Source organism: Carassius carassius, chromosome 12 (genome assembly GCF_963082965.1).
Source record: "Carassius carassius chromosome 12, fCarCar2.1, whole genome shotgun sequence".
NCBI lineage: Eukaryota > Metazoa > Chordata > Actinopteri > Cypriniformes > Cyprinidae > Carassius > Carassius carassius.
The window spans coordinates 26,764,874-26,836,962 of record NC_081766.1 but is presented as its reverse complement, the minus strand read 5'-3'; the positions used below and the strand labels follow the sequence as shown (position 1 = coordinate 26,836,962).

The following is a 72,089-nucleotide window of genomic DNA, read 5'->3' as shown; positions in this document are numbered from 1 at the left end:
AGCTGAACAAGAATTATACAGATTACATAAATTGTTTGCGCTAATAACGTTGACAGAAATTAAGTGACTGGGAATTTGGTTCATATTTGGGCCCACTTTTTATTTTTGTTCAGTCACAGGGACATCTTCTGCTTTAGGGCCCTTGACAATCTTGTCAATCCCCATCTAAAATATTTCTTTATCACAAACACTTCTGTTGACCCATAAAACAAACAAAAAGCATGATTTTTTTTTTTTTTACAGGCTGGAGAGTATGTATCTATTCTTATTGACAATGGGACAGGCTCAGCCCTCACAATTCTCCAAGACAGTCTATTTTCTGGCATTCTTATTGGAGTATGAGGACACAAACAAAACACAAACCATAGACTTCAAAGAAACCCATTTTAACAATGACAACACAATACATATCTTTATCAGGTAAGGTATTCAGGACATATTATAATAATAATTGCAAAAGAAGGACAACACTTTTCAAGCACCTACAAGAGACTCTATGTATTACCATTGATGCAAAGGGCAGCAGGATTGCACTGCTATTTATTTCCTAAATAATAGCAACATTTAAACTCTGTTAATAGAGGTGTATGTATTTTTTCATGTGGTATGTTCATGCATTCCATCATTAACCGGGCTGAAGTTTTATTTATTTGCATTTCCTTTTTAAATGGATATTGATATTTGTATATATTTGCAATAAAATACTTGCATAAATGCTGAAACATGCTCTGGGAATAGCCGAATACAGAGATTTATATTAATAAAATACTTCTTGTTACTGCCTGAGGAAAGTGTTTCAACATGCATTTGAAACTTCCTGCTGTATGAAAGATTTTCATGTTTTGTGATTGCTAGCTGAAACTTTTGTAGAAAATAGAGAAGAGAAGTATTAATGGCAATAATAGAGTAACTACCACATTTGCAGGGTAAGTGGGTTGGACTTGCTTGAAAATCTTAGGAGAAAAACCTAAAAGAAGCAGGTTATTCGGGTCTTTTCTAGCAATATTCAGAATTCTAGCAATGGGGACAAATGAAAACGGTTGCATTTAGGGTGATTTAAAGCCTTTAAACCTTTAAAATGTTATTAATATTTGGTAATGCTGTTGAATTTTATTGTGCTAAACAAAGACACAAACACTACATTCAGTGATGATGAATGTACAATTTGTTCTAGTAGTGATGGGGACGAGGTCGTCATGCTAGAAGCATGGCGCCTTGTGTTTGGCACCGTGTAACCCCCCCAGTAGAAGCATGTCTCAAACTTCTCTCCCTCACTCAGCACCAACAAAACACTGCCAAACGCAATAAACACATCTTATGTAGAGACAGGCTGTGAGGAATAAACCTGCATGATAAAGGTGACGAATGACAACCTGAGACTTTTTTTTCACCTTCTGTCACATGGCCAATTCTATAATATCTAGAGATCAACAACAACGACAACAACATAATAATAAAGAAAATAAATCTCTCAGTGAGCAGGCCTGTGTCAGTTCATTAGGTTCATGCACATAGACATAAAATACAGAGACGACTCTTTGGCTGCTTTGGACCATTGCTGCGATAGGTCAACGAGTCCGCCATATTGGTCCAGGCTAGACTGCTCTGTAAACAAATACAAGTAAACTTGGAGCTGCGGCTTTTCTGGACAAAAAGTTGAGAAAAGTTTATATTTATCTACCGATTTCAACGGTTTATTATCTGCGTGGAGTACAAAAAAGTTTCTGCTTGTAATTACACAGAATCTCACTAATTAGATCTTGTAAAGTGTTTATTTTCATAAGGAATTGTGAAGAATCATGCTTGTCAAGCATAGATATGTTTTTTTTCAGGGGCAGATCTAGAAAATATTTTTTTAGGGTGGCAACACCAAAATCAAACCCCCATGCATATTTTGGGGGGATTTATGATCTGACAGTTGTGTTCACAAATATTTTAATATCATTAAGTAATCGTCTATACTGGTTAAAATGCAAAATAAATAATAAACATTTCAATATCCATCATGGCACCAAGCCAATATACAACATAATAAAACAGGTTATAAATGTTTCTGAGCTTGTATCCCTAAAGAAGACATGCGGTTCTATTAAAATAGGCTAGATGGTATGATCACGTTTAGTGCAAGTTTAAGAGCAACACAATTTTTGAATTTCCTAGCATAAGAAAGAAATACAACATCAAAGCACTGGAACTGGATCAGTTTTGAAAACAATGTTTGATTTTCTGTAATTAACAGAGATTGGAATGTCTGTAATCACCCAGAACAAACTCTATCAACCATATACTTTAGCAACACCCCAGCAACTTCAAAGCAAGAGCCTAGCAACCACCCAAAATATCCTAGCAACCAACTAGCAACACTTTAGCAGACATCTAACTGACCAAACCATTTACGTTTATAAAAAAAGACTTTAAGACAAGCCAGCATAAATTTGTCAACTGTTACACTCATTTTCAAATCTTTGCCTTTACACACAGAATTGCATACACAAAATGCCTCACATCTTTTGCCAAATGAAGCACTGCATTCAGAATATCACAAACACATCTCAAAAGCAAACATTTGCAAACACCTTTGCCATAATATTAATTCCTTTTAGATTTTTGTGTGTAACATAGAGTGTTGTGTTGTTGTTGTTTTTTTTGCGAAAAGTGTTTTATGAAACTGAAAACTGAATCAAAGGTTGAGCACACACACACACACACACACACACACACACACACACACACACACACACACACACACACACACAGACAGAGAGACACATATATACAACACACATCCATAAATACACACACACATACAAAGAAAACAAGTAGACAGAATTGAAAGGGAATACAGAAAGCTAGTGTTGGATATTTTTTTTTAGAAAAACAGTAGTTAGAAAACAAATGTAGAGTGCAAGTGACAGTGGGTAAGGTGTTTGTTTGTTTAAAAAAAAAATAGATAACATAATTATAAAAGAGATTGAGGGTCAAATAAAGATGGAAGAGATGTTTTTTTAGATGTTCCTTGATGATGTATGTGCATTAGTGCATGTAAAATATATTTTGCTTTGCTAGATAACAATTTTAAAGGTAACCATGTAATTGAAAAGGCAATGGTTGACATACTGTAATAATGTTTGTAATTGTATTTTACCTGACAATTACTGTATTAGTTTAATATATTACACACTTTCATTAGAGAATTTATAGAATAGAACACCTTTATTGCATGGCCGTACTTTGAAATTTAAGATCTAGTAGCAATACACACTTACAAACAGTTCTAATGCACATGTGAACAAATATGTACAGAACTACAAAGTTACATATTTACATTATTTTTTACAGTAACATTGCAGTCTGTACAAATAAAACAAATTAATTTATTCCTTATGTTACAGTATGTCTAATCCTTAGCATCAGCTAATCTACTGCTTTGTGCTGTTTTTCAGTTATCAATTACTAATGACAACATACTGTAGTATCAGGGTTGAAGTTAAAATACGCTTAATAGGACTACTGTAAATTAGAGATCGACCGATATGGGTTTTTCTATAGCCGATGCCGATGTTTAGAGGTCAGAGTCAGCCGATGGCCGATATGTGCTGCCGATTTTTAGGGCCGATATCTTGAAGTTTTCCCCTTCATTTGCATGCTAAAATGAAACACTAATAATAAGTGGATGCACAACATTTCTAAACTTATCATCATTTATTGAGCACTGACTTGAACCATCTCTCGAATCTTAATTTTGTGCACTGCACGGTATTAAAATAAAAAATTTATCCAAAGTTAACCAAACAAAATCAATAAACTGACCAAGTATTAAATATATAAAACAGGTAATATATATATATATATATATATATATATATATATATATATATATATATATATATATATATATATATATATATATATATATATATACATAAGTCAATCATTTGCATTAAAGTTTTAGAGCATTTATCAAGTAGAATTTTCAAGTTTGTTGGAACATAAATGTAAACTTAAATATACATTTAAATAAATACAATTTTAAAAATAAAAAATCAATTAAACTGAAAAATATACAAAAATAAATATATAAAAAAATAAATAACAGTAGTGCTGCAAACACACTAGCAACCAGCAACATTTGTGTTTGGTATAAATGACACACAATATCTAAAGTGCATTCTAATTTCAAACTTACATCGCAGTCTGTTCATTATTAAAATAAAGTACAGTCAACCAAACATTTAAAAGGTTACACTGGTCAGTTTAAATAGACCGTAGTATACCGGTCCACTCTGCTGTTATTCCAAGGACGTTTTTGCTCATGTGTAGAGGATGATCTTTCCGTCTAGTTTACATTAAAATAAATAAAAAATATTATAGTTTAACATTCAGATATATTGCGAATATGGAAACATTTGGATATGCGCAGAACGAGACGTGAGCAATAACCTCCAAATAAATCTAGTCAAACCCGCGCTCGCTCGTCCTCGTATGGATCGGATCATTTTTCGGATCAGCAAAAAAAAAAAAAAAAGGCCAAGACAAATAAACATACGTTTTGTCTTTTTTTTTATTAACATTAAATTATTAAATTAAAATATATGAAATCATGTGCTGTGATGAAGTGAGCAGTTATCATCACAGAGCTCTCCGTCCCCCTGGACGTCCACCCTTCTGTCGTGAGCGCAACAGAGGATGCTCGGGATAGTTCATCCACAACTGTTTTCTTCTCCTGTTCATAAAGATCTGGCACAATCTTTTCACTCTAACATCTTCCCTTCATCATTATATCTGACAGGGAATCCAAAATGCGCGGGGCGTTCAAGCTCCTCCGTTCCTACGCTCGCCATGACCACTGAGTGTGGACTGAACATGCGCAACTTTTTTTCTTTTCATAAATCAATCAGGGGGTCACGTGTGTGCCGAACCGAAGATATTGATCAATGATGATCCGTTGCACCACTACTATAGTGTGTTATTTGAAAACATTGCAGTTGCGTTTTAAAATACAACAACAAGCACCACGAAACCATTTAAAGAGGCGCATTCAGCGGTCTTCCTTGATGGGAAACAGTCAACAAAGTAAAATTATCTCCAACGTATGGCGCGCTCTCTTCATTTTATCAAATGATCATAATCACATCTATTCATTTTATAGTCCTGCTACTAGCATTTTATTCAGACTAAACCCCCTTTAATTCGGGTGAGAAAGCTTTTTTTCCAAGTGGCTTTTGCACATAATAATAATACCGCTGCAGACGCATTTTGCAGCATTAAGGTAATTAATTGATCATTAATTTAAACGACGATCGATCATGGAAATTATCGAATATTGACATCCCTAAATACAAATGAGTTGGATGTAAAACTGGTTATTGTCTGCATCGAACCATGCTTCTGAACAAATGTGATTCACCGTTCTGGGCAGCTCCAGGACAGCTGTCTCTCCGAGCTAGTGATGTGTCGTTCTTGAACGATTCGTTCATTTTGAACGAATCTTTAATGTGACTCGGAAAGAACGAGTCGTCTCGGGGAGTGATTCGTTCAGTCGCGCATGCGCATTATTCTATAGGTTCTGTTCTAGTAGTAGTGATTCACCTGTCAGTCAATGCAGTCTTGAGCCGGAAAGAGAATTGATTAGTTCATAGTTTGGGTCTATCGGGTTTTTGACTCGTTCCTTAATCAAGTGACAGACCCATACGCTTACCCAATGCAGTCTGAGCCGGAAAGAGAATTGATTAGTTCATAGTTCGGGTCTTTCGGGTTTTTGACTCGTTCCTTAATCACGTGACAGCCCCTAACGCTAAAACCAATGCAGTATGAGCCGGAAAGAGAATTGATTAGTTCATCTCATGCATAGACATGTATAGAAAGGCTAGATAGCTTACCGGCGCTGAGAGCCAATGGGACCCGACGACGTCACACGGCGGCCATCTTAGGACAGGACCGCTCGTCCAGTTATAACATTAAAGTCTATTGTGCATGTAGTGCTGAAATAACTATATTTTGCTCAATTTTCAACCGATTTTCAAACGGCTTGGTGTGTCATAAACTTCAGGGATGCGGCTATTTAACTGCATACTTGTGAAAAATTATAGCCACGGAGTTTATTAAGAAAATAGTATATTAAGTAGACTAGACAGGTAAAGTACTCGGTATACCCATACACACACACACAGTAATGATGTCAATATTTATAAGGTACATGAAACATGAAATAGTGCAATTTAGTTTATTACTAATATTTACATTATTAAATACATGTGTAAATTTATGTATAATATAAATCTGTCTCAAGTTGCCATTCTGTAAAATAAAGAGAAAAGAGATGGGTCTTTGTTTTTTGTTTTTTTACTTAGGTCCAAAGGCACACAATTAGAAAAAACTTACAAAAAAAATATACAAAATATACAAAAAAAAAAAAAAAACATTAAGACACAATTGGACACAAAACTCTTTCCATCAATACAATATAATCAATACAGCTCCCTCCCTCTCCTCCTCTCATTTTCCACAAGCGTAATCAGAAGTTCTGTAAACAAAAAACCAACAAAGTAATCCAAATGTAAAGATGTTTTTTAAGAAACCAAACCACTTGGAAATCATGTGTAACTCAAAGCTATGTTGAAACGAAAGACTAACCCTGCCTCTCCCACCAATTTACAATTGCTTGGTGACTCACTTACGACCTCTTCACTGCTAGCCAGCAAATAAATACAACCACATCCACAAAATGACATTTAGACAAAAGATTAGGTTGTCAAGAAACGTTGTTGGTCTCAGGAAACCTGTTAATAATTGAAAATGTCGACTGTGGTATCACTTTAGAGTAGAGGGCAGCCATGAAACACACAGCTACGCTGCAATGTTAAGCGTTTCTCAAAACGTGAAGCTACAATTTAAACATCGGCATCAGCACAAATCATAGCCACGTTAATAAGGTTTGTAATAAACCAAACCGTTTGTAAATCCGTCAAGAATTCAGCAAGTTACGAGCATTTTAGTTGGCGTATGTCACTCACCTTCCGTCCACAGCAGCAGGGAGCAGCAGCGCAGTCTCCTGACCTAAGATGGCCGCCAAGTGACGACACAGCTGACTCCGCCTTGAGCCATCTAGCCTTTCTATAGACCCTTTGCAAACACGTGACCACGACCACGTGACGACGCCATGCTGGACGGCAAAATCACTGGACGCGCAGGCTGAGCAGTAGTAGACGAGCGGGAAATTTGAATAGTTTTAAACAGATTAAAATAGATAACGTTAACATTACCACTAAACTTCATGGCTTCTTCTATTGAAGAAGTTGTAGTGCCGTTATCGGTCGAGGTAGGGCATCTGGTAGGTGCTCACAAAGAGCGATATTTGGAGAAGTTGGAGATAGCAGGTTTGGATACAGACCCTTACCTTCTTCATCCCTCGGTTTTCACGGACCTCGTTAAATCGCCGAGTCTGCCTGACTTCGGCCCACACGATTTGTACCACTATGTGGTAAACGGGGTATCCCCATACACTGGTGCTGATCTCAAAGCTTTTAAAAGTCTGGATGCTTACCAGTTCTTCGTAGCTGGCTGGGTTATAGCTACGCGATGCTACGCTAACGGCGGGGGGAGGTACCTCATAATGGCAAAGGTAAGACATCGATCTATGGTTTATTTTGTATTATTACATGGCTTAGTTGAATTCTAATGTAGAATGCAGTCTGTTATTTCTTGATAAATATTTATATAACACGTAGCCTATGATTTTAGAGTACATGGTCGGCCGTGGCTTTTTAATGGATGCCTGGACGCATCCCAGCTCTGGGAAGTGCAGTCATTAATTATCGATCACACGTTAATCCATGCAGACAGTAAATCACGGTGTGTCTGTGATCCGTAGTAACCACATATAATTGTAACATCTAGACATCTTCTTATCTGTGATTATATTCGCAGTAGCCTATGTTAAGATTCTACCAGTTAATCACAGCAAAGTATTCACAATGTGCATTTATTGTGTTACTGCAGCATTAAACAATAACATCACAATAACATTCATGTAAAAATAATGTATCTATGCCACTTTCTGTATTTGTAGGTGCATCATAGCCAGTAAACCACGGAGTGTCTGTGATCAGTAGCCACACATAATTTTTACATCTAGCCATCATCTCATCTGTGATTATATTCGCTGTAGCCTATGTTAAGATTTGACTATCACAGTGATTAAGATGTATTCACAAGGGGCATTTATGGTGTCACTGCAGCAGTAAATAATAACATCACAATAACATTCATGTAAGAATAATGTATTTATGCGACTTTCTGTAATTGTAGGTGCATCACAGTCAGTCACTGTCTGAAACCCAACTACAACCATGGGTATCTTTGAAGAAGGATGGGACAATCTTGTGCGGCCACTGTACATGTAAAGCGGGCCTGGGAGAGGTGTGCTCCCACGTGACAGCTCTGCTATACGCAATAGACTCTGCTGTTAAACATCTGGAAGACAAAAGCTGCACTGATGGGCCCAGACAGTGGGGACTTCCTCCTTTGAAAGCGGGCAAGGCTTTGTACGAAGAGGGATCAGGAATTGATTTCTCACATCCTGCCAAAAAGCGTTGTGGTGTAAACAACCAAAGCCATTCAGGTTGTCCATCTGTGAAAAAAGTGGGTGTGTCTGCAGCAGCTATAGAACAATTCTACAAGGCTCTGGATAATGCAACTCCAAACCCTTCAGAGAAGAGTGGTATCCTACGCATATTGCCACACTACTGTAAACAGTTTCAACCAAAAGTGGTGTCTCTGGGTCTACCACAGCCCCTGACTGAGTTATACAGTGCTCAGAACCAGAAGCTGTCTGCCTCGGACCTTGAGAAAAAATGTGATGCGGTATTCAATGATATGGAAGTCACACCAGAGCAGGTATAGTCATCCCTCTTAATCTCATATGACTAAAATGTGCTTTAAGGTGTCATGTCATTAATTTCATCTTCTATAATTTACAATGTTGTAGGCAGTAAAAGTTGAGGAAGAGACACGACAACAGGGAAAGTCAAGGCTATGGTTTGACATGAGGGCTGTTAGGGTGACAGCATCTAGGTTCAAGTCAGCTGCAAGGACAGACCCTACAAATCCTTCCAAATCCCTAATTAGGCAGATCTGTTACCCTGACCTATGCAGATTTTCAACAGTTGCAACCAGGCATGTGTGACATAATGACATAAACATACAGTTACTGTTTTTAATTTCACCATAGTGTAAGTGAGTAAAGAAATTAGATGTTCTTTGAACTTATGTTTCAACTATGGAAATGTATGCAATACATGTTGTGTTCTAATGTAGAGGGCCCCTGCTCACAAAAACATCAAAGAAACAAAAACAAGACAAAGAAATGCATTTATCATTGGAATATTTATTATAGTCAGTATTACAAATTATCAACATTAAATTACAAACATGATGACAGATTACATCCCTCAATCTCTTTGAGTGCCCTTATCTATTTTTAATCCCAGGTGTATGGTGTAGGTCCTTTGCCTATTTATTCCTAATGTTCCTTTTAAATGGTTCCTGTTATATTTAATTTACACCTTTTTAAACTACTCTGTGATATCTGTGATAGAATATGATACAAGAGAATATTATGTGCTATTAAGATTAGGCCAATTTTGGGTACTGACATCTATAGTACTTATAGTTCTTAGGGAAATGAGAGAACAAATCCAATGAAAAGGACACTCAAAGAGCTACGATGACTTAAAGGAATAGTTCACTTTAAAATGAAAATTCTGTCATCATATACTCACTCTCATGTTGTTTCAAACCTGCATGAATTTCTTTCTTCTGCTGAACAGAAAGGAAGATATTTAGAAGATTATCAGTAACCAGACAGTTTTTGGATCCCATTGACTTCCATAGTATATTTTTTTCTACTATGGAAGTCAATGGGACCCAGAAACTGTCTGGTTACTGACATTCTTCTAAATATCTTCCTTTCTGTTCAGCAGAAGAAAGAAATTCATACAGGTTTGAAACAATATGAGGGTGAGTATATGAAAATTATCATTTTAAAGTGAACTATTCCTTTAATAACATTATTTTTCTCATTTTCAGATGGGGATGTGAACATGAACAAAAAGCCAGAGAGACATATGAGGCTTACGCTGCACAACATCATCAGGACCTAAGTGTTCGTGATGCCGGTCTCCATATTGATACCTCCCGTCCCTACCTTGGAGCATCTCCAGATGCCTTGCTGTCCTGCTCCTGCTGTGGCGATGGTATTTTGGAAATCAAATGCCCACACTGTGCCAAAGACACCGGAGTCCTCAGTGCCACTGAAAAGAAACATTTCTGCATTGAGAACACAGATGGTACACATGCACTTAACAGAGATCATCAATACCACTACCAGGTGCAAGCCCAGTTGTTTGTGACGAAGCGGAAGTTTTGTGACTTCATGGTGTGGTCTACATCCGATTTTTTTATACAGAGAATTTTGCCTGATGCTGACTTTTTTACAGAAGCAGTGCAGAATGTTGAGGCCTTCTATAGGTCAGCCATTTTATCTGAGTTATTGGCCAAGACATATACATGCCCAGATAGACTGCTGTCAGACAAAACACAGTCCACAGACTCATGAAGTGAATTACTAGAATTGTTGGGTCTTTGTAAATTATAGTGTGGTCTAGACCTACTCCATTTGTAATGTTTTTCTTTTAATTTCTTATGATGTGATACTATAAATAAAATGTAATTGAATTATTAGTAAGATTTGCCAGTGTGTAATTCTACATACATTTAATATCCTTTTATAAAGTACAACAGCATAGTCAAAAGTTTGAGGGCTGGTTTATTTTACAAAAACATCTTTCAACACGTTTATAAAAGCCAACCTAAATTACATAATGTACACTCATATACAACTTTTATAACGTTTGTCCTGCATGTTTCAATTTAATACAAAGTGTGAATGTGTTAAGGGAACTGACACATGACAATTTTAAGAGGTTTATAAAACAGTAGAGTGATACAGTAGCCACTGTAGTGTACACACCATCTTACATTACGCAGCCACTAGCCTGGCATAACTTCAATAATAGTATACAATAGATGGTCTTAAAAGAGCTCTCATCCACAAATATGGGTTCTATGCAACTACTAACTAATAACTCTGTTACATTTCAGCTGATTTTAATGGATAAGTAAACAATTGATTGTTAAAGGGATACTCCACTTTATAATGAAAATTCTGTCACCATATAAGTTGCCCTAACGTTGTTTCAATCCTTTATGAATTTGTTCAACTATTTACACTTGAAATTGTAATTCAAATAAATGTGTTTAACTTTGAAACTTCTCTGTTAAAGAATAACAGTTTTTTTAGCTAATCAATTGGCACCACTGAGGGGCACAGATTCGTCAGGGCACAAGCCACTCTGACTATTTTGTCAAGAGAGGTGAACTCTTCTTCTTCTGACGACTTAATCAGAAGACTAATGGGCACAGGTCCATGCAACATCCTGTACTTGGATCGTGCTTGACCAATTACCCTCTCAACATGTATGCGGACTGCTGCAAGTTTTCTGGAATCTTCCAGTTCAACAGCGCCCAGCTGTTTTTTTCCCCCGTGTAAAGGCAGGAGTTTCAACCCTTACACAGTACAAGCCAACTTGTTCCTGAATCCTAAAGCCACGGTCTGCTAGGATCAAGTCTCCAGGTAGGAGATTATCCAAAAACCCACTGTTTGCTGTAATGTGAGCATCAGTTGACCGCCCACCCCAGCCCTTGGAGATGAAGGAGATTATCCCTTGTGGAGTTATACCTATTAGGTATTTTATGGTGTTGTGCGATTTATACTGAGAGTATGTCTGGGCCCTTGCCTTCAAATCTTTAGGTCTGTCAATGGTAATTTCAAAACAGTCTATTACTGACATGCAATGCTTGAAAGACTTTCTGAAACACATTGGCAGAGATGTTTGGACATCATTTCTGTCAGGCCATACCACACACAGAGGTACTAAGTTGTCATTTAGTATATTAATGACATTTGTAAACACTCTTGAAATTGTAGACATATGAACACCAAACAGATATGACAAAAAAGCAATCGGAAGGTTAAGCCTGATCCTCATTAATGTCAACAGTAGCTGGTGGAAGATGGTGATGTTTGCCGTATCCTTAAGTAATGGAGTTACCAGATCAATCATTGCCATAAACACTTTATAGTTGGGCAGTCCTGTAAATGTTTTAAGTTTGTCACTGTTTTCAAAAGTGCTCTGTTCCAGATCTGAGGGCTTCAGCTTCTCCTTCAGAGCAAATGTATCACCCCGGAGTTGCTGACACTCAAATTCAAGAGACTCAATGTAGTCTGAAGTGAGGTTGGTTTGGCACATTGCATCACATTTGCCACTAGTTTCACTAACACTAGCCTCTTCTACAATCGCCTCTTCTACAATCTCCTCTTCAACCTCACATAACACATTCATCTCAGCTGACAGATTGAGGAGTGCCCTGGCAGCTTCACGTTTGGACGACGCCTGACGCTTTTTTTTCTTCATTGCCTCTCTGACCTCATACTTCCCTAGACTTCCCAGGGCTCGCCGCTTCTCAGGGGACTTTGTGTGCGCAAACACTGACGGCACATAATCAGGGGATAAAGGGTCATCACTCTTCTGTCCTGATAAAACAAATCATCTGCCTGAGTACCACCAAGAGGGAGCTTAGAACCATGGTCCCAGCCTATAACTATCCTCCTGAAACATCATCCATTTTCTATTTGTAAAGTAAATTGCAAAAACAACCTCTGGATGGGAAAAGGGTAATTTACAATCACTTTGAATGCAGCATGAGGTCTGCTCTGTGTTGTTTTTTCAACTTGAGGGTAAGTATATGATGACAGAATTTTCATTTTAAAGTGAACTATCCCTTTAAATAGCCTCACATGTGTCAATGTTTACATTGCGTCTAACGTAAATTTATGAGCATCAGAGAAGCATAGACATTTAAGTGGCACCAAAATCTGCTATTCCTGACATTAAGCTAACGTTAGCTACCTTTGTGAATGGGTAGCAGTAACGTTAACGTTAGACTGCACAGCCCTATCACACTAGCTGGCACTTGCTCATTACATAGCTAACTTAGGTTACTCATGTTACAAATGACAATTTGACTGGGTCTCCATCTGGACAAGGATGGCGATATGGTATTACACAAATTAAGTAAACGTAACTGGGAAATACATGAACCTTACCTTGTAAAAAATGCTCGCTGCAAATCCTGGAGTACTTGGAGGGCTGCCAGTCCTTTCGGCTGATAGCAGCAACCCATCGCTGCCTTCTCTCCCCATCAAATGGTATTCGATAAAAAGATATATTGGCTTTACCCTGTCTATTAGCACAGCCCACGGCACAACACGAAATAACCATTTTACAACTAGAACTAACTCAAACACGAACTCATTTGGCTTGCCGTCCGTCTACAGAATAGCTCTTCCGCCGTCCGTCATGGCGTTCAGAATTCGCGCGAGTAGAGCGTGACGTCACGTGCAAAGGGTCTATACATGTCTATGATCTCATGAGTCTTCGGGTCGAGTCATTCCTTAATCACGTGACAGACCCATACGCTAAAACCATAGACGGTAAAATAATGCAGTATTGAGCCGGAGAGAGAATTGATTAGTTCATCTTTCGGTTATTCGGGTTGTTCGTTCTTTTGTCCCGTGATGTGACAACATTGGCTAGAGTAATTATTAAATCAGATTGTCTAAACCATACTTTTGTAACATATGACACTTTATAAACATTAAAAAACACCGTGTGCATACTTTTGAATTGTTGTTTATTGTTTATTTTTATGCCAGAAAAGCTTTGTAACAAAGAGGACAACTATTCCAAAACAAATCAAAATAATAAAAAAGTAAATAATTAAAAATAAAATTAAAATTAAAAGATAATAAAGCCACAGGGTCTAATAACCTTAACAAATGAACTTTAAAAGTACAATAAATAAAAAAAAAGAAAAACTAAATATTGCACAACAAGCTTTGCTTTTTTTTTATATAATAATTTAAAATGAATACGTTTTAAAATAACACTTTTGTGCCAAAATAAAAACTTTATATCAAAGAGGATAACTATTCCCCAAATAATTTTAAACCATTTAAATAAAAATAAATGAAAATTAAGAGATACTAAAGCTACGGAGCCTTATAACAATAACAAATTACCTTTAAAATCATAACAATAACAAAAATATTGCACAACAAGCTAGTCTTTTTCTAAATAAATAAAAATAAGCTTTAAAATAAATAACACACTGTGGCTATATTTTTAGGACTTGCTTTAAGGCATGTTTGCATTAAAAAAAAAACAAGGTCCCTGACCTTGGATGGGCTGAGTCTGTTTCTTCTATCTGAAATAATCTGCCCAGTTTTAGAAAAAATTCTTTCAGATGGCACAGATGTGGCCACAATGCAAAGTCTTGTCTTTGTGACTTCAGAAAGGCTTTTGTATACTGGTGAACATCTCCTCCACCAGGCCAGAGGGTCTGATGTGCGGGGTAAGAGTGGCTCTGCAAGGTAGGCCTGCACCTTTATAGCATCTGATGTCTTAGAAGAGGTAGCAGAAGGCCTCAAGCTTGCTACCCTCTCGTCAAAGTCTTCCCAAAACATGGCCCCTGCACTGGCAGTCGCACCAGGATCTGAAGTATCCTCTTCACTCTGAGCTGGGTTAAAACTGTTAAAGCTGAAGTTATCATAACCTTTTAAACTAACATTAATAATTCAAATTCAAAATGTTATTTGCTTTTAATGTATGTCATTATGACCTTTTTTGAGCAATCTTCTTATACATATATTACACCAATATGTCAAGTCTGCCTAGGAAAAGCAATTATTATACCAGCAAACTCAAAATTGGAGTAAACATTAACAAACTAGTCTATAAATACTTTTTATTGTAAGCTTGGATTATTATATTATTATATAGCCTAGTGTTTATTTACCGATAGACAGTCAAAAAGACAAATTAATGAATATTTTATTTATAACAGGGTTTTATTTATTTATAAAATAATAACAAACCACAGATCCTCAACAAACAGTAACAAAAACACAGTGACAGAAAATGTCAGAAATAGTGTATGGGTCTGTCACGCAGACATGGGGACTTGTGACTTGGTGACTTGGACTCGAGTCGACTCGAGTCGCTATTTTTAAGACTTGTGACTTGACTTGACAAAAAATAAAATACTTGAGACTTGACTCGGACTTGGAAGTTAAAGACTCGGGACTTGACTTGACTTGAGACAGGATGACTTGAATGACTTGAGTGTTAATCACATTATGTTTTCAGTTTGAATGTAAAATATATAAATTATTTTTTAAAAATAAAATTGATTACTCAGCTGGAGCGCAGGCTGAGAATCGCGTTGTCATGTCATGACATCATCAGTCATGCCCTCTCTACCTTACGCAGACCACGCCCACTTAGATCAGATATCACATCACATCAACATCTCAGCTTGAGGGTACTGAGGGTCATCGCTTTTGTCGTCAATAATTCGCGCCTAAAAACGCGTGGAAATCGCTAGTCGCGCCGCTTTCTCCTTGTTTCCAAAGCGCTCGGGCAGTTGCGCCCCTGAGGCGTCGAGCGTGTCGCACCGCGTGCGCGTCGCGACCGCGTTGCTTCCATTATGAGCGCGCATACCGGTGGCGCATACATGGTGGGATAGGCCACATCGTGTTCGGCTTGCAGACAAGACTCTCGAATCTTATATTTTGCAAGTGCAATACCTTGTAATAGAGGTAATGACTTACGTATGTACTCTGAGAGAGAGATTGTGTGTGTGTGTGTGTGTGTGTGTGTGTGTGTGTGAGAGAGAGAGAGAGAGAGAGAGAGAGAGAGAGAGAGTGAGAGAGAAACACACTCGTGCTTCACCTGATGAAGGAAACCCAAACTGAGTCTGACTCCAATCACAACCCCAACATTCAGAAACTAATTGACAAAAATCTGAAGTATAATTATGATGAAAAATGAAAAAAATGAATTTGAGCTCCAAACCAAACTCCAGTGTTATTCGGCCCTAAACAGAACCACAAAAGTGGCAAATTACTTATCACTCAAGCAATTAAAAGAAAGACAAATCCTTTCAAAATATCGACTCAGTGATCATGATTTGGAAATAGAGATTGGTAGACATAAAAGATCCTGGCTACCGAGAGAAGAGAGGCAGACACTGTGAGCTGAATCAAACAGAGGATGAGAAACACTTCCTTCTGGTCTGTCCCAAATACAGCACTACAAGAGAAAACATTCTTCCCACAGTTTGAAGCTTTGAATCGTTCATTCTTGTCTCTAAATGACTCGGAGAAACTACTCTATATACTTGGAGAGAATGAGACGGCAGTCACAATAGCTACTAAATATTTATACACCATACACTCTCAGAAATAAAGGTACAAAAGCTGTCACTGGGGCGGTACCTTTTCAAAAGGTACATATTTGTATGTGTTTTGGAACATTTTGGCTCCTTTGAGGTACGTATTAGTACTTAAAGTGTACATATTAGAACCCAATAGGTATAAAAGTGTACCTTTTGAAAAGGTACTGCCCCAGTGACAGCTTTTGTACCTTTATTTCTGAGAGTGTACACACCATACGAAAGGGATAATTTATTGTATTCAACTGTTTTATTTTATATTCTTAATTCTATATAATTACTATTATTAATATTAGAAATATTATCTGCTGCTGCTATTTTTATTGTATTTTATTGTAATCATATTTTATTCTGTATCTAAATGCTAAATTTGGCAATACTGTAACTCAAATGTCATGCCAATAAAGCAACTTGAACTTGAGAAAGAGAGAGAGAGAGAGAGAGAGAGAGAGGAGAAATGTAAGAAAGTTTAATGTTGTATGTAAACTGTGTTTGAGGGGAAGTTGTGGCCTAATGGTTAGAGAGTCGGACTTGCAATCGAAGGGTTGTGAGTTCGAGTCCCGGGCCGGCAGGAATTGTGGGTGGGGGGAGTGCATGTACAGTTCTCTCTCCACCTTCAATACCACGACTTAGGTGCCCTTGAGCAAGGCATCGAACCCCCAACTGCTCCCCGGGCGCCGCAGCATAAATGGCTGCCCACTGCTCTGTGTGTGTGCACTTCGGATGGGTTAAATGCAGAGCACGAATTCTGAGTATGGGTCACCATACTTGGCCGAATGTCATGTCACGTCACGTCGTTTGAGAGAGAGAGAGAGGAGGAGGAGGGGGGGGTGTTCAGAGAGGAGTCTGTTGGATGTTTAGCTGTTATTTGTTTTATGGACTCAATGTTGAAAATGTAAAACATTTCTGTTGGCAGAAGTGAAAAATAAATAATTTTCTGAAGTTACAATTTTGTTTGATTCCATGATGTATTTTACTGAACATGAGTATTTACAATGCAAATCCAAATTATTTTAATTTACTGTTACTTATATCTTGTCAGATTCTGCAGGTAAAATTACAATAATAAGGTGACTTGACTTGGACTTGACTTGACTTACTACAGGACTTGACTTGACTTGACTTGACATAACTTGTGACTTGACTTGACTTGACTTGCCCAAGAAAAAAATACTTGGGACTTACTTGAGACTTGAAGGTTAAGACTTGAGACTTACTTGAGACTTGCACATGTGTGACTTGTTCCCATCTCTGCTGTCACGTGATTAAGGAACGAGTCAAACTCGACCCGAGACCCGAAAGACTCATGAGATGAACTAATCAATTCTCTTTCCGGCTCAAGACTGCGTTAGTTTTGCGTATGGGGCTGTCACGTGATTAAGGAATGACTCAAAACCCGAGGACTTCTTGTCAGATAAGAGGTGAGGTGAGCTAATCACAGACTGAAGACCCAGGTAAAGAATGATTTTTTTTCTGTATCTTATAGCATTTTAGTTTTGTATTGTTTTTAGTGTGATCAACGTTTGCGTAAGTACTAGATGTGTTGGGGAAGTAACACGTAACATTTTCATTACATTTTGCTAAAATGAACGAAATGACTCGAAAAAAGATTCGTTCATTTTGCTGAACGAGACTCAAAAGTCCGAGTCTGTAAAATGATCCGAACTTCCCATCACTACTCCGAGCACGGTGCTGTCTGTGAGCGGGGCGGAGTAACGTCAGAGACAGTTTACTTTGGTAACGTCACGCTGTAGTGTTTGTTAGAGCTGTCAACTTCTCCACCCCATTTACAGAGTGAAATTCTCTGACTACCTTTATCTCCCAGGACTGTTGTTGAATCTAACAAAACTTTTGGCTTGGGGTGCTTCACATGCTGCTGCAGCAGCACTTTCCACCGCACCAATAACACGGGGCTGCCCGCCGACGTGCCTGACTTTAAATCGGCGCTACTAAACACGGATATCGGCCGATGCCGATATATTAAAAAATGACAAATATCGGCCCGATATATCGGTCGACCTCTACTGTAAATCCATGCCTTTATGAGATCTCTTCAGAATTGGCTAGAGGAGGGTGAGCAGAATTCTGCTGCCTATTTCTTTAGGGTGGAAAGGCAGCGATTAGAAAATTCTTATTCAGCAACTATGTATTGATAGGAAAACAACTGATGACTTTAACATAATTGCAGATTTTTGTGCTAAGTTCTATAATGATTTATATTATTCCAAATTCTGCCAGCAGAATTTTTTGATTCTTAATTCTCACATAAAATAAATGAATAGCCTAAAGAAGACTGTCGTCTATGTGAAGAATCAGGATATAACATCATCCCAATTGATTATTTAATTTAATAATGAAATCTGAAAAATGAAATATTTATCTCACGAATTTACTTCATACCTGCAATCACAACTAGAAATAAACCAGAGATGATTCTATCAGTGCCAGAAATTTACTGTCCCATTAGGGGCAATTGATTTTTTTTTAACCATTTAAGTTAAACGATAGACCTAATTTATGATACTTATGAAAGTAATATAGGTAAGTTACTGTGTTAGGCTAACAAATAAGCCTTTTATTCAATCTATTCGTTCAAGATTCTGATTCATTCATGAATAAATTCAAGGGCCTTTAATCAGTCTTTTATTAGTCTTTAATAATAGGTCATTGAATTGTCTATAATAATGGGATTTTAAAGACTGATTCATATCAGGTTTCAGGAATGATACTGTACACCACTCTATGCGCTTACTGGGACTTTGGTTTAATGACGTCAAGAAAATACCCTGAAAATACACCTGACCCTCTTCTTGCTCTCTCTTTTTCGTTTTCTAGCTAGGCTACTTGTTTTTAATTAAAAAAAAAATACTTGCTTTCTATATATTTATATTCTATCTACTTGTTTTCTTTGTGTTCCTCTGATTCAAACTGGTCTTTCTCATAAACTCACTTCAGCAGAGACCTACTGGAGCCCCAAAGTGCATCAGGACTCTTTATCAAACAGGCGAGACGTGCAAGTATCAAACTTAGTCTTATTAATTGATACATTAAGTATCATATGCACTTTTTACAAAGGTGTGTTTGAACTAACAGGCTGTAGATCTGTTGAATATCAAATTGTACCATAGCTTCATGTCTTTATTTCTTTTCTCTTTACTGCTTAACCTTTAATCCTTTTTCCTATGCCAACTGTATGCGAGTGTGTGTGTGTATGTTAGACTAATTTAAGTGTTTATGTAGTTATTGAAGTCTTACTTGTATCACACTTGAGGTTGTTCATTGTTTGCTCATAACTGGAGTCCCTAATCATGCAGATTTTTGCTACATGCTCTGAGTAATATTGTACAGTAAGAAAGTTATTTACCTTAACCAGGAAATTAACGTTCTTAGAATTGACAGTCAAGCAAAAACTTACAGCGGATCTAAATATTTATAATTACTCATAACTAGTTCTGATTGATTATTCATATTTCCCCTTTGAACTGATTCGCAACAATGAGCAAAAGATGGAGCAAGTATCGGAATTTCGATTTTTAGGTATTTGATTGGATTCAAAGATAACATTTGCAAAACACATTCAACAGATAAATGTAAAAGAGGAATAAATGAGTTGTTTTGCGGGAATAGTTTGGGGAGCTGATAGACAGTCTCTAAAAAGAATATACTGTGCACTTATAAGGTCTACATTAGACTATGGGACTATGATTTATGGAATAGCCTCAGCATCTCTGTTAAATAAAGTGAATAAAATACAAAACAAGACATTGCGATTATGGTATGCTGTGGAGCATTTAAAACTTCACCTGTATTAGCTTTACAGGTTGAAATGAATGAGATGCCACTGTAGCTTCGCAGGTTGAAGCTGAAACTGGTATTTTGGGCTATTATAAAAGGGCATTCAGAAATACATCCAGTTAAAAAGGTATTAAAAAGTAGTTGGAAACATGAATATGTAAATATAAATAGTTTTGGATGAAAAGCAAATAATGAGGCACATCAAATTGGAATAAGTAATTGTGATGTTTGTAATTTTGCAATACTGATGTGTTGCCAGTTACTCCTCCATGGTTATTCCCTATGCCTGTAGTTGACTTTCAGGTTTTGCTGAGTTTAAATGATAAAACAGACAAGAATCTAAAGATTCAATAGTACAGAAATATATATCAGTAACTCATTTACATACAGATGGATCTAAAGATACTGAAACAGGACATAGAGCAGCAGCAATATATGTTCCAAGGTTCAGGTATAGAATAGCACAAAGAACATCTAATCACCTATCAGTTTATACTGCCGAAATGGGTTGAAGACATTAATAAACCTGAAGTAGTCATATGTTCAGAATCTTTTTCAGAAACTATCAAGTTTAAAGAGTGGTAAATCTTTAACTAGACGAGACATGTTATCAGAAATTTTACAAAGATTGTTCAGAATACAAACAAAAACAATTATCTCTTTTGTATGGATACCTGCAAAAAAAAAAAAAAAAACACATTAAACCATTCAGATAGAATTTAATGTTCCAATAGTAAATTAGAAATAAAAGGGATTATTCAAAAATATACTAAAATATATAAGGCAAAGTAAATGGGATGGTGACAATAAAGGACAGCATTTTTATAATATTCAAAATGATAGGAGAATTTTGGGGAACAGTAAGGAAGACAGCATAATATCTCGCCTTAGAATTGGTCACACGGCAATTAATCATTATTTATAATAGGAAAACATGAGTCTGGACTTTGTGTTAAATGTGATCTTTCTGAAACAGTTGAACATATTTTAATAAAATTTAAGGATATGACAATGGAAGATTACTGATTAACTGACAGAAGCACTTCATATAGAAATAAATCAGATCTCACCTCTGGCAATTTTTCATTCACAATGCAGTGTACACTGCCATTGATTCCACTAGTTCCAGAAACTCGATTCTTTGATGATTCTTAGTTTATCAAGCAAATCATCTTCAGTCCATACACAAGGAGTATGGAGTTAAGAGTGTGCAGTGACAGTCTATTTCTTAACTTTGACTTGACCACACTCACTTGGCTGAACAGCCGTTCAACCTCTGCATTTTGAGTGTGGAAAGGAGAGGGCAGCCAGTGTAGCTTTGCACAATTCTTGAATGGATTTTGAATTAAATTTAGTCAATTTCATCATTTCAGTGTTGCTTTTATTGTGCTTCATTGTTTCCTTAACACTGAACAGAGCCATGTTTCGTAAGATTTCGAGATTGTCTGGGAGCCTTGCTTGCAGTAAAAACATAGTTGATGCATAGTCTCCAAAAAACCTTTTCATCCTCTGGAGCAAGACTGAGTTGGGACATTGCGCTTTGAAAAAGCTACCCAAGATATGGTGCTGGACTGAGATGACCATCAATGGCATCTTCAGGATCTTTGCCATAGCATTGACTACTCTGCTGCAAACCGATGACAAGAGGTGAACCTGATTGTCCAAAAGGTTGACCGGATCTCTAATGACTTCACTGCAACTGATTTTAAAAATGTAAGATACATAGTTGGTCTTGTCTATGTACAACCCGAATTCCGGAAAAGTTGGGACGTTTTTTAAATTTTAATAAAATGAAAACTAAAAGACTTTCAAATCACATGAGCCAATATTTTATTCACAATAGAACATAGATAACATAGCAAATGTTTAAACTGAGAAAGTTTACAATTTTATGCACAAAATGAGCTCATTTCAATTTTGATTTCTGCTACAGGTCTCAAAATAGTTGGGACGGGGCATGTTTACCATGGTGTAGCATCTCCTTTTCTTTTCAAAACAGTTTGAAGACGTCTGGGCATTGAGGCTATGAGTTGCTGGAGTTTTGCTGTTGGAATTTGGTCCCATTCTTGCCTTATATAGATTTCCAGCTGCTGAAGAGTTCGTGGTCGTCTTTGACGTATTTTTCGTTTAATGATGCGCCCAATGTTCTCTATAGGTGAAAGATCTGGACTGCAGGCAGGCCAGGTTAGCACCCGGACTCTTCTACGACGAAGCCATGCTGTTGTTATAGCTGCAGTATGTGGTTTTGCATTGTCCTGCTGAAATAAACAAGGGCTTCCCTGAAATAGACGTTGTTTGGAGGGAAGCATATGTTGCTCTAAAACCTTTATATACCTTTCAGCATTCACAGAGCCTTCCAAAACATGCAAGCTGCCCATACCGTATGCACTTATGCACCCCCATACCATCAGAGATGCTGGCTTTTGAACTGAACGCTGATAACATGCTGGAAGGTCTCCCTCCTCTTTAGCCCGGAGGACACGGCGTCCGTGATTTCCAACAAGAATGTCAAATTTGGACTCGTCTGACCATAAAACAATATTCCACTTTGAAATAGTCCATTTTAAATGAGCCTTGGCCCACAGGACACGACGGCGCTTCTGGACCATGTTCACATATGGCTTCCTTTTTGCATGATAGAGCTTTAGTTGGCATCTGCTGATGGCACGGCGGATTGTGTTTACCGACAGTGGTTTCTGAAAGTATTCCTGGGCCCATTTAGTAATGTCATTGACACAATCATGCCGATGAGTGATGCAGTGTCGTCTGAGAGCCCGAAGACCACGGGCATCCAATAAAGGTCTCCGGCCTTGTCCCTTACGCACAGAGATTTCTCCAGTTTCTCTGAATCTTTTGATGATGTTCTACACTGTAGATGATGAGATTTGCAAAGCCTTTGCAATTTGACGTTGAGGAACATTGTTTTTAAAGTTTTCCACAATTTTTTTACGCAGTCTTTCACAGATTGGAGAGCCTCTGCCCATCTTTACTTCTGAGAGACTCTGCTTCTCTAAGACAAAGCTTTTATAGCTAATCATGTTACAGACCTGATATCAATTAACTTAATTAATCACTAGATGTTCTCCCAGCTGAATCTTTTCAAAACGGCTTGCTTTTTTAGCCATTTGTTGCCCCCGTGCCAACTTTTTTGAGACCTGTAGCAGGCATTAAATTTTAAATGAGCTAATTAAGTGGATAAAAGTGTAAAATTTCTCAGTTTAAACATTTGCTACGTTATCTATGTTCTATTGTGAATAAAATATTGGCTCATGTGATTTGAAATTCCTTTAGTTTTCATTTTATTAAAGTTTAAAAAACGTCCCAACTTTTCCGGAATTCGGGTTGTACATGGCATGGAGCACATCTGACATGTAACAATCCTCAATGGTCTTGGTCAACTCAAAGTGGAGTTTCATTTCTTACCCTTGGTCCAAAATACAAGTCACCACAGGCTCAATTGATAGCCAACGTGTGGCACACACTTTAGTGATCTGCAGGGGTTTCTAACAACAATTAATGGTGGGATACATTGCTTTGCCATTTTGGGGAAACCAGTTGTTTTTCCCTGATTAAGGATTCAACACATCTAGGTATGGTTTCTTTGGATGCTGCACTGACAGCTAGTTGTAAAGAAAGGCATACACCACGAATGAGTAGAAAATTGGGCAAAGAACATTCTTCTTTTAAAATCTTGTGGACTCCATTGTGCACCCAGGTCATCACAGAGGCATTATCAGTGCCAATACCCTGTAAATTCTCTTTTTTAAGGTTACACTTTTCAGGAAACTCAACTATTTCCTTTCCTATTGATTTTGCATCACCCGCCTCCAATTCAACCAGCCCAAGAAATGTGGACACAAGTGTTCTTTTTTAAAATACCGAATCTCCACACCCAGGTATTCTGAGACACTGACATCAGTCGACTCATCCGAAAGCAGACTGAACTTCTCATCCCCCACCACTGTTGTTATCATTTTCAGAAAATAAGGAGCCATTCTCGGATGTTGATGCAATGGAGCAGAAACTGTTAGAAGCTACCTTCCAGAAACAAGTGGTATGTTCTGACATAACTATTTAGCAGGTTCACAGGGTAGAATGTTAAAGTTTTTGCATTTACAGTAATTTGCAGAAGTCTAAGACCACCATTATTATTTTTTTTTTTTACAATTTATTAAACGATTTTAAATACTGCTTATACAGTTCCTGTTTCTGGTTGTATTCTAATAAAAACCCTGAGATATAACCATATAGTCATTATACCATTTCCAAAAACAACAAATATAATGATGGTCTAAGAAATTTACACAGTACTGTAGCTTTTTTGCAATGTTTTTGTAGCACAGGCAACACAATGGAACTACAAGTATGAAACATCATCGACGCGATACACAAAACAGATTACAACTTCCAGTTTAAAATAGCAGTGCACCATCAATTAACCTATGGCTGCACCATTTTGGGAGAAATGTTATTGTGATTATCCAGGTTATTTTTTTGTGTTGTCTCCCCAATAATGATAATCTTGTTTTCTGTGATGTTGCTGTGGTGGCAGAAATTGGCGAGAGTACTGTGGATGAAGCCACAAGAAGAATGATGGCCTTCCTTTTGGACCACCCCTTATCAAGGGTGTTAAATTTTGTTGGCCGGCATGAAAATGAGAGGTTCGAGGGCTCAAACTGCTTGAGGTTGTATGAGGTATATGTATTTGCTGTTAGATTATTGACAACATTCATGTACAAACAGAGGTTATTGGGTAGAGTTGAGTTTGTTCTTTGTAAATCAGTGGAATCAAATCAGTTTGATTGAATGCAAAAAACAAAATTGTCCATACTAGGACAAAATGATATACCAAATTATGAGAATATGGACCAGGTATACTGCTTATTTTACTGATAAGTAATTTAATTTGTGTTGAAGCGATCACAAAACTCACAGTTTATAATAAATAATAAAATTCCAACTTTATTAAAGACAAGAACACTAATACAAGTGAAGTGATACAAAAATAAGAACAAATGAAAACATCAGATGCAAAATCTGTCTGAAATTTTCTTCTAAAATAATCAGGCTCTTATGTTTATGTTCAGTTATTTAACTGTAATGGCAATGAAAAGGACCTATACATTGCCTAATAAAAATATATATATTTTTAAAGAATTTCAAATTTGTCATTTGTTATTAAATGAGACAAATTAAATTTTTGTGTGAACTATTCCTTTAAATGTTGCCCTGTGCCCTTGTTTACACAGAAACCATTTGTTTATGATATAATATTATATCCAATACCATTATTTCCTGAAAAATAAAAAATTGGAGATGACTGTTTATTTATTGCAAGGGCTTAAATATGGAATTTAATATCACATTAATGCTCTTTGTGTTTTACAGGAAGCTTTAATTTTTTTTCTTACCAAATTACCAGAAAAGAGGCAGAAAAGTCAGTGTCAAAGTGTCTAATCAGTAACAGGAGGAAACTGTTCTGCGAGGTCACATAGTGGAGAGCAAGATGGGTAAGTCTATATCAAGATATTCTTGATTTTTAAATAGAAATACAATCTTTAAAAAAAACAAGAATCATCAGTTTTAACTGTGAAAAAGTGGCACAGTGGTTGATTAAATGTCTTTTCAAAGGGCTGTTGGGAAAAGCAAGGACAGTGGAGTGAGCATCTGCACTGTTAGTATGTTTGTTTGTTTGTGAAATAATGTATTTGAGTTTTCAGATATGCATATACAAACAATACAAGTTATGCCAAACAATGTCTGACAGCAGCTTCATTTTCTTTCTTTTTTTCTTTAATACTTATGTTTTATAAAGTTGTAAATGTACAAGTTGTAATGGTCATGTTCAAATTACACCAAATAAACTTTGCTTAAAGCATGCAGAATAATTAAAATTAACTTTTTTTTGTTTTATAAAAGTTGTAAATGTAGTTTGAATTATTCCAAATAAACTTTGCTTAAAAGCATGAATGACTGGTTTCTGTTTATTGTAAACCTTTATAATTTTAGTGGATTTAATGTAATGTTTGTTTAGAGGTTTACTGTAAAATAAGGTAACCCAAACAGACACATATTAGCCCCTATGTATAGCTGTTGTAGCCCATAAGAGACCTACATAAGACCAAGTTGGGTCCAATGTCTAACCCATGTGGGCAGACTCATGTAGGCACCAAATGGGAGCCACCTGGTTAACCCTATGGGCCCAATGTGGAGCCTATCAAGGGTCCATCATCAGCCCATTTGGGGTAACCCAAAATCAGCTGGGTCCCAATTGTGTAGGCCAAGTGGGCCCCAGAAATCAAGTGTAGAATAAAGCTGTAAACACATTCTCTGTTGCCCTGTCAAATCCAGTCATTTCAATAGGAATACACACAATCAGGAGTTTTTCTTAAGGGCAAAAACATTCCTCACACAGATGTTGGTGTTGACTAGCAGAAAACTACTTGTTTTAAAAGTGACTTCTGTGTGAGCTGTGCTTTATTCACTATTGACAGAACTTTTTTGCATGACACACTGCAAATAAAACCAACACATAACTTCTATTTATGACTTTCATGATGCTTTGTCAGATAGAATGCTTTTAATTGTATTGTGAAAATGCATTTTTGGTGAGGGAAGAGCTACCCCATGCCATAATGCATAAACGGAAACCAAAAATTAGTGCCATTTGCCATGTTTGATTTGGAGAAAAATCACAGAAGAGAGCTGCCTTCAGAGATCAATTGTCGCTTTATGTAAAATCTGGTCAAGACAGTGTTCAAATCACGGCTGCTATGTTCTACCGATGATCTAACTTGCTGTCAAGTTTAGATCAAACTGTAAACAACATTCTTGAATCAATCAAGGTAGGTAATTAATATATATATATATATATAAAACAGGATTGGAACTAAAGGGCTATCACGGTTGACTTTTCACTCCACTGACGCACCAGTCATATACATGCAACTGTGGGAGACTGGAAAAGCAAGTTAAATGTATAGTATTCAGTTCCAATGTACTGAAAAAAAATTTAATGTTGTGAACTGCCTGTGAATTCACGATGAGACCACAATGACCAATAGAGGATCTCAGGCTTGTGTGACCACACTTCTACAGGAATGCATAAAAGAAAGACAGATCTCCAGAATCAGGACTGCTACCTTCAAGAGTGTCAGTATCAGAAACGCAACTAAGGAGCGGGTGAAAAAGAAATGACAAGAGCAGAGAGTTTTTACATCAATTTGCACAGTCTATTATGGTTTCATACAAAACTATATGACAAATTTTGTGACAAACTGTACACACAGAAACAAAGTTTGCAACTTTGTCACTCAAAGTAGCCTGGTAAGGTTACAGAAAGATTATATCCATTATTTTATATAAAAATGAAATTAAATAAACAGCCCCGGGGGGAATGAAACATTCAAGAGTCCACTTTTCTCTAGTAATAGACAGTCCACAAGATGATTCCAGTTCAACATCACCTAGATTGACATGCATTTGCTGGATGACAGAATCTGACAGAGGAATTCACTGGTACACAAAACATTGTTTTATACATCAGAAGCCAAAAAAAAAATAAAGAAGGGACTCAGGTTCTGGTATAAATTCAGCTGCCACTGTTCAAGAGATCAGCTGCTCAGTGCAGGGAAGGTTAGAATAGACGCCATGTATCATGTGTACACCAAGCAGATAGCAAGGGGCATCATGAGCCACAACATCTGACCCTGGATAACTGGTACCCACCACCATCTGTCCAATACGTCGTAGAGAAAAAGCTAAAACCTTAGCCACCAATAAGGGTTCCATGCTGATAATAGTGAAGTGCTTCCAGACATCGGTCCAAGCCTGCATAATTGTTCAGACCCTCAAGGAAGCTGGTATTTTAGCCATGTGTGGTTCTTTGTTTACCCCGTCTTCACTGTAGTCGGTTTAACCCCATTGTGCCCGGGAAAGCAGGTGTGACCATTCCTACCGTCCCCGACCTCCCCTCATAACACCACGTGGAGCCCCTCGCCTGATATTCGGGCCCACATTGGGACCAGGGCCACCTGGGTTTGGCAGTCCACCACGGCCCCAACTTCCTCTTCCTCCCCTTGATGGAGGTCCAAACCCACCTTCGTCTCTTGGTGACGGTCGACCTATGGGGAGTTAGATAATATTAGTATACAGAATGCCTTATGTGTTTTACATTAAAACAAACCACTCCCACTTATCCATCCCTCACCTGCTCCTCGGTCATCAGGGCCTGCACCAGAGGAGTCCATGTCACCAGTGCCCGGACCGTCATGCCATGGCCGCTTGCGTGGGGGCAGAGAGGCCATATCCATGCCCTGTAGAGAGGAGGAACGCTCTCTACTGGCTGGAGAAGGACTGTCATGCATATTGTGGTCTGGCCGCTGACCATCCTGATAACTCTCATGACCTGAACGCACACACAACAGCATGATGATTTTTTTCTAAGAGCTATAACTGACAGTACATACAAACAAAAACCTATGTTTCTTCAACGCAAAGTTTTATTTTCATAATATAACACAAGTACAAAGTCAGCAATAAAATAAATTAAAACAATTCCAAACAACAGTACAATAGAAAAAAAGATCTATGAAACTAAGTTTTCAGGTTAAGTAAGTTTTTATTCAGGTAATAAATACTACAAAAATTAAAGTAATCAAATGTACATTTTTATTAAATTTAAAGGAGGCATATTATGCCCCTTTTTACAATATGTAATATAAATCTCTGGTGTCCCCAGAATGTGTCTATGAAGTTTCAGCTCAAAATACTCCACAGATCATTACATCATTTTGAAAATGCCTATTTTGAGAGGAAGCAGAAACACTTTTTAGGGCCTGTGTCTTTAAATGCAAATGAGCAGCTGCTCACCACCCCCTTTTAGTTAGTTTAGTTTAACTTTATTGTCTGTACAGATTTTCTGAACAAAAATGTATCTTTTACACTGGCATAGAAAATACATCTTAAGAGATAATACTAAACATACACATCACATAATAAAATATACACAAAAAAAGGAAAAAAAGACAAAATACATTTGCATGTACTTGTACACACACCTACCTAGAAAGATACCTCATGATAATACCTCAATTAAGAATTTGATTTAAAACAGTCACTGCCAATGTTACAAATGATCTTTTATATAAGTTATTTTTAGCCAGCGGTATATGTAGCATTCGCCCTGAAGGAAGTGCCTCGAAGCAGGAATGAAGTGGATGAGTTTGGTCTGAATATACTGTAATCGCCTTTTTCCATAAAGTGTAAAAAAACAGCTCTTTGCATTGTACTCTGTTTCTGGCCGGTAATTTTATTTATTTTGTTAATTACTTGTGTTAATTTATTTTTCTGTCTCATTGTTAAATTGCCATACCACCGTACAACATTATCAGGGTTCCTACACTTTGGTTAATTTCAAATTCAAGGATCTTTCAAGGACTTTCCAGGTCCAATACCATCAAATTCAAGGACTTAATGTGGGGACACATTTCAAGTGAGAGCAAGGTAACATTGTGTGTATATGTGTGTGTGTGTGTGCGCGCATATATTTATCAACAGTTTTTTATGTTTTTGAAACAAGTATCTTCTGGTCATTCAGGCTGCAGTAATAGTAATATTAAGAAATATTATTTAAATTCATAATAAATGTTTTCTATGTGAATATCTGTTAACCGTAATTTATTTCTGTGATGTGCAGCTGAATTTTCTGCATGATTAATCCAGTCTTCAGTGTCACATGATCTTCAAAAATCATTCTAATATGTTGATTTGCTGCTTTGTTATGATTACTGGTGTTTAATCATTAATAACAGTTATTATTATCATCATCAATATGGGACACATTTTTTCTGCTTTCTATTTTTGTGTAAATCAAGATCCATTATACTTTTCAGCATAAACTTTCATAATTAAATTTCAGCATGAATAATATTTCAAAAATGAATCAGCATTTTTTTGAAATACAATCTATTCCAACATTATAAATGTCTTTACTGTCACTTTTGATCAATTTGTCGTTGTTGAAAAAAATAATAAAAATAAATTTTATATATATATATAAAACTTATGTTTTTTATTGTATTTTAATACAATATTGTATTATAATAATAATCAAATAAATCAGCAACAAGCAACTGTTTTCTATATTGATAAATGTTTCTTGATCAGCAAATATTAGAATGATTTCTTAGAGAGTAACTAAACCCTAAACCATTTTTTTTAGTTAATGATCTGTAAGAATGGGGCTTTATTAGTGCTGTTCATTGATTCGAGTAACTTTTTTGACATTTGAGTATAAAGTGTTTTAATTCTACAATACATGGTGTAAAAACGTCGGAGTGCTGCCCTCTTCAGGTTGCTGCTACTGCAGACTTTTCCTATTGGATGTTGCGGTGGCAAGTGACGTAGGCGGTGGCAGGTGACGTAAGCAGTTTCCATCTCACCACGCCCCTAGGTACGAGCTACCACGCCCTTGGCAGCAACGCAGACAGTCACTGAAAATAATGGGATAGTATTTTGTTTGCACTGCTTCCATCCAACCATACGGCTTATCTATTGTGGTAATTTGCAAGTCGTGTCAAAATGTAGTTGGTTTAGAATAGATAGATAACTCTTTTGACTCGTGTATGATAATTTTCTTCCAAATACGATAATTTTGAACTTCTGGTACAATACTTGGACATTTAAAATCTGGCAACACTGTGTCAAAATTACTGTAGTGAGTCAGGAGTTGGAATTGCGAGTATTGAAAACGACCAGGAATAGACTATTATAAGATCTATTTAGCATAGCATTTATATACTTATTTAGATTATTTTGTGTAGCCCATGTAGTTAATTAGCATAGTTGTTAGTTTAACGTTAGTATTGTTAGAAGCTTAGTTAGTAGCATAGTATTGCATCAGTTAGGATAGCTTCAAGTTGGCGTAGATTTATCTGTATTTAGTACAGAGGTCAGGATGGTACATAGGTGTAGTGTTGCCGATCGGTATCGGCAAAATCCACTATCGGTTGACCTCTAATTATTACCACCTATTATATTGTCAAATCATGAATAAAAAACATTTAAATTATATACAACTGTATGGGGAGTCTTCATCAACCAGTTGTATTTGTTTCTGTTCTCTACCAATCATTAGTCCCCTCCAAGCATCTTTGACATTACCACTTGTAAATTTCTTCTCAACTTTCCCTTTATGCTGTATTTGCGCCTCCTTTATCTTACGTTTTACTTTTTTATTTAGCTCTTTTACCTTGTGTGTCTCATTCCTTAAAAAAGCCATTCTCTTCTTATTTAAAGATGGTTTAACATTTTTTGTTTTAACCACAGTCTGCACAAAAGTAAATATAACCGGTAATCGTGTCATTCAACAACTCACGATCATTGAAGCAATTAAAATTATTAAAAAAAACAAGTCCCAATCAGTGCTCTCAAAACAGTCTTTAAGGTTTGCCACTGAATCTTTAGTTCATAACTGCACCTGCTGGATAACAGGTTTAGTCATTTTTAATATCTGCCTGTATTTTGGAAGGAGATGGATGACGTTATGGTCTGAATGTCCTAGTGGTGGATGTAACCATGATACATAAGCACTTTCCACATTGGCAAAGCATTTATATATGGTTTTGTTCAGTCTCGTCGGACAAGTTATATACTGTTCAAGTTCGGCGAAACCGCTGATATTTCAGTTATTAAAATCTCCAAGGAGAAACAATAGATCATCTGCTGAGTTGCACAATGCCATGTTGTAGCTGGCAGCAATGCCCCTTGGATGCAAGTGAGAAATTTGGCCCAGGCAAATAGACCAGAATAACAGTTATTTGTCCGAACTCTCGAGGCAAACAGTGTGGTCTGAATGAAACAGATAATAATTCGTAGTCGGCTGTCATTGACAAAGATACATAATCCTGCTCCGATGGTTCTAAATGTTTTCTGGCTGTCACGGTCCAGTTTAATTAACGAATATCCCTCGAGGTTTATGTCATCAATCTCCTCTGTTAGCCATATTTCAGTAATGCAAAGCAAGTTCGTTCTCTTGAAGTCTCGGTTATATCTCATTAATGCTGCAAGTTCAGACATCTTGTTTTTAAGTGAGCGGGAATTAAGAGTTATTGTGGGCAAAGTAAAACGGCTGTCTCGTCATTAAAGTCAATTCCTCTTTCTGTACGTTGTTTGTGGAGAGAAAATAATTTCAAGACAAACATCACAAGGAGGACTCGACAGAACTTGCATGTTATATCGAAGACTTAATATATCCTTGCAGCTGTAAGTCATCTTACTTAGTCCGTTGTTTCTAAAACTTCCCAACTCCACTTTGGCTTCCAGTGCAATAACTCAATCAACAATGCATTTTAGACTCTAAATCCAAACCACAATAAATGTAACAATCATATCTTTAAAAATTTAAGAGTAAAATAACATCAGAAATTAAATTTTAACCAACTATAAGACAAAACAAACACGACAGCATCTGGGCCAGCACTTGCACATGTGCCCCAGGCTTAATGACTTAATATTTTCCAGAATAGAGCTGTGCCATTAGTTTGTACAGGCTAAAACCATCTGTTTTGGTTCTGATTATCATGTTTATCGCGCTGAAATCAAAGGTTTGAAACCATATGAGTTTAAACTTCTGATATACGGTTTTCTGAGAGCACACATGGACAGAAAGCACCTGTCACAGCATGTGAGTACTAAACTAAGTTCTCATTCACACACAAGTTTGTTAAAAACACATGAATTATAAAAACAGTCGGTTATGTATGTGAAGGTAAACTGTTGGGAAATAAATTGCATGTTTATTTTAGATCTGTGGCAGCAGCAATATACAGTAAATAAATCAATAAATCCACTGCTCTGTTGTCTCCTCTGAGGCTGGGAGTCTAAATGGTGCTCTGTGCTGCTCTGTGCAGCCAAAGGCAGAACAGTTATTATGCTTTGCTCAAACATTCAACATGGCATTAGAGCTGGTACATCATTGTCGCTTGCGAAATCAAAATGATGGCACCATGGGTATAAACAAGGTATAAACTTATAGATTAAGGGGCGGTAATATTATGAGATCCTTTTGACATGTCACAAAGAGAGTGAAATCTGACGCACTTGTTTTCTCAGTCGCTTGCAGAAAAAGGCTTATCAGCACAAAGTTACTGGGTTAATCTTTTTCATGTTTCTTTGGTTGGTAGATGCACCTGATTATAGCAATTAAACATTAAGATTTTCATGTAGTCTTCACTGTAAAAATAAATACAAATGAATGCTTACCCTTAAAGTTATAAAACGTATTTAGTCAAGAGAAAAGTGGTTTTCTTTGTCTTTTGTTATTTGATTAACATGACAGACAACAGCAGGGATATTGGACTGAGGTCCTTTAAAAATTGTATCCATGGTCACATAACACGTTCTCTTTCTCAACTGTTTAATTTCTCAAAACTAACTGTGTTTAACAAGATACTTGCCAAGACAGGCATTTTGACATAATTTTGTATGTATTTAATCGTTTTAGCACAGTTAGCCACTATTTTGGTATTTGTGGCCAAGGCCGATATATCGGCCGATATGACATTTTTCTGCCTGGCCGATGTGTTCGAAGCAGTTTCGAAGAAGACTTTTATTTTGAAGGCACTGAGAAAGGCTGCACTTGAGCACACACAGCTCACATTCTCCCTCTTGTTCACTGTTGTCGTTAACAGTTCTGAAGTGTGACGTGACATACAGCCAAGTATGGTGACCCATACTCAGAATTCGTGCTCTGCATTTAACCCATCCAAAGTGCACACACACAGCAGTGAACACACGCACACAAACTTGTGAACACACACCCGGAGCCGTGGGCTGCCATTCATGCTGCGGCGCCCGGGGAGCAGTTTGGTGTTCTGTGCCTTGCTCAAGGGCACCCAAGTCGTCGTATTGCCAGCCTGAGACTCAAACCCAAAACCTTAGGGTTAGGAGTCAAACTCTCTAACCACTAGGTCACAAATTAATATATATAAAATATTATTATAATGATTGTTTTTATTTTATTAGTAATAGAAAGGCAAATATTATAATACTTTCTCGTTTGCCGTTAGCATTAAGCTAATACACATTTACATCATGTAAACAAATCTTTGAATAGCTAGTGAAAATTTAATTTAACAAACCTTGCAATCCAGCTGTGAGAAATTACGCTTTATGCATTTGCCCACGGTCACATTCATGTCATTTTCTCTGTGTGCTGTATGTAAAATGAGTGTTAACCTGGCTCTATTTGAAAAATATGATTCCCAATGCACACAAAGTTCCCAGAATACTGAGTGACATGTTGGTTACAGTGTTTACTTCCTTTTTAATTATATAATTTTTATGAAATATTTATCTGAGAAAATACTAAATATAAATAAATAAATATATCGGCTTTTTATCGGCTATTGGCCACTTGCTTTCAAAGGTACCAGCATCGGCTGTCACAAAAAAAAAAAAAACAATATTGGTCAACCACTAATTCTGACGATGCTTTTCATACTTTTCTGGACCTTGACACAGTATTTTGCTCGGAAATCTATGGGACAGTTACAAGCCACCCGATTTTCATCCAAAATATCTTAAATTGTGTTCCGAATAGGAACAAAGCTTTTTGCAGGTTTGGAACGACATGGGTGTTAGTGATTAATGACAAAATTTTAATCTTGGTGTGGAGTATCCCTTTAAAGGACGCCCACAAACTATATCCTGTCATCATCTACATTACATATAGTGATGCACCAGTTGACTGGCCATAAATCCGTTTTTTTTTTTGTCTTTTTTTCTGCCGGTTTTTCCGGAAGTGTGCCTGTGTGCACAGACTACATCATTTGTGAACATGACATTTGTGTGGAAGTACAGTATTTCAAAATCGGTTTTCTTAATCCCGCTTCAGATGAATTTCTGACCATTGTTGCCCAGTGCCGTGCTTTTTGTGTCCAGTCCTGCCGGCTCCAGCAAACATATATGCCATATAATTTTCATGCATTAGTGAGCCGCTATCAATATGCACAGTATTTAAATTTCAGCCAATTAAATCTCTTTTGAATCTCTCGCTGTTTATTTTCACTTTCGATTTCAGGATTACGAGCACTCTGTGTAAAGGAAGATCAGATATTTGTCAATGAGCTCTGGATCTGTTGAGCAGCAATTCCTCCAGCATGATCTTGTCAGTCATCCCTCCTCTTAAATCTGATTCCTGCAGCTTGTGTTGGATGCAGGGAAGTCTGCGTTTTGTTTTTCATGGAATTAGGCTACCTTTTATCAGTTGCTTATATTGCATTTGACTGAAATGCATATATTGACACATTTTGCATTCTACCTATGATAAAACTGTGCTAGATGTTAAGTTTGTGAAGGATTACCACTGGTAGGAAGCTTTTTTGGATGTGTTCTTGATAAATATGAATAACTACTTTGAGCGCTACTTTAACCAACAACCAATCCAATTTGAAAACAAAAGCGAAATGCTTATACTAAATGTCAGTACCATCTATGTTTGTATTGAATTTGCTTACTGCACAGTTACCACCTTTAATTTCAGATGGTTACGGTTCTTGTTTTCAATAGCCAAAAGCCAGTTTTGGCCTGTTAACTGCAAATTGAATTGGGCAGTTTGCTTGTAAAAAATAAATAATGATCGGTGCACCACTAATTTCATATTACTAGTAATGTTCTACTAAAATTTCAATTAATTCTTCATGTTTTAAACAAAGATCCCATGGTTTCCTGTCACCTTCTCATTGTTCATTTCTTGCTACTGCTCTCTTCTACATTGCTTTTGTTTCTGAGGCAAGTCATAGAACATGTTGGAATGCTTATTCCTAACCAGCCTGACATCCAATTTGGCTTTGATCTTATTGTTTTGTTGTTGCAGACCTTAAAAATTGTCTATGACTGGAAAATATGGTGCAAAATCATGTAGTGTGCACTCAGCTTTATGGCCTCAGTGAAAGAATGGGAATTTGCTCAAGCACATCTAACTGCACTGCAACAAGAACATAAAATTGGTATCCCCTTCATGCGCTTCTACCTGAACCTCGCCCTCCCTCCCAGCCCTCCTGCTTTCTTCCTCCTCCATAGTGACAGGGATAATCATCGGGAGTTGGGAGAAGCCCCTTTCTTCCTACACCATCTAAGAAAGATGTCATGTTCAAACCTGACACCTCAATTTTAATGGACCAAAGGTGGGCTGAAGGACAGGTGAATGGAAAAGGTTTTACCTCCTCTTGGCGGTCCACCACGTGGTCTACCTCTTCCTCCCCAACCTTGGCCCATGTCTTCTTGAGAATCAAAGCTCTCATCTCCACCATACTCATCTTGGTAGCCGCCCATTCCACCACGGCCACTCGGGCCACCCCTCCGGTATCTGCACATTCACAGCCATACAATAAAGACCATGTAGTTATCAATCAGTTGACAATGCTGGTGAGAGATCAAAAATTCAGCCTATAAAAGTTTGCAAGATTAATCCTATTCTTGGAATCAAATAAATTAGCTTTTGGTGAAAAATCCCAACTAGTGGGTCAACTAGGTGGCAACACTGACTGAAAGAACCATTTTGGAAGATGGAATATGTTAATAAAAGCAAGAGAAAGGACTCAGGGAGGTCATAACGTATCTTCTTCTGTACAAGTTTGTGTCAAAAGTAGGGATGCCAATTTTCGATAATTTCCATGATTGATTGTTGTTTAAATTAACAATCAATTAATCGAATAATTGTTAACCTTAATGCTGCAAAATGAGTCTACTGCAGCAGCACACAGTCAGGATGACAGTATGATAGGATATGAAAAAGTCACTCGAAAAAAAATGCTTACTTGAATTAAAGGGGTTTTAGCCTTGAATGAAATGCTAGTAGCAGGATTATAAAATTAAAATATGTGATTATGAGCATTTGATAAAATGAAGAGAGCACGCCGTACGTTTGAGATCATTTTACTTTGTTGACTGTTTTCTATTCTGGTATGGAGACCGCTAAACGTGCCTCTTTAAATGGTTTTGTGGTGCTCGTTGTTGTAAATTAAAAAACAATTGCAATGTTTTCAACTGACATTATGGCATTTAAAATAAAATTATCCCAAATGTAACTGTGGCACGTGTGGCTGTGCTGCGCAGTTAGAGAACCACTTCCTTCGGTGCTGTTGCAAAACACACCATTACTCACATCATTTCTATGTGAGTATTATGACCAGGGCCATAGCTGAGGTTAGCGAGGCCCCGGTGCAGGTTGTACCAGTGGGGCCTGTTTAAAATAGTTTAATTTGTATGTTCGTTCTATTTATTTATTTGTGCAATTTATTCAATGTTTACGTTTTTTTAAGTTTGTATATGTCCAGGTACAAAAACTGAATAATCAAATGTAAAATAGCACTGCATAGTCTTCAATGTAAAATAAAATAGTCAAATCAAATTTTTTTCAGACAACTTCAACATTTCTTACATTATCACAGTTTATTTGCTATAGTTTAGAAATGGGTAATAAAATAGAACAAGAAATCTTATGACGAGTTAAACGGTGTAAGAACAAATTCATCTTGATAATGTCAGCTAACTTTGATAAAGATATGTAATGGATTGCAATCAACCAAAACTTCAGACAGCTGTTAGTATAACAATATTTACTCAACTATCAACACTTTGTTGAACAATTACCAAGCAATGCTTAATTTTGTTCAGTCTGTGTTGTAAAAAGGTTGCAGCAATTAAAGTAAAAAAACACATAAGCAAAACATGGTCAGTTCGAAGTGTCTGAATAAATTTTGCTCCCAAATTTAAATGATCAATTTCACCGGCAGTCTACAGTATAAAGACATTTTGGGTATGTCTCAGTGCGCCCTAAACACCAGAACACTACGGGTGCTGAATTGGGCTCTTTTGCATCTTTTTCTTGTTTAAACTGCGATTTGTATTTGTTTGTTCAGGTGCAGGAGGACGCAAACTTCCTGAAGGAGAGCTCGGTTCGGTGTTGCTATCTGTAAAACACGGCTCTCTGCGTGCGCACCAAACACAGCACACGAGTAGCCTACTCAATTGAGCTTTCCCACGTCTTGTGTTTGAATGCTTTAAACTCTTTTGAATGTTTAAATTGGCAAGGTTTAAAAACACGTGTAAAGTTGAGATCGCTGGGGGCCTCCCCTCAGCCGTGGGCCCCTATAATCGTCACCACCTTTCAGCCCACTAGCAACGGCCCTGATTATGACCAGTACTTAATTTGATCCTGCTTGGTCCTGTTCTGAAAAATGTCAGATTTAGAATGTGTGTGTTCCGGTAGTTCTATTTGTTTAAAAAATCCGGCATTTACAGTGCATTAGATCGTGACACTGCGTACGTGCATACGAGATGGAGCGAGGATTTTTTTTTGGCTGGATTTATTAGGAGGTTATTGCTCACGTCTCAATCGGCACAAATCCAAATGTTATATATATATATATATATATATATATATATATATATATATATATATATATATATATATATATATATATATATATATATATATACACACATACATAAAATAAAGATTTTTTTAACCCAAATACATAAACAAAAAGCAAGAGATATATACTTTATCGTAAATCAGCCAAAAAATACTGAGATATAAATTTTTGCTGTTCCCAACTGCCTTAAGATCATTAACAAGATCCTCCTGTGTAGTTCAGGGCTGATCCCTCACTTTTCCCGTGATCGTCCTTCCTTTGCTGGTGGTCTTGTAGCCCATTCAAGCCTTGTGCAGATATACAATCTTGTCTCTGACATTCTTTGACAGCTCTTTGGTCTAGCCCATGGCGGTGGGAGAGGTTGGAATGGAAGATAGAGATTGTGTGGACAGGTGTTTTATACACCTAACAAGCTGACATTAGGAGTAACTTGTTAAATTGGCAGAACTAATTTGTGTTCCACATGGGCACATAATCAATCTGTGGGAGCCAGAATTCTTGCTGGTTGGTAGGGGATCACATACTTATTTCACTCACTGAAATGCAAATAAATTTCTAACATTTATATAATGTGTTTTTATTTCTGGATTTTTTGGTTGATATTCTGTCTCTATCTGTTAAAATAAACCTACCATAAAAATTACAGACCCTTTTATTTGTAAGTGGGCAAACTTACAAAATCAGCAGTGTATCAAATAAATATTTTTTCCCACAGTACCCCAGGCTTTAGCTTCCAGTGTTTCAGTCTTAAGAATTTCTTCGTCAGTACACAGTAAAGCGAATTGTGGATTACATCTCTGGATGCTTGTAATACTTACGAGTCATCTCCATGTGGTGGCCGTCTTTGCCTCTGGTTAAACTCCTCATCAGAGTCCTCATAGCCATCATACCTGTCAAAATGTGTCACCACACACAAATATCACATTCTAATCCCCCAGCCTCCTGCCATTTAACATAATCAGCTTTCTAGTTTAACATAGCGCTGAATTAAACATACCTGTTGTGTCCCATGTATTCTTCATCATTCGAGGAAAACCTTTCTTGGGCCTCCCATGGGCCACCAGAAATTCCTCTGTGGCCTACAGTGTATTCCTGCCCAGGACCTCTTCTCCAGCCTTCTTGATAACCCCCATCATCACCCCAGTACTGGCCCCCATCTGAGCCCTGACCAGGATCTTGTCGCTCTGTTGGGGGTCCCATGTGTGGGTTAGGTGGTCCTCGAGGACCATCTCCTGACACAAACAGAAAGGCAAAATGCAAACAAGTCATGGTTAACTTTCACATACTAGTCTTGATTAAATTACCTCGCATATGAATAACTTTACCCCCAACAAGAGTTGTATTACCTTTCCCGTTAGGACCCTGCTGTCCTATTCCATGCATCATTGATTGAGGACCAGGATTATGTCCCTGGAAGATATGCATAACATTTCAGCAACAGAATCTACCCTGACTTTTATTCAGTTACATCTTTTTATCCATAAAGTTTGTGGATATGTTTATCCCAACTGTTTCTTCACCTGGTTAAACGGTCCACGGTTTCCATCACCCATGTGTGGTGGTTTGCCTTGCATATATGGTGGAGGGCCCTGCATGTTTCCTGGTGGCCCTTGCATGTTGTTTGGTGGTCCATGCATACCCCCTGGAGGAGGCCCCATTCCATGCATATTTCCCTGCATGGTACCATGAGTCCTGGGTGGAGGCCCCATCATACTTCCTGGCATGGGTCCCTTAGGGCCCATCATGTTTCCATGAGGCACAGGTCCCCTCATGTCTTGATGCATCATACCTCCCTGTGGTGGCCCCTGTCCTCGTGGTGGTGGTCCCATCATACCAGCTGGAGGTCCACCAGAACCTGGGGGCATTCCTGTTAGGGGAGGTCCTTGCATGCCTCTGGGGCCAGGTTGCATACCATGAGGACCATGGGGTCCCATGTTCCTGTGAGCGCCTGAGTGACGTGGAGGTCTGTGCATGTCTGGACCCATCATGCCCTGAGGAGGGGGACCCTGATGCATGGGAGGTCCTGGTGGACCCATCTGGCCTGGTGGCATGAAAGGACCAGGCATTCCACCTGGTCCCATTGGAGGCACGTTGTGGTGCATCTGTTGTGGAGGCATGGACTGAGGAAAGCCTTGTGTTGGTGGGGGCATTGGACCACCCTGCCCCGGAAAGGGTGGCATTGGCCCTGACTGTCCAGCAGGGGGAGGCATTCCCTGCTCTTGCAACTGTGCCATTCGCTCAATCTTCAGTTGCTATAGACAAAAACATAATTTCTTTATTAAAGGGTTAGTTCACCCAGATAGCAAAATTATGTAATTAATAACTTACCCTCATGTTGTTCAAACCCGTAAGACCTCCGTTTATCTTTGGAACACTATGCATTAATCCACAAATGACTAAAGCTGTTAACTTTTTTAAAGTGGCTGACACTCCCTCTGAGTTCAAACAAACCAATATCCCGGAGTAATTCATGTACTCAAACAGTACACTGACTGAACTGCTGTGAAGAGAGAACTGAAGATGAACACCGAGCCGAGCAAGATAATGACTCGTTCACGAGTCAAGAACCGTTTCTGTCAGAAGCGTCCGATTGGAGAACCGAGGAGCTGATGATACTGCGCATGTGTGATTCAGCGTGAAGCAGACTGACACAAAGAGAGCCTGAACCGAACTGATTCTTTTGGTGATTGATTCTGAAATGATTCTGTGCTAGTGTTATGAGCGCGGGTAAACCGAAGGCTTGAATCAAGGGCAATCTTCGCAAATGACGCCATTACATCGAGCGCAAAAGAACCGGTGAACCGTTTTCTTCAACCGGTTTATTGAATTGAACTGTCCGAAAGAACTAGTGGTGATCCAAAAATCGATGCAACCGGATCTTGACTCGTGAAGGAGTCAGTCTTTTGTTCGTATTCTGGCTCGGCTCGGTGTTCATCTTCAGTTCTCTCTTCACAGCAGTTCAGTCAGTGTACTGTTTGAGTGCATGCATTATTCCAGGATATTGGTTTGTTTGAACTCAGAGGGAGTGTCAGCCACATTAAAAAAAGTTAACAGCTTAAGTCATTTGTGGATTAATGCGTATTAGAGATGCGAACCGTTTAAAACGATTCAGTTCGATTTGGTGAACTGAATGATTCGTTCGCGAACCGGATATCCAGACTGCTTTGTTTTGAACTCTCTCACACAACAGACCCGGAAGAGAAGACAATGCTGAATAAAGTCGTCGTTTTTGCTATTTTTGGACCAAAATGTATTTTCGATGCTTCAAAAAATTCTAACTGACCCTCTGATGTCACATGGACTACTTTGATGATGATTTTCTTATCTTTCTGGACATGGACAGTATACCGTACACACAGCTTCAAAGGAGGGACTGAGAGCTCTCGGACTAAATCTAAAATATCTTAAACTGTGTTCCAAAGATAAACGGAGGTCTTACGGGTTTGGAACAACATGAGGGTAAGTTATTTATTACATAATTTTGCTATCTGGGTGAACTAACCCTTTAATTAAGCAGTGTACATACATAATACAATGTTTATTCACATTTTTGCAGCACAATGCTAAAGTTGTATATGCAATCATATTTGCAGACCTCAAGCAACACTGGGTTTGTATACTGCAGGGCAGCCATTTCCTGCTCAATCTCTGCTTGCGTCTTCTTTTTGCCATCTACTGTCTTCTCATCCTTCCTTTCTTTTAGAACCTCTCCAGGAGACATCGCTGGAACCTTATTCTCTGCCCAGGCCTATTGAGAAAATAAAAAATTGAGGAACACACATCTACTCTAGCAGTGCTACCAAAACATATGTATAAAATGATCATACTGACCTGCTGAAACTGAGCTGGAATTGGCTTTGCATAAGGAACCTTTTTAGTCGGGGGCTTTTTTTGGTCCTTCAGCATGACCTCTTCCATTCCCCAGTCTAGCCCTGGAATGCTCATCTCTGGTTCTGTCACCATCTCTTTGCCTGAGCACATAACTACCAACTATAAACAACCAACAAATTTAACATCAATAAATATTAACTGATGTATTCATGTCTTAACCAGTTTGTTCTTGTTCCATGGCAGCCTTCAGCTGTTCTGGGATCCCCATGCCAGGAATGGCTGCAACACTACTGGTCTCTATGTCATCTAGAACACCACACCCCGCCAAAAAAAAAAATAATTATGAATTCATATGTATATCCTCTATAGGGCTTTTAAATTGTAAGAGGTCAATACTAACCATACTCCACTCCATCCTCTGACATTCCAGGCAACAAGTTCAGATTGTATCTGTCCCGCATCTTGTCCCCTGGCCGATTTCTTGTCCAAAATTTGCTGAGGAAGTGATCACAGCAATGAGCTACAGTCTATGCAAACTAGAGCATTTTAGGTTTATAGTTAAACATATTTAGTTTTTGACCATTTACTTAACTGCATGGAACATTTATTTGTGTATTAAAACCTTACTATAAATAAAAGAGTTCATTAGCATATTATTTTGGTAACAAAACAGAGAATCGTGAAATTTCACAGGTATTGGTATTAACAACTGAAATTTTGGTAAATGTAACAACCTTACTAGACACATGTGGTCGCTACATGCATGTTTTATGACACACACACTTACCTGGTATGGTCATTAGACCCAGAACACAAGATGTGGCCCAGTGGATGCCAGGCTAAACTCCAGATCATTCCTTCATGAGCCATCTCCATTCCTCCCACCTCTTTTTCCACACTAGCAAAACATTCCAACAACTTCAGCAGTCAAATATTATTTTTTAAACTACTCCGTATAGTATTACATTTTGAGTAATGTTACCATATATGGGTATTAAGTACAAATCTGAACAGTGCTTACCCTGCATTCCAAAATAGCAATGATCCATCAGAGCCTCCACTGGCAAACAAGCCCTCATGAACTGGGTGCCAAGCTACAGCTGCAACCAAAAAGAGAAAACATAAGTATACAACATATACAGGTCCTGATCATATAATTAGAATATCATCAAAAAGTTGATTTCACTAATTCCATTCAAAATGTGAAACTTGTATATTATATTCATTCATTACACACAGAATGATATATTTCAAATGTTTATTTATTTCTTTTAATTTTGATGATTATAACTGACAACTAAGGAAAATCCCAAATTCAGCATCTTAGAAAATTAGAATATTGTGAAAAGGTTCAATATTGAAGACACCTGGTGCTACACTAATCAGCTAATTAACTCAAAACACCTGCAAAGGCCTTTAATGGTTTCTCAGTCTAGTTCTGTAGGCTACACAATCACGGGGAAGGCTGCTGACTTGACAGTTGTCCAAAAGACAACCATTGACAGCTTGCACAAGGAGGGAAAGACACAAAAGGTCATTGCATTGCTCTGTGTCCAAGCACATTAATAGAGAGGCGAAGAAAAGGAAAAGATGTCGTAGAAAAAAAAGTGTACAAGCAATAGGGATAACCGCACCCTGGAGAGGATTGTGAAACAAAACCCATTCAAAAATGTGGGGGAGATTCACAAAGAGTGGACTGCAGCTGAGTCAGTGCTTCAAGAACCACTATGCACAGACGTATGCAAGACATGGGTTTCAACTGTCGCATTCCTTGTGTCAAGCCACCCTTGAACAACAGACAGTGTCAGAAGCATCTTGCTTCAAAAAGGACTGAACTGCTGCTGAGTGGTCCAAAGTTATGTTCTCTGATGAAAGTGAATTTTGCATTTCCTTTGGAAATCAGGGTCCCAGAGTCTGGAAGAAGAGAGGAGAGGCACACAATCCATGTTGCTTGAGGCCCAGTGTAAAGTTTCCACAGCCAGTGATGGTTTGGGGTGCCATGTCATCTGCTGATGTTGGTTCACTGTGTTTTCTGAGGTCCAAAGTCAACACAGCCAGAAATATATCAGTTTCACTTTTTGAATGGAATTAGTGAAATAAATAAACTTTCCGATGAAATTCTAATTATATGACCAGCACCTGTATGTAAACAAATTACTGCTTCAGCTGCACAAGATTAATACACATTCTCATTAGGATAATACCTGTGGCTTCTTTCTTATGTCCTCTAAAAACCTGCAGCTCCTCTTTGAGGTTGCGAATGTCAAACAGTTTGCATAAATGGTCACGTGACGCCGTCAATAACCAGTTTCCATTGAGGTTCCACTTCACCTCCATGACTGTATTTTTATGTGCATGTCTGAGGACAAAACACAACTGTAAAATAAGTAGCCCTTCTTAATCTGTCTTTCTTAAATACTCAAACCAAGATTTGCAATGCAGCTAATTGTTTTGTTGTTAAATGGCTTACTACGTCTGTTAACACCTGTCAAACCATTTGGGCAAAGGCAACAAAGATTACAATATTTTTCTGTCTTACAGGGGTCTGCTTGCTTACAGTGTTGCCAGACTTTGTCCAGTCTTTGGGTCCCAAAATTTGATAGGTTGCTGGCTGTCTTTGCTGCCAGACACCACCAAGCCCTTTGTGGGATGCCAATCGACACACTTCACATCTGCTCCATGACCTGGAAACACATGCAAGTTTGAATGAGTGTGTGACAAAAGAGAAACCTGTTGTGTATTTGCATTTTTATTATTTCAGAACAACATCCTGTTAGAGTAACCCCTTTTTAAATGTTTGATCATAAATTTAGCACTACATAATATAGATCATACACGCTATCTCATTTTTTAAAAAATTACAATTCTATGAGTAAAGAAAAGGAAAACCACAGCAGAACAAAACAAGTTATATTGGATTAAACTCCATTTCTAATTGATTCACATACCACTGAAAAACCGTACATTTCAACAAAGCATATTGAGAAATGGGACACCAGCAAATAAAGGCAGCATTATTTTAAAGGGCACATTGTGTAATTGATTGTCACAAAAACAATTAAGCCAGCATTAGAATGTTATTCTGAATCCTTAACAGCTGTATTTTTATTTGATGAGATAAATGAACGCGTTTGCACAAACATGAGTCTACAGTTAATGTTAGTTAAAAAGCGAAAATCTGTTTTTAAAGAATGTGTTCTCTTCTGATGCAAATCAGTATGATCATTTTTTTGAAAATAATTATAAAACCATGACTAAAAGTCCTATTTCTATCATTGATACAAGTACAGATCACTGCAAATGGGAGAGCGCTATGGCTCAAAAACATGTAGTATTTGGAAACTGACGTCAAAAATATATATTCCATTTAATTTTAAAGTTCTTACAATGTGTAACACTTATGCTTTTCACCATATTCACATAATGTCATGTTCATTTGATTATAGTCCTAAGTCTGAATATTTTTAACTGTCAAAACAACAATATTGTGCCTTCCTTAACAGGATAGTTCACCCAAAAAAATTCTGTCATCATTTATTCACCCTCATGTCGTTCCAAACCTGTATGAGTTGCTTTCTTATGTTGAACATAAAAGAAGATATTCTGAAGATTGCCATTGACTTCCATAGTATTTTTTTTTTCCTACTATAGAAGTCAATGACAATCTTCAAAATGTCTTATGTTTAACATAAGAAAGCAACTCATACAGGTTCGGAAACGACATGAGAGTGAGTAAATGATAAAAAAAATGTTTTGGGTGAACTTTACTTTTAATTGAGATTGAAATTTTATTTATTTATTTGTTTGTAATAAGCGTTTGGAATTCAGGGTGTTTTTTCACTGTCTTAACAGATACAGGTTTTGAGCACAAGATTTTTCTTTAATAACTTTATCAGGAAGCTTCAATACCCAGCCACTCACATAAATTCTTGAAACATGAAATGTGAAAAACATTTGACTGGTACTGTTATTGAACTGAATATAAAGAATGAAAAACCCTATAGTCCCACCATAGCCATCGTCTCTTAACTAATTCTCAAAGATTTTAAGGTATTGTATTGTATTTTTTTTTTTTACATATTTGAAATAAATGTATTATGTTATGTCTGTGCATTTAAGGTTGATTGATTTATTTCTAAATGGTACAGGTCAGGGTATACACGTCTTCAAGGTTATACATGTTGTTGGTATTGAATGGGACCAATACCTCATCTTCATTGCATTATAATAATTGTAAATTATGCAAAGGGAACAACTGTCTTTTTAAACTTACACACATAAATGTAAACACAGAGTAATCAGGTTCAGTGCTTTATCTGTCCAATATTAGCTACAATCTCAAACAGGTCTAATGAATATTATTGCAGACCAATGTACATGGCAAAAAAAAAAAAAAAAAAAGAGTAAAAAAACAAAAACAAACAAACAAGGAACAAAAACCTGATAGCCCATGGTAAAATTTGCAGATGCGTGTGAAAGGTAATGTGAAGACTCTTTTTGTGAACCCAGATGACAGTGTAATTTTGTTTAAAGGGAAGTGTTTGTGAATATCTCCACATCGTACATAACATACCTCTAAGAATTCTTTCTTCATGACAGCGCAGAAAGTCCCAGATGCGTACAGTTCCATCATCAGAGCAAGTGGCAAATTTATTATCCGTAGGAGAGAAACTGAAGACACAGCAGGGAGAGAATCAACAATGAAGGATAGCATAGCAGTTCTCTGTGGGGTGGGCACCTTATACCCTGCGCTGGGCGCCCTTTGAGTGAATCTGACAAGGAATCATCCATCTGAGCAGACAACTCAGACTACAGAACAGTCTTATCATAACTTACTTATATGGATCTTTAATACAACAAGATGCACTTAAAGACATTTAACACTGACTGCAAATTTCTGTGTGTTCTGAGCCTTGCTTTACAATATCAGAAAATGGAATGAGCACATCAAAGGTAATTGCTTTACTTCAATTAGTAAATGTAATCATGTATGTTTCAAATAAAATCATCCCTAGACAGTCTGCACTTTCCTCCAGAGGGCACATAAGCTGGTTCAAGAACTTGCCTAAACTGAGCCAGCCTCAGTTCACCAACTCACTCTTTTGACCTCCAAACACACACTATTATTGTACTATGTCTACACACAAAAATGGCAGAAGGATCACCCCACCTAACAACATACATTACCCACAGTTCTCAGATGTTCTTAATATGCACTGTTTTTTTTAGAACTATAATAAAAAATAAAATAAAAAACACTGAAGTTAGTGTAAGCCTCTCTTCAGTCTTTTTTACTTCAACCCATGAGCCATTTATATGATCTGATAACACTGGCTTAAATTTTGTGGCTTCTTTTTATATATATATATATATATATATATATATATATATATATATAGTAAAATACATTGCATTAGAAAGGATGTTACATACTCTGTATTGTGTCTGAGTTAACAAAATAAAAGGGAGTGGCAATGAATTATAAACCTGGATTTCAATGTTGATGAAATGTTGCCATGTGTATTTATACCCATAGAGTTGTTTCGCTCAAAGTGAGTTATTTATTCTTAGAAATCTTTATTTAGAGGCAGACTTTTTATTAGGGACTGACTGAAAGCGTGACAAAGCACAGCTCCTCTCACTGGTAAACCATTGTGAACTGAAACTTAAGAGTTGTGTACATTTCCTACAAATAGACCTGTGCAAAGACACGTGTCCAACTCCTCCACTATGGAGGCTCTAAAAACCGGTTGTTTTTTGTTTGTTTTTTATTTTATTCTAGACTGTATGTCATCACCTTAGAATATAAATAATTGTGAATACTTTATTTAAAAGTGCGAAAAATACACCTTTTCTGTACATAGTAGTTATCTTTATAAAAGATGAGAATACATAACTCAAAAGCCACAGGTGACAAATGCAGTGTTGCAACAACACAAAAACGTGTCAATAATAAAGGACATAAACATTGAGCAGCAGAGGGAAAAGTATATCAGAACCAACAGCACTGAGGATAGCCCCCTACAGGCAGAGTAATTCCCCTGCAGGGGCAGTAACAGGCTTGGGTTAACTACAGAAAATGGTAGATTATGTATAGACCTGGCCTCTCTAATCGCCTCCTTGTGAGCCTGGAACATCTTGACATTATTCATGTTGGACTGCCAGTACTTCACGTAACCTCCATGGTCAGCAGTCAACATCCACATGTCATTGTGAGACCAAGTCATTGCCCTGACAGGGCTATCATGCGCCTATGAGAGAAAAATAAATATGGATGAATAAATAATGAACTTTCAGCTAAATTTTGAGATTGTGAGGTATCTAAGATATGGTCTCTGGTTACCTGCAGAATTGTTTCGAAGTTAAATGTGAGCCCATTCCATAAAGTAAACTCCCCACTGGAGGCACCTGTTACAAGTCGTCTGCCTTCAGGAGTCCACTAGAAGCAGGAAAGAAAAGGATAAGGAATGGTTTAGATTAACCAAAGGAGTAGGCTGTACATGGGTTATATAGCAAAATGACACATTTCAACACAAAGCATCAAACTAAATTTTAAGCTTGGCACTTACCCGCACAACAAACACAGGGCATTTGACTTTGTTGGTGGAGGTTCTGACAAACTTTGTTGTAACAGCATTCATAGGGTTATTAAGCATACCAACTGGAGGAACAAGCTGCAAAAAAGTATGAGAAATATATGAACTTGAAGAAAAAATATCTAAGAACTAACCAAAGTAGGTAAACATACATCATTGTAGCATCCTGCATCAGGCTGAATAGCACGAAAATCTCGATGATCTCGTTGCCACAATCGATTCTGAAATGGAGCATTTTGCCAGATGTTACATTTGCCGGATGTCAAACTGCCACACTGTTACGTGTTGTCAGGTTTATACCTCAAGATATCTGATGACAGATGGATTATAATCAATGGTCTTGCGGTTCACAGCTTTCCTCATGCGTTTGCCATCGAAAGTGAGCTGCTGCATAGCCTGCTGCTGGGCAAAGTCCGGCCTCTTGTAGAACACCTGACGAGGTGCCTGGTGTTGGAACCGAGGCATATGGAAGAACCGGGGAGGTGAGCCAATATCTGTTGCCATAGTGACAGTTTTGTGACACCTGAGGATGTGAAGAGAAATAAATTTTCTATGAGTTTAGAGTTTATTACACTGGCTAACTTTAACAAAATTTTACATATACACCGACATAAAATATATTAATACAACGGTTTGTTTTTATGCATTAAGTGTAGTCAGCAATGGATATTTAAGGGTTAAATGTGCCGATATTTCAAACCACTTGGAAGTAATATTAACAGAAATATAGGCACATTTAACCCCTTAAGTATCCATTGCTGACTACACTTAATGCATAAAAACAAACCGATGTGTTAATATATTTTCTGTCGCTATGTTAAATTTTGTTTTGTGTAAAAACTAACTTTTATGGTTAATAAGTTTGCTCCCAGAATCCAAAGCTACCTTGCAGCAAAATAAAAAAATAAAATAAAAATAAGGTAGACCATCATTTGATAAAGAAGGAATACCTCTTATTCTATTGTGCAAGAAACTGACTACATTACTAAGTTAATCAAAAGATCTTCGAGATGTGAGAAGTGTGTTTAGGAGCAATAAACAGAGTAAATTAATGAAGATGAATGACAGACCACAAAAGCTGTGGCATTTTGCAAATGATATCAATGCAAACCCAAACTGAATTTAAAAGCTTTTTACAGATTTATGGACAGGTTAATTTTACATGTCTGAGATATTACATCAATGTTAATTGTTGTAAAGCATTTGGAACCACATTGTTAAATACCTTTAAATTCATCATACTTTTCACAGTAATCCTTTAAAATGAAATAAATCTTTAATAAAATGTTATCATCTAAAACAGTTTTGGTTTTTAAGTATGTGAACTTTGATGCACTGAGAGCAAATACAAATAAATATTACACTGTATAACTTTAAATAGGTTTTAAAAAAACAGCACAAACATCTTAGTTGGTCACAGTATGAGTTTCAAATCAGAGATTCTTTCAAATATTAAAAAACATTCAACCACTAAAGACATCCTCCAGTTAAAACCATTATTATCAAAAAGGCCTGGATAGTGTAGTGCCAATTTCACTGCCTTTCCAAAAAAAATAAATAAAAATAAACAAAAGATTACACACAACAGCACACACATAAAAGGTGGAATTAGACCAATGAATAAGGGGACCTAACAGGATCAACAGCATTTATTGGAACATTTTAGTGTAAATACAAAAGACAAAAAAAAAAAAAATTCAAAATCACTAGTTATATTCAGTTATTGCAATAGAACCAGGTATATTTCCTTGTGATTTGAAGTAGATGTGTTTTAGTTGTATTTAGTATGCAATAAATACATTGTGTTTAACAATTAGTATACTAACGCTGGCAAGCAATTATTATTGAAATTTAAACTGAAAGAAAAAAAAAACAGTGTGTTATAAGAGTGAATGACGCTGCTAATGACTAGGAAAATGCTTCCGAAAAAAAAAAAATAAGTTGTTTATTTATTCAAGAAAATTGTATATATTTATTTTGTGTATCTGAGGAGGGAGAAAACAAACAAAGTAGGGCTGGACAATAATTCAAAACCAATATGCATCACAATATTGTTTTTTTTTTTTCAATAACAGTGATATGAATTTTAAACTTAAATTTAAAATCTCAATAGACATTACCAGTGTTTCCCATACATTGATATATTTGTGAAGGGAACTGACCATCTTCAGAAAAGTTCCGGTTACATTTTTATTTTTATCTTATAAAGTATCGTTCATAAGCAATGCTGATTTGATTACATCCATTACTGGGGACACCACTAGTTTTATCACACTAAAAGAGCCTCCTGCTGGCAGAGAATGAATTTGCATTTTCAATAAGCCCGTTTCTAACAACATTTCCAGGTCAATATTTTTTTTTTTGCAGTTGTTTTATGCAGCGACTCATAATTTCTCATACTCTTTTTCTGACTGAAGAACATGTGTTTCAATCGATAAGAATAATCAGCCTACACTACCAGTCAAAAGATTTTTTTTTTTTTTTAAGAATTCACTTCTGCTCACCAATTTATCCAAAGTACAGCAAAAAACAGTACAATTTTGAAATATTTTTACTATTTAAAATTGCTTTCTATTTGAAAATGTATTTTATTCCTGTGATCATAGCTTAATTGTCAGCATCATTACTCCAGTCTTCAGTGTCACATGATCCTTCAGAAAGCACTCTAATATAGTGATTATCAATATTTAAAACAGTTGAGTAAAATTTTTCAGGATACTTTGATGAATAGAAAGAGCAGCACTTATCTGAAATAAAAAAAAACTTTTGTAACATACAATATTCCATTCAAAAGCTTGGAGTCAGTGTATATTTTTTATTTTTTGAGGGGAAAGAAATTTTAGAAATTAATACTTTTATTTAGCAAGGATGCTTAAAATTTATTTAAAAAATTATAAAGGCATTTATAATGTTACAAAAGATTTCAATTTCAGATAGTGTTCATATCGACATCGGAATTATATCATAAGAACCAAAATTACATTTAAATTCAGCAATTCTTTTATCAAAAGCGACTTACAAATGAGGACAATAAAAGCAGTCAAAACTAACAAAAGAGCAGCAATATAATTGCAAATGACAAGCCTCAATTAGCTTAACGCAGTACATGTAGCACTTATATATATATATATATATATATATATATATATATATATAATACACATACACACAAAGAAAAACAAGTAGATAGAATAGATAAAAAAAAAAGTTGATAAAAAGATAAAGTAGAATTAAAAAAAAAAAAAAATAAAAAAAAACATACTTTTACTTCACTACATTACATAAAACTTATTACTTATTATAATATATCACATGCCCCAAGACGCAGAAGCGGTGTCTGATTTATGAATGAACTGATTCTTTTCAATGAACCAGTAAATCAGTTCGCAAATCGCACCAAGCGTTTCATTCACGAATTGGAATGATCCGATTGCAGATGTTCTTAAAGTGACAACTCACTGATTCAAATTATCCATTTAGTGCGAGTCTCCAGTAGTGTTAGGCGATATGGTCATTTTTCAAATCATCATTTTGTCAGTCCGTGAGATCAACGATACACGATATTATCGTGCATGGGTGGAGCAAGAGAGAGACTCTCTGTTCTTGTCATAGCCTAACTATTTGGTGTTTTAAACCGTGCAGGTGCACGAGAGAGAGCCTATGGAATCACCAATAATCTAAAAAAAATACTTTCAAACATTAAATATAAAAATAACTATTAAAAACAGCTAGTTCATATAGATTAGTTGGAAGCAGCTGTCATATTGCGCATCCTGTGAAAAATTTGCCGCATCTGTGCATGGAAGTTATCAGTCTAATTGTTCTGCAAAATCGATAGTAGCTTTCATTTAAAGTGTTTGTGGATGAAGACTTTGTAACTTTCAAAACTATGTATTTGCATGCATCACATTATAGTGCGGTGTGCCCTTTAAGAGACTGATCACTTAACTTATAACGCACACTACGTGGTGATGACGTATAAGGACTACATGAGAACCCCTATGGATGATAAATTCACTCTGCCGCCTTGTTATTATTTTGTCTTTACTTTATTTGAAACGCCAAGAAAGAGTGAATCTCTCATGTATGAGGAGAGGGCATTGCCGTGTACCAGCCATTAAATGTGTGGGACACCAACTCCTCGTTTTCCATCTCTTTCATTCCATGGATTTAACGAGTTATCCGAATCAAAGTGTTACAACTTCTTCACCGACTACAGGTTCTAATCCTCTTTTGCGTGTGTGTATGAAATGCGGTGCTGATGTGAAATAGCTGGGCTGCTTGACAGCTGAATTATAATAGGCCACATAATAAAAATAGAAATTATAATAGTTATTATAGTTATAATGGGAAAATGAGCTTAATATCGTCTTGACTATCGACAGGGACATCTGCTATCGTCGATACACGATACTATCGTCTATCGGCACAACCCTAGTCTCCAGTGAACTCAACTGAACACAAGTAAGAACCGGGAGATCTTGTGAGCCTTTTAGGTCAAAAAACATTAGAATATTACTGATTAAATAAAATATCTCATGCATGTTCATCTTCTCCGTACAATGCCCATGAGCTGAAATGCCCATGAGCTGACATGGTCGGTTCACTTAGTTTTGTTGTTAATTTGTGGGAACGTCATATTAACTCTTGGGAACATGATATTAAGTTGTGGCCAAAAGATCATTTTGTTGAGGTAACGACATCCTTATGTTGTGACCTCGAGAGGTTATGTTGAGGGAACAACATCCATTTCTTGAGGCCACGACTTCTTATGTTGAGGGAACGACATATTTTTCTCGTGGCCACAAGTTTAATTCATAAACAAACCTGTGTGACCATAGCAACCCGGGATTATCAGAGATAGATAAAACATTTTTATTAACATTAAAGATTTAATATTTGTACATTTTTATTACTACATTAACTTATTAAAGCTATATTTTTATATTTATTGCTATATATTCTTATTTCCCCTTTCAATTTGTGTATCGCCTTTACCTAGTTAACATTTTGCATAGTTATGTTAAGTATTTGCTAGCCTACTACAAATTTTGCAAATAAACATCTGACAATTATGTCAATAGAGTTTTGACTTTATGATCGTATTTATGCCCATGTGGGATGATAAATGAACATGTTGTGTTTTCATTTACAAATGAAACCGCAAATGATTAATTCTTCAACAAAACACTATAGTATTTATAATTACGGTCTAGTAAGCTGAAATTAAAGTTAAATATATGTTAAATTTAAGCTTCATTCCTGCACAAATTCTAGTCAGCATACTCAAAGCTTTATTGGCAGGTGGAGCATTTACAGTAGGCTAATATTTACAAAAGTATTCAGAACATTAAGTAAACATCGAAATGAAGGGAAAAAATGGATATAAATGGATATAAAAATATAATCAACAATAATAGGCTAATAATATCTGTACAAATATTACAGAAAAAAGACGATCAATTAATGGACTTACAAGACTGTAGGATGGATATAAATGTTTTCTTGTAGGCCTCATTTATATTATGCCCTTTATGTATTATTTATTGATAAAGCATTCAGCATTCAATTGATAAACTTCAATTGAATGCTGAATAATTAAGAAATTATTAATGAATGTATCTCTGATAATCCTGAGTTCCTATGGTCACAAAGGTTTGTTTATGCATTAAACTCATGGCCACGGGAAAAATATGTTGTTGCTTCAACGTAAGAAGTCTTGGCCACGAGAAATGGATGTTGTTCCCTCAACATAGCATCTGGAGGCCACAATATAAAGATGTCGTTATCCCAACAAAATGATCCTGTGGTCACCACATAATACCACATTCCCACGAGTTAATATGCTGTTCCCACAAATTAATATCCCGTGACCATGACATATTATCACATTCCTTCTAGTTATGATGTCGTGGCCATGAAAAAATTAATGACCAGGTCAGCTCACAGGCAACGCATCACCACTGCAGTAACATTAGCAGTTTTACTAAAAAGCTATGCATTTAGCCCTATGTGACGTCTGTTATTATATTGTCTGTTTTATAATGAGGTTGCTGGTGCTAAATTTATTTATTTTATTATACGGACCTGTATTTTACTCAAGTACCTGATTTGTGTACTTCGTGCACCACTGATTTTGGCCATATTGTCCAGCGCTAAAGCAAAGGGCAAATTCAAACAGTACCCAGTTTTTCTGAACACAGATAATTAGCCCCTCCACTAACACAAAGACTACTGATAGAAATAATAATAATAATAATGTGCTTTAACATGATGAAAAAGTAAGAACACATTTTATTACCAGTATGACTAGACGTGTATTTCGCTACCCGGTCATGGATGCAGTATATATAGTTTACTTTCATTTAAAATATTTTTTAGAGTAAACTCAATGCAGCTGAATTTCTGCAATATGACTGAATTTAAGAGCTGATTAAGTAAAACACATTGGACATTCTATGCACTTCGACTTAACATAAAATATTATTATAAAAATATGAAGAAAACTTCAATTAACGTTATTTGGGGAACATTGAGGGGTTTGTGAATGCCAGAAAAACATTTATAGGAACTGTTCAATGTACGTTATTCTCTTTAGGTGGCGTTACATACCGCACTGATGTGATAACGCAGAGCTAAACTAAAACACATAAATCGAATATTAAAATACATTTATCTAAAATGCAGACGGTAAAACAATTAGCTACAAATTTATACCTGTAGTTTCTTGTTCGAGGTCGACAAATGTCTCTATTCAGTTCGAGGTTTGTTAGCCTTTAGCAAGCTAACACAATACCTGATGCTACCGCAGGCCCTAACAAACATACCACATTTTCACTGTCTACCAGAATGTGACTAGAACCTCCTTACAAACAAGTGTGTTTATTTGATAGCAGAAGCTGTCCGCTGAAACAGATAGCTGTGTTTGTGGTTATTTCTTTCCTGTCTCCCGCAGAGTTTTAATGGCGCCCGGTCAATACTTGAGAAACTCACCCAAAATATCCAGTGCTGACTGAGTCTATTAATCTAAATTTAACACACGACTCTTCCTTGTGGAAACTATTGTCATGTCTTTATGAAAATGAAATGTCAAATGTCTCCGAAGTCCGCGTTAATTGGCTATTTTTCCGAGTTAAATTAACCCCCTGCCTCCATCTCGAGGCTTTCTTCTTCTTCTTCTTCTTCTTCTTCTTCTTCGGTGTTTTACGGCAGCTGGCATCCAGTTTGTTGCATTACTGCCATCTTCTGTTCATATTTATCTCATACTATATTCTCATATCCAGTCCAGTTTCTTTTAGATAGTCAAAAAAATATTTTGTACCTTGTCCCTTCTCCACACAAAGCAAAATATTTTTAACATTTCCTTCTATTTGTTCTTTAGCTGAGCCATCATTTCTTGCCTTTCTTGATTATATTTCCCACATGATATGAGGATATGTTCCACTGTCTCCTTTTCCTGACAATAATTACACGAACCTGTTGGATGCTTTCCCATAGTATGGAAGGGTTCTATTTAAGTTACTGTGTCACATTCTTAACCTACTTAAAATGACTTGCTCTTTTCTGTTTCTTCCCTTGCCTTTAAAGGTATAGTTCACCCAAAAATGAAAATTATGTCATTAATAACTCACCCTCAGGTCGTTCCAAACCCGTAAGACCTCCATTTATCTTTGGAACACAGTTTAAGATATTTTAGATTTAGTCTGAGAGCTCTCAGTCCCTCCATTGAAACTGTGTGTACGGTATACTGTCCATGTCCAGAAAGGTAAGAAAAACATCATCAAAGTAGTCCATGTGACATCAGAGGGTCAGTTAGAATTTTTTGAAGCATCGAAAATACATTTTGGTCCAAAAATTGCAAAAACTACGACTTTATTCAGCATTGTCTTCTCTTCCGTGTCTGTTGTGAGAGAGTTCAAAACAAAGCAGATTGAGATATCTGGTTCACGAAAGAATCATTCCAAACTATACTCTTTCCCTCTGACTTGGCTAATTTGATATGTATTTCAACATTTCCCTTTTTTACTGCCTTTTTTGCTAGTTTGTCTGCTTCCTCGTTTCCTTGAATACCTGAATGTGCCGGAACCCACATGAATGTAACATTTTTCCCTTGTCTGATTGCTATTGTGTAATTACATAAAATTTCATAAAGTAGACCCTGATGATTTTTAGCTGCACCTGCTTCAATGCTCATAAGTGCTGATACATAATCACAACATACTATAAAATCTTGGTTACCGTTTTCTACAATCCACTGTACTGCTATCATGATGGCACACATTTCTACTGCATATACTGTATACTTAAATAGTCAGATGTTCTTTTACTTATTTCTATCTTGTGCATAGGCACAGTCTCCTTCTTCTTCTTTTTCTTCTTGTTGTTATATGGCCATTCACTCCTTTGGAGTATTACCGCCACCTACTGTATAACTTATTTACTTGCATGATCTGTATATATTTTTTTAATTGTCCCACCCACCCACAAAGGATCAGATCCCATGCTTTAACTGGCGCTGCGTGTTCAGCTCCTCCAGCTTCCACAGTAGGCTCCTCACTCTCTGAGATGGATGAAAGCATTACTACATCTATATCCTATACTCTAATCCTGTACACTTTAAAAAGGTTACAACCGCCACATATACCTGATTATCTCTCATACCCTTTCCCAATAGGTCCACTACACACTGGTTTATTCTTTATGTTGCTGAAAAGACTATTACGCTCATCATGATATTTATTGTACTACTATTTTCCCATCTTTGTTGCCACAGTTTTATTATTTCCTTATTTATCACTGATTTTACCTCACTTCTTCTTACCTTAATATCCACCAAGTTTTTCTTTAATGTTTCTTTTGCTAATTGATCAGCCTTTTCGTTCCCCTATCCTATGTGTGCTGGTACCCAATAGAAATATACCACAATACCCTCTGCTTTCAGTCTGTATAATAATGTGTAAATTTCCACCAACAGGTCTTCTCTATTTGTCCTTGTTGACATTATACTTTTGAGAGCTGATGAAGAGTCTGAGCAAATTACAACCCTATTTGGCTTAACCTGTTCAACCCACTGCAATCCTACTATTATAGCACTTAATTCTGTGGAATATACAGATAATTTATCACATAATTTTAAGATTATTTGTGATTTAAATCTGGGAATATACACTCCTATACCCACTTTCTGACTCACTGGGTCTTTAGATCCATCTGTATAAATCTGTATAAAAGAATAAAACGTTTCTCTCATAAAACCACTGATTTCAAAACTATTACTATACCCTTCTTCTGTTTCCCGGGCATCTAATAATCTCATTTCAACAACAGGTTCAGTAATATTCCATACATTTTCTTAATATGTCTCTTCCATGTTAATTTTCCATCAAAGTTTAGTCCAAGATATTTGAATTCTGAAACTCTTTATAATGGTTGATCATATAATTTCAGTGTAATCTGTTCCATCTTCTTCTTTGTAAAAATCATTATTGAGTCTTTGATACTGAAAACTTTAATCCCCAGTCTACTGACCATCTTTCAACTTCATATATTGCTTCCTGTATTCCTTTTACTGTACTCCTTAGATTCCTACCTCTTTTCCATACTGCTCCATCATCTGCATACAATGCCTTTACAATGTTAGGATTAAGTTTTTCTAATATGTAGTTAATCATTTAATTAAACAAAATTGGACTGATTACACTTCCTTGTGGGGTCCCATTCAGAATATTAAAGAAAGTGAAAGTGACGTGACATACAGCCAAGTATGGTGACCCATACTCGGAATTTGTGCTCTGCATTTAACCCATCCAAAGTGCACACACACAGAGAAGTGAACACACACCCGGAGCAGTGGGCCGCCATTTATGCTGCGGCACCCGGGGAGCAGTTGGGGGTTTGGTGCCTTGCTCAAGGGCACCTCAGTCATGGTATTGAGGGTGGAGAGAGCACTGTACATGCACTCCCCCCACCTACAATTCCTGCCAGCCCGAGACTCGAACTCACAACCTTTAGATTGCGAGTCCGACTCTCTAACCATTAGGCCACGACTTCCCAAAAATATCATAAGATGTAGACATTTCTTCCCCTATTCTTAATTGAAAAGTGCGTTCAAACAGGAAATCTAATATCCAATTATACATTCTCCCCCCTACTCCAATTTTATTTAGCTTAATTAACAATCCTTCCCTCTATAGAGTATCATATGCTTTTTCAATGTCAAAGAAAACAGCAATCAAATATTCTTTCATTAAAAGAGCTTTTTTTTAACACCATTTTCAAATAATATTAGAGCATCCATTGTAGAACAATTTTTCCTAAAACCACTCTGATCTGATGTTAATACTCTTTTTTTCTCTAAAAAATAACTCAACCTTCTTACTATAATTTTCTCCATTACTTTACATAATGTATACGTAAGGGCAATTGGTGTATAACTATTAGCTTCAGTTGCATCTTTCCCTGGTTTCACTATTGGTATCACTATTGCACTCTTCCAATCTTTGGGTAATACGCATTCACTCCATATATGGTTATAAAGATCCAATATTGCTTTAAAGGCCACCTCTGTTAATTTTTTAACATACTATAACTGATCATGTCTCTCCCTGGTGTTGTAGTCTTTGAATTATTAATGGCTATTTTTAACTCAAAAGAATTAAAAACTTCATCCATAATGTTATCAACTCATTCTTATATACTTTACTTATTTCTTGTCTTCTTTTTAAAAACTTATCATCCAAATTTTCAATACTGTGAATTTAAGCAAAGGTTTTAGCTAAGACTTCTGTCTTTTCCTTATTTGTAACATTCATTTTCCCTTCTTCTTCAGTTACTGGGATCTCCTTATAACTATTAATACCATTCATTTTCCTAATCATTCTCCACACCACATGCATACCAGTCTCTCTCCCAATTGTATTGCAAAACTCCTGCCAGGCCTTTCTTTTTTCATTCTTAATTACCCTTCTTGCAACTGTCCTTTTCTTCTGATAATCTACAATTGTATCTTGATTTATTAACCTTTTTAAACATTGAAATGCCTTATTCCTTTCTCTTATTGCCACTGTGCACTCTTCTTCTTTTTCTTTTTCTTCTGGCGTTTTATGGCGGTTGGCAAACAAATGACAATTGCATTTCCGCAACTACTGGGATGGAGTGTAACTGGACCATTGATCTTCTTCTTCTTCTTCTTTTTAATGTTTATCGGTGGTTGGCATCCAGTGTAATTGGTGCATTACCGCCACCCTCTGCTCCGGAGTGTGGATCAGACAACAGGTTCACAGACTAATTCACTACTTCTCCCCCAAGCATACAAATCCACACACTTCATCCTTATTCTACTGTATAATAATAATAATAATTTGAACCTTCCTCAATACTCCTATAACTCTTCACACTCTATTAAAAACCCACGTGTCCCTTAGGAAATCCATAAGAATTCTAGACTTTGCCCTATGTTTTGTGCTCAATAGCCCTTTTAATGTCATGTCCTCCTCTATCTCTCTCAACTTATTCCTCACCAGCTCTCTCTGAACCTCATACCTGCTGCACCTCAAGACCACATGGTTCACTGACTCCTCTTCTTGGCAAACCTCACACAATCCATTATCATGTTTTCCTGTCAACTTGAGTGTTTTATTTAATAAACAATGTCCCAGTCTATGACTGTTTCTTCTCTGCAATTTCCAATTCCAATCACTAAACATTTAACATCCCTCTGGATTTGATATAAATGCCTTCCTTTTCCCTCTCTATCCCACCTCTCTTGCCACATTTGATTTTTTTGGGCTTTTTTTTTTTTTGGGCATTCACACTGCACTTTTCAAGTTCAAATTTGGTGAACTCTGACCTGCAAATTCGCATCACATGAAAATGTGAGACCAGTAGAAGATCGATATGTCACTGCATGACCTCTCTGTACAGAAATGTAAAAATGGAGGAAGCACTAATTGTAGCTGTAGCACTGTGTCCAATTTCATATAATACATCTTTAAAATATTCTAAAAATAAAATAAAATAAGAAGCTGCATGGTTCGCAGTGTCAATGGAAACAGGAACAGATGGTACATTTGAATGTGGACACATTTTATTGCTTAGTGAGTATATATTTATTTATATAAAGAGAGAGAAAGAGAGACATAGAGTACAATATAATAAGATGCTTTCGACACCATCGCAAAAGACACAGTACAAGCACATCGGAATCCATGTTGTGATAACTGAGAGGAAACCTTGGTGGCTGATGTTATGTCCTGCTCCCACCCATATTCGCAGTGGCGTCCGAAAAAATTGTGCACGTCGAAAGTCTAGTGTGACCACCCCTTTATTGTCTTCCATATCACTCTTTTAACCTCTGCTTTACTGATACTTACTTGCATTTCTATGTTTCCTTTTGTTAATGCCGTTTTGGCAAATTTATCTACCATTTCATTTCCCCTTATCCCTACATGTCCTGGTACCCATACAAATTTGATTTGCCTTCCTTGATTAAATATTCTTGTAACTGACTAGACTTCATACAGTATATCTTGCCGACTTTTGAATAAAATGACCTTATACTTTCTAAAACTGGCAGCGATTAATGTTGCCAGCATTTCCACTGTATAAACCCATAACATATTAGAAGTTTTTCTATTAATTCCAATTCATTTACTTGGAATCACCACACTCAATCCTGTTACTTCTGTCTCTGGTTCCCTAGCACCATCTGTATAAACCTGTATGTAATCAATATATTTTCTGCTATCCAATTGTTGAAGACCATAGATTTATACCTTACTTTGCCCTCCTTTTTTTTTTTCTAACACAAACCAATCTACCTCGGGCCAAACTAACTTCCAGAGAGCCATCTCTGGATAAACAACTGTGCAACTTATCCTCAAATTAAAAACTCCTAATTATTTAGCTGCGTCATTTCCAATCCTACCAAAGTTCTTATTTAGCCTTTTCCCAAATTCCCAGCTCTTCTGTAACATTGCCTTAGTAGGATGAGAATCATTATGTCCCTGTAAACCTACCCAATAATTTACCATCAACTGCTTCCTTTTTAATACAAAAGGACATTATCCTATTTCTACCTGTAATGCTGACACTGGGGTAGTTTTAAAAGCTCCACAACACAGCCTCAAGGTCTGTGCCTGGATTACATCAAGTTCCACATTTCCACATTTGACACTCCACCACTATATCAATTGCTTACTGTATTTTCCTAAAATATTCCATATTTCTTCCTTACTTCCATTGCGCCCCATCATCTGCGAACAAAGACCTTCCTATATATTCTGGAACTGTTCCAAATACGTCATTAATCATAATAGTGAAAAGTAATGGGCTTATCACACTGCCTTGTGGTGTGCCATTATCAACTATGTATTGATCTGATAAATCTCACCCAATCCTTATTTGTATTTATCTTCCAAACAGAAAATCTCTGATCCAATGAAACATTCTTCTTTCAACCCCCATCTTACTTAATTTGATTAATAACCCCTCCTTTCACATCATGTCGTAGGCTTTTTTTTTATATCGAAAAATACTGCACTTACACTCTCTATTTGCTTGAGCCTCTCTTATTTCAGTCTCCAGTCTCACCACAGAATCTATTGTGCTCCTCCCTTCATAAAGCCACTTTGACATTTAGCCAGTAATCCTCTTTTTTCAAGGACATAAGTCAGTCTATCTGCTATCATCCTTTCCATGATTTTACATAGATTCAATTGGTCTGTAACTAATAGGATTAGCTAGATCCTTACCTGGTTTTCTTATTGGAATCACTACCATTTCTTTCAAGATACCTGGTAACTTTCTCTCCTTCCTTATTATACATCTCAAGAAGCTTCAACAAGGATTCTTCCCCTAACTGTTTTACTATCAAATAACACACTTGATCTTTCCCTGGGGATGTATGATTTGTTCTCTTTATTGCTCTAACCAACTCAGCCAAAGTAAATGGCTCATCTAACTCCAGTTTCTTCCTTCCTATTCACTTCATTAAGATGCTGATTTAAAGTTATTTGATCTCCTCCTTTTCTCACTTTTTCAGACAAAATTTCTGAACTATGAACCCTCTTAAATGATTTGGCCATAATCTCAGCCCTCTCCTTCTCTCATTAGCCCCCCTCTCCCCCCCCCCCCCGCCTCCTATCTCCCCCCCCCCCCCCCCCCCCCGCCTCCTATCTCCCCCCATAATTTTAATCGCCCCACCCCCACCCCCACCGGCGTAGTTCCTATTTCATTACAGAAATTTCTCCAACTGCTCCTCTTTGCTTGGTGTGTTTATCTTAACTATTGCTTGATCCTTCTTGTACTGCATTAGATGTTGCACATTATATGTTCTTTTAAGCTTTCTGGAAGCTTTATTTCTGTCCCTTACCCTGTTTCTCCCCCTTAGGTATAGCTTCCTCTGCTGCCATAATAATTGCTGAGGTTATCTGATTGTTAACATCATCTATACTTCCAGACACATCATGTCAGGGTTCTGTCACTTCAGTCTAGTGTTATTCATGGTTTTGTGACAGAGCCCTGATACTCTCCTCATGTCATTGTTTTCATGTGAGCGCGCGGTTTCGAGACTGCTCGAGCCGTGCACTCTTGTCTGTGTGTCCTGTTTCTTGTTGGAGCGTGGCAGGGGCATATACGCGGGGGACGTGTACCCCCCCCCCCCCACTTTTAATATCACGGATATTCGTCCCCCGCGCTTTTTCGGGCAAGTGTGTTCACATAGAGGTTTTCAGGAGCTGGTGTGAATAAATATAGATTTAAACTCAAAGAGACAGGATAGTCAGCGCATGACCTGATGTTTTTTTCGGACCGAGAAGGCGAAATGAACATCATAGAGCGCTAAACACTCCTGCAGTGTGTGTGTGTGTGTGTGTGTGTGTGTGTTTCATTCATGCTCGAAGCCGGAGGGCGCTCTCGCGCAGAAAGTCATATCAGGAAACTCCTAATATGGGCAACAGCGTCCAGCTATCGCTGTATGAAAACAGTTTTTTTTTTTTTTAAGTCCAAAAAAATCTCCAGCAGGTGATAAATAAAGTATGAACAATGCAGTGCTAATTGACATAGCATTTATTACAGTATAGAAACTATTCTGCCTTATTATGTGATAAAAAGTGTTTGTATAAACAAATCATTATTATTTGTTGTTGTCCAGCAGTCATAGATTTCTAAGACAAAAAACAAACAAAAAGCTAGAAATTAGAGAAAAATTAGTTGCGTTTAGTATCCACTACCAGTCAAAAGTTTTTGAACAGTAAGCTTGTTAATGTTTTTTTTTTAATTCTCTTCTGTTCACCAAGCCTGCATTTATTTGATCCAAGTACTGCAAATCATTGAAATTTTGAAATATATTTACTAGCCTATTTAAAATAGCGGTTTTCTATTTGAATATATTTAAAAATGTTATTTATTGAGATTTCAAAACTGATTTATTTTGCATCATAACTCCAGTCACACAATCCTTCAGAAATAATTCTGATATACGGATTTGCTGCAAAAAAAAAAGAAAGAAAAAAAATATTATTATGATAATGTTGAAAACAGCGGAGTAGAATTTTTTTCAGGTTTCTTTGATGAATAAACAGTTCAGAAGAGCAGCATTTATCTGAAATAGAAATCTCTTGTAAAATGATGTCTTTATCTTCACTTTTGATCAATTTAAAGAATCCTTGATAAATAAAAGTATTAATTTCTATAATTTATTTAACAAAAAAACATATACAGTATACTAAGCTTTTGAATGATATGGTGTATAATGTTGCGAAAGCTTTTTATTTCACACGAATGCTGATCTGTGGATCCTTCTATTCATCAAAGAATGCTGAAAAAAAAGTTCTCATCTATTTTAAATATTGATAATCAGCAAATCCGCATATTAAGAATGATTTCTGATTAATACGACACTGAAGACTGGAGGAATGATGCTGAAAATTCACCTTTGATCACATGAATACATTAAATTTAAAATATACTAAAGATAGAAAACAGTTATTTTAAATAGTATACATATTTAACAATATTACTGCTTTTGCTGTACTTTGGATCAAATAAAGGCAGACTTGGTGAGCAGAAGAGACTTCTTTCAAAACATTAAAAATCTTACTGTTAAAAAACTTTTGACTATTAGGCTATATAGATTACAGAAATGTTATATCGCAGGGCTGCCAACTTTTGAGTTCAGCTTAGAGTGATATTCTGGGGGCGTGGCTTTGTTATGGGGGAGGGGCTTACGGAGGGGCGTGGCTTGGTATGGAAAAAAATACAAACACAAAATCCTTGCATTAGCAGAAGTGTGGACGGCTGATACAAGCATTCTTTTCTTGCCTGTCCCTGACACTTTAGATAACATCCTATAACAGAAAATTCAAATTTATCCATTCTGACACCGCCAAATATCAAATATCTGACTTGACATTCTGTTTAGAAAACAATAATTAACATTTACTACTAGGCATTAGGACTGTTAAAAGGCTGAATAACTAAATTCGAATTTTTTACTTGTATATTATCAAAATTCGAATTATATTCAAATTTAAAATGCATAATTTCAGTTAGGGTGAAGAGAAGCTTTTTGCTTCTATCCTGATGCCACAAGAGGGCGCATCGAGCAAAATATTACTAATGGACGTTTAATAAATGCATTAGAATACATGAGTGTTAAGTGAATAATATTTAAAAAATGTTTATAAACCAATTATAATTAAGTTGCTTAAACAACTATAAACAAAACAGCATCATGTATACATGCATAGTTTAATACAGAGCGCGGAAAGCCAATCACAGAGTCCATTTTACATTTAAAAACATGAGATGCAGTGGGATGGGAAAAACCCACCATAAATTCTCGAGATATGTTTTTTAAAATTTCATTTTAATTTTACATGGCTTTCAAAACGTCCGGCTCTCTTGTGAGAGACGCGAGTGTGCGAAATGTGATCTATGTGAACAGCTTGATTTAGGTTTTGATGTAAACAACGTCTTCTCCACATTGTTGTTCTTTTTTCCGCAACATTTTGAAAGAACATCACTGTAGCACTGCATCTAGTGGCTTTAATTGGAAAGGCTAACAAGAAAATTATGATGCAATGAAACTTACATTGTCATCGCATCTCGAGCTGCACTGATAAAGGCCAAAATATACTTGGGCCGTCCGCATTTACGCACCGTCTGCAATATGTCATTTTCATCATCAAGAGGGCTCGCGGACTGCTGCACCCCCCCCCCGCCCGCGTGCAGGCAATTTATGAGACGTACAACAGAGCACGCACAAGGTGAATGATGAGACAGAAGTGGTCCTGCGTGTCGAGCTCATCCGCCTTTGGAAAGTTTGGAATGTGAATTATACCCGGGCAGGGCCTTAAAGCAGCCTACTTTTTTATTTAAAATTCGACGAATATTCGAAAATCTTTTTTTTTTTTTTGACAGCCCTAACCTTACTAGGTATGTCCAGATACTGTTTTTTTTATGATAAAGTTATGTAAAATAACTGCTCAGTGCTGCTGCAACAAACAAATCTACTAATGCTAACTTAATTCTATATAAACTACAGTATATAACAGCAATGGCTTATTAGTTACTAGCCTAAACTGGACGGAGACAAGAAGCGCCCTGTAACTCACTGACCTGCCTGCGTTCACAATTCACACGGTTCAGATGGGAGGGAGAACGGCTGACTACACAGTTTATGGGAATAAATTGGGTATCTCCCTCACAATTGTCACAAAAAAACTAACTAAACTGTCTGTCTGGTCTCTGAGAGTTGCTTTGCGAGATCATGCGGCGCAATTTTTTTCCTCACTGCTCCTGCGTGAGAATATGGGGGTGTGGCCTGTCTGGTCTCTCTGAGAGTTGCTTTACGAGATCATGTGGCGCAATTTTTTTCCTCACTGCTCCTGCGTGAGAATATGGGGGTGTGGCCTGAGAGCATGAGAATTGGGTCAATTGCGTGAGTCTCACGCTGAATGCGTGAGAGTTGGCAGCCTTATCGTAATGAAATTACACACACACACACACACACACACACACACACACGCATGTGTGTGTGTGTGTATATATATATATATATATATATATATATGTGTGTGTGTGTGTGTGATTTCTGTCCCCCTCACTTCTAAAAAGATGGCTACGCCCCTGGAGCATGGTGTTCGGATCCCGGCACTTATGTTTTGCTGAGTTTCGGTTTCGTGTCGGGGACCAGACACTCACGCTCCATGTTCTGTTTTATTGTGGTAACGTGCGGTCTCAAAGTGTTGTATTGTTGCACACAGCTCGAGTTATCGGCTGTGTGCTTTCTTGTTCTATTTTGTCTTGTGCTGTTGCACGCAGCTTAGTTTTTACTGGCTGCGTGCTGTCTTGTGTGAACGCGGTTTATGAGCTTGCTCATTAGCTGCAGTGTTGCCAGATCTCGCGAGACAAAAAAGCAACCAGGCCTGTGAAAACAAGCCCAAAACAAGCGACTTTTTCCAAAGGAACCCCCCCCCCCCTTAGGTTCTGGGAAGAGAAAAATAAATAAACTGTGTGCACGGTTTTACAATTCGTGGGGACGGATTATTAAATTGTGGGTACAGATTGTCAATTTACATCCATGTGGACAGATTGGTAAACTGAGCTTCAGGACAATGACCACAAGAGGGAGTTAAACCACCTTCAACATTAGAAAACGTACTCGGTTACTAAACGTAACCTCGGTTCTCTCTAGAAGAGCGAACGAGTACTGCGTCTAAGCTAAGACGCTACAGGAAAAGTCTCTTTTCACGAAATACTGAAGCAAAAAATTATCCTTAATTTTGTATTTTTGTAAAGCGCTTCGCGCCCTTCTTGCCACTTCCCGCCGAAACGGGTGTGGCCCAACCTATAAAAGGAGCTCGAAAAGGCTGACTCACCTGATTTATTTCATCGCCGAAGCGAACCAGAGTGAATCGTGCGCACGGCAGAGAACGCAGTACTCGTTCGCTCTTCTAGAGAGAACCGAGGTTACGTTTAGTAACCGAGTACGTTCTCTTACGAGAGCTCTCTCGTACTGCGTCTTAGCTAAGACGCTACGGGAACCCAATGTAAAACGCCGTGCGCGCAGGGATCACACACCAATAAACCTGAAGCAACGCCCAGGATTTACAGTGCACAGTCACCTGAGGGACTCACAGAGAGTCCAGGACAGAAAAGGGAAAAAGCCCTCCGTCCTATATCTAGGAGCACCCGTAGATGCGGCAATATGACATCACACAGCCGAGGCAAGGCCTGACCAATGTGGCAATGCGGGTCTTACGCAATACTGCCCATATAACAGTCGGCAGCGCATAGCACCCGTGAACTCAGAATCCCCTCAGGGCCCTGATTCGACTATACCAACAAGAGCCTTGCTTGCAAGGCGGGGACCTCCAGGTTATAGAACCTGATGAATGTAGACGGCGAGGCCCAACCTGCCGCCATACATATATCCTGCAAGGAGATCCCAGTAGACCACACCCACGACGAGGCGACGCCTCTTGTGGAGTGTGCTCTGACGCCCAACGGGCACTGAAGGCCCCTGGAAGCGTAAGCTAACGCTATGGCGTCAACTATCCATCTGGATAGAGTCTGTCTCGAAACAGCCATTCCCTTGGAACGTCCACCGAACGAGACAAACAGCTGCTCCGTCTGCCGAAAGGCAGCAGAGCGAGACACATAAGCTCTTAAAACCCTGACAGGGCAAAGAAGACTCGAGTCTCCATCCTCCCCTGACACCGGCAGGGCAGACAGGGCAATAACCTGAGCCCGAAACGGTGTGTTGAGGGATTTCGGCACATAACCGTCCCTAGGTTTGAGTATGACCCTTGAGTCATTGGGCCCAAACTCCAAGCACGACTGGCTCACCGAGAGCGCGTGCAAATCACCCACAGTCTGGGAGGATTCAGCCTCCTAGCTCCTCTGAGGAACCGGATGACTAAATCGTTCCTTCCTATTGACTGACCGGACGCCGTTTCAGAAAACGCTGCAATGGCCGCCACATAAACTTTGAGCGTGAATGGGGCTCTGCCCTTATCCAACAGCTCCTGTAGGAAGGAGAGGACCTCCGTCACCTCACAACTAAGGGGTGAATAACCTCGAGCGGTGCACCAGCTGGAGAACACCGACCACTTCGAGGCATACAGACGTCGTGTCGACGGAGCTCTAGCCTGAGTGATGGTATTTAGCACTCCCACTGTGAGATCAGCGGGTAACCGTTGAGCGCCCACACATGGAGGGACCACAACTCCGGTTGAGGGTGCCAAATCGAGCCCCTGGCCTGCGAGAGGAGGTCCCTCCTCAACGGCACCTGCCACGGGGCGACATCTGCTAACTGCATCAAATCTGGGAACCATGGTTGGTTCTTCCAAAGTGGTGCTACAAGCAGTATTGAACATCTCGTTTCTCTCACCCGTTCTATCACCTGCGGAAGGAGGGAGACGGGAGGGAACGCATAAAGCGGGCAGCACGGCCATCTCCGTGAAAGCGCGCTTTCGTTCTTGGAAAAGAACGCGGGGCAGTGAGCGTTTTCGTGCAACGCAAAGAGGTCCACCTCCGCCATGCCAAATCTCTCCCACAACAGCCGGACTGTTTGCGGGTGTAGAGACCATTCGCCCGTAGGAACATTGCCTCTGGACAGCCTGTCTGGACCCAGATTCTGCAGTCCAGGCACATGCACTGCTCTCAGCGAGCGCAAGTTGCGCTGAGCCCAAACCAGGAGGCGTTCCGTCAGCCTGCACAGGTTTCGGGACCCGAGACCGCCCTGGCGATTTATGTAGGACACCACGGACATGTTGTCCGCACGGACTACGACGTGGTGATCCTTGATATGGGGACAAAAGCGCGTCAGCGCGTTCTCCACTGCCAGCATTTCCAGGCAGTTGACATGATGGAGCTTACCCGTTCTGACCATAGGCCAAAGGACGGTCTGCCTTCGAGGAGCGCTCCCCATCCTGAAGTGGAGGCGTCCGTCGACACCATTTTCACACTCGGGGAAGTCCCCAGGCTTACACCTGATCGGTACCAGCCGTTCGCTGTCCAAGGTGCTAGAGCCGCAACACAGCTCTGATCGACCTTGAAATGCAGCCGGCCAGACGCCCACGCTCTGCGCGGCACCCGAGCCTTCAGCCAGAACTGCAGGGGGCGCATGCGGAGCAGGCCCAGCCGCAGAACCGGAGATGCTGAGGCCATGAGACCCAGCATCTTTTGACAGTGTTTGAGCGACACGGTCGCGCCGCAGCGGAAAGAACTCGCTGCGCGCTGAATGCCCATCGCGCGCTGTGGTGACAGCCGCGTCGTCATGGAACACGAGTTCAGAACTATACCCAGAAACAGGATCATCTGACTGGGGTTCAGCGAACTCTTCGCCCAATTGACACTGAGGCCGAGCTTCTCGAGGTGATCGAGTAAAACGGCCCTGTGGTCCACGAGCTCCACTCGTGATCGGGCCAGAACCAGCCAGTCGTCCAAATAATTCAGCACTCGTATGCCTCTGAGTCTGAGAGGAGCGAGCGCTGCATCCATGCACCTCGTAAACGTACGAGGAGCCACGGAGGACTGTAAACTGGTATGTCTGGCCCTAGAAGGCGAATCTCAAATATCGCCTGTGGTTTGACGCTATCTGTATTTGAAAATACGCGTCCCTCAGATCTATTGACATGAACCAGTCCCCTCTGCGAATCTGCGCGAGGAGTTTCCTGGTCGTAAGCATTTTGAAACTGCGTTTCATCAATGCCTTGTTCAGCTGTCTTAGATCCAGTATGGGCCTGAGACCCCCGTCTCTCTTGGGCACCAGAAAGTATCTGCTGTACAGCCCCCCCCCTCGCTTTGAGCTTGAGACACAGGCTCTACAGCCCCTTTGCTCAACAGTTTTGATATTTCGGCCCGAAGTATGTGTGCTACTTCTGTTTTGACCGTAGTTTCGAAGCGCGCTGAAAAGCGCGGAGGGCATCGAAAAAAACTGTAGCGAGTAGCCTCTCTTTATAATGCCTAGCACCCAATCCGAAACCCCTGGAAGCGCTGACCATGCATCTGCATGAATGGCTAAGGGCTGGATGCGAAGCGCGCTCTGTTGACCGGGCAACGGCGGCGCTCGGGTGTGCTGCGCATTTGAGGCGGGGAGCGCGCTGATCACAGCGGGCAGATCGCTCCTCCTCGACCCCGTCCCGGCGCTTAACCGACTGGGGGAAGGCTGAGCAGGTCCCGTGGGACTCGATATGTCTGCGAGTGACTGTGGGCTGCATATGCCACTTTCAACTCGCTGTCTGCCTGTGCAGAGCGTACGTGCACGGGCCTCGTTTTTACAGAAGCCACGCGCCGTATGTGACATAGTGTATGTGGGCACTGGGGAGTGGGCACGTTTACTATGCGGCGCGCTCGACCGATCTGTGTCGATCTTATGTGCACGAGCCCTGTGTGCTGGGCTGTGCTTACATGTGGAGATGGGCACTGAAGAGTGGGCATCGTCACTGCATTTATAGCACCATCGGCCGTGGCCGGACGAACATGCACGGGTTTCGTTTTTACAGAAACCACATGACGCGTGTGACATAGTGATTGTGGGCACTGAGGAGTGGGCACGTCTACTATGTAGTGCGCGTGATCGACTTGAGTCGCTTTTATGGGCGCGAGCCCTGTGTGAAGGGCTGTGCTTATATGTGGAGATGGGCACTGAGCAGTGGGCATCGTCACTACATTTATAGCACCATCGGCCGTGGCCGGGACACCAGAAATTACACCTTTTTCGGGAAATATCTGGGTAGCCGTGATAACGGTTTTCGTGTGCAGGCAAGCGGGCAACCGTACAGGCTTGCGCATTGCAAAAAACGCTGAAACAGTCACAATCTCTGGAACTGAAACAGCGGCGCACTTAGGTGAGAGCCCGGCCACAGCGGAACTCGTACACTGGCGCTTCGATGAAGCAGCCATCGTGTGTAGTGCCGACGCAGCGTCATGCAGCATGTGTAGATGGCTTTCCTAGGATGGCTTCGGATGCAGAAAACGCTGAGAAAGTCACAATTCCTGGAACTGA

At 38.1% G+C, this 72,089-nt stretch overlaps 2 protein-coding genes across 4 annotated transcripts in view; one reads left to right on the top strand and one right to left on the bottom strand.

The window, feature by feature from the left end:
- The window catches only part of LOC132154273 (erythroferrone-like), a 15,330-nt gene extending 14,608 nt beyond the window's left edge, over window positions 1–722 (top strand). Inside the window, exon 8 of the mRNA XM_059562835.1 lies at window positions 244–722. Within this exon, the coding sequence (XP_059418818.1) occupies window positions 244–342 (99 nt within the window). The 3' untranslated portion in view covers window positions 343–722. The remainder of the gene's footprint in view (window positions 1–243) is intronic.
- A 26,052-nt stretch (window positions 723–26,774) lies between these two features.
- Window positions 26,775–56,278, bottom strand: LOC132155135 (pre-mRNA 3' end processing protein WDR33-like). 3 transcript variants are annotated; one of them, XM_059563948.1, is made up of 22 exons: window positions 56,069–56,278; window positions 49,376–49,598; window positions 49,228–49,296; window positions 49,049–49,153; window positions 48,823–48,918; window positions 48,579–48,730; window positions 47,053–47,150; window positions 45,037–45,163; window positions 44,684–44,838; window positions 43,501–43,579; window positions 43,267–43,377; window positions 42,880–42,974; window positions 42,699–42,785; window positions 42,480–42,619; window positions 42,244–42,396; window positions 40,169–40,900; window positions 39,995–40,058; window positions 39,646–39,880; window positions 39,467–39,538; window positions 36,432–36,577; window positions 28,418–28,615; window positions 26,775–28,331 (listed from the first exon to the last, which is right to left on the bottom strand). In XM_059563948.1, exons 2-22 carry the CDS (start codon window positions 49,577–49,579, stop codon window positions 28,162–28,164), a joined length of 3,288 nt encoding a protein of 1,095 aa, XP_059419931.1. In that variant the 5' UTR covers window positions 49,580–49,598; window positions 56,069–56,278; the 3' UTR covers window positions 26,775–28,161. The 3 variants fall into 3 exon arrangements, with proteins under 3 accessions (XP_059419931.1, XP_059419933.1, XP_059419932.1); XM_059563950.1 differs by having other exon boundaries at window positions 39,646–39,877; XM_059563949.1 differs by lacking the exon at window positions 56,069–56,278 and adding an exon at window positions 55,793–56,027.
- Window positions 56,279–72,089: the final 15,811 nt, after the last annotated feature.

Excerpts from the sequence above, each read along its gene's own strand:
- LOC132155135 (XM_059563948.1), bottom strand. The coding sequence starts at position 49,579 with ATGGCAACAGATATTGGCTCACCTCCCCGGTTCTTCCATATGCCTCGG. Across the intron at positions 47,151-48,578 it reads GAGGCGATTAGAGAGGCCAG|TTTCTCTCCTACGGATAATA; the intron begins GTCTATACATAA and ends CTGTGTCTTCAG. Across the intron at positions 45,164-47,052 it reads TGAAGAAAGAATTCTTAGAG|GTCATGGAGCAGATGTGAAG; the intron begins GTATGTTATGTA and ends ATGTGTTTCCAG.